We start from the raw sequence: 72,089 nt of genomic DNA on the forward strand, positions 1-72,089 counted from the left end.
ATTCCAATATTTTTCGCTAAATTTTGGCATGTCCCGACAGAGTGTGGCAGGTTGTTTGTCATCTCTCTTGTTGTTTTTGGTATTGGGAAATTATTCATATTAGATAGATTGTTCAAACTTAACATTACTTTAATCGAATCTTGAACTTCTATAATTAGCTTGAGTATGAGGACAAGAGTTTCATATGATTCTAGCATTCAATGTCGTAGAAGGTTGGGATACATATGCCAAGGGACAGTGGAAAGAATCTTGAATAGGCCTTTTAGGACCCCTATATTTCACTAATTTCTATAATTATGTTGACTGTATAAAGGTTAAGACAGTCAATACCTTCAAGAAAAGTGTTAATATATAAGCCAAAATCTACTAGATTTGATTCACACTAATATGTGTTGACTTCTAAAACCTTGTTTCACGTGCCAAAACAATTTTTTGTCTTCATAAATGATTACGATAGATACATGAATATACATACCTCATCCAAGAGAAATTTGAGTTATTCATGCGGCATAAGGATTTCAAATTGGATGTTGAAAACCAAATAGGTAAGTGCACCACATCAGTCTGAACTAAAAGAGGAGGAAAGTACTATGCTCAGTACATTGATAAAGGAGAAATGCTAGAACCTTTTGCTCTGTTTTAAAGGAACCTGGTATAGTTTTTCAATATTAAATTAATATTAAACCCAACATGAATAGGGTATCTGATTAGAAAAATAGAATACTTAAGAAAATAGCGAAAGCTATGACGAGTCATTAAATCACAATTGTCACATTATGGTTGAAGCATTGATAGAAGTCGTGCATACTCTAAATAAGCTTTCATGAACTTAACTTGGAGGCAACCAAGTCTCGATCAACTTTGTGAAATTATGAACTTACCAATAGGGACAAAGTTGATTTATTCTAGGTGGCTCTATAAGGCAGCTTAATTCTAATGATATAGTCAAACTTTATAAGGCCAGAATTATTACACATGGGATTTCATAGACATAAATCATTGCATATTATAAGACCTTATCTTGTGTATATTTGAATGACTCATTTCAAATAGTGATTATCTAGTAACCCAATGTAATCTAGAGCTAGATCACTTAGATGTGAAAATGGATTTCTTGGAGGATGGAATGTGCTTGAACCAACCTCAAGATTTTGAGTCTATCAAAAAAAGGTATTTTTTGGAAGTTGAACATATGGTTAAAGTAGTCTTACATACAAATGTACTTCAAATTTATGAAGTTATTACCATTGCTGATCAGTTTATATACTTCAGGGAAATTGATATTAGCTGGATTCTTCTAGTGTTTTATGTATATGGCATATTTCCTTCCACTTCAACTTTTGTTTTGTTGGAGGACACCACATATTTTGTTTTTACCATTTTGATATTGAGGACACGGGTGAATCTCACTTTGTTATTATTATTAAAATCTATCAAGATATGTTCATAGGCACTCTAGGACTATCACAATGGTCCTATAAATAAAATATTTGAGAAATGTTCTCAATGAATTTTTTTTGTAAAGCCCACATTATTAAAGGTGAAAAATAAGGAAAATCAAAAAGCCCTTATTTTGATGGGGAAGGACTTGCAATGAAGGAAAATACCATATGATGTAGTAGTTGGGTCCCTCAACTATGCCTGAATGTAACACAACCTGGCTTTGATTTTTTCACTAGACTTATCATGAACCTAGACTCATGCATTGTGAAGCTTCTAAGAAGGTTCTATGATATTTTCAAGGAACCACAGATCTGATACTTATACACAAGCAAATAGATCATCTTAAATATGACTATATGGTTCTCCGACATTGAAATATGATTCTCTGACTAAAAATTTACCACAAGTTTGGATACGAGTAGACCTACTGCTGATTGTATGCTGCATTTACTCGGGAAGCTGTCTCATGGTCTAGTACCAAGTAGAAGACAATGCAACATCTACTATAAAAAGCTGAGTATGCTGCTTGTTTTCTGTCACCCATTTTCACGAGCCATATGCTTGTACCACCACTTCACAACTTTATGTCACATCTCGGCATTGGTTGCTCTATAGAAAAAACACATGCTGATATACTGAAAAAATGGAGCTTTTGAAAGGTACTCCAGTAATTACAGGCACACTGACGTGAGGACCAGAGATTGGTTAGTGTCTATTTAACACACAGACTGGTCCAATGCTAACCGAACCTGCTTAGTAAGGAGTTCCCACCTGGTTCTTACTATGAGCATGTCTTAAGTATGAATTTGACTGGTTTCCCATGACTAATAAGACATGAGTTATCACTTAAGACATTGATGTATTCACATGATATAACTTTGGGTCTCATATTAATTCTACGTGAATCATGATTTGTTGGAATCATGACGTGATATTTCTTCTTAGTTAAGACATTGTACTCTATCAAATTGTTGGAGTGAAACTCAAATTACTGTCATGACATAGAGAGTTCATCCAATATCTTGCATTTTGATTTGCATCTCTTTGTTTCTCTCTCTCTCCCTCTCTCTTCCCTGTTCCTCATTCTGCATACATCTCCTCTATCTTTATCTATCCTTGTCTATCTATCTATTTCTTCTCTCTCCTCTCTCTCCCTCCATCCCTCTATCTTTCTTTGTCTTCCTGTCTTTTTTATTTTCCCTGTATCTCTATCACTTCATTTACTGTCTCTTGTGTTTGTGACTCTCTTTCTATCCATTTGTATATCTCTTTCCCTCTCTCTATCCATATATAAATATCTCATGCTTTGCCTCTATCTCTCTCTCACAGACTGCACATCTCATACCCTATGTCCTTAGTCTTTCAGTCTCACTCTCAGTTTCCCAGCAAATTAAAACCCCCAAAATTATGGGTGCTGACTTATGAATCATAGGATTTAACCACTCAACGATGCATTATCTCTCGAGTATCCGAGCATTCTGCTACCTGATCCCAGAAGATTGGGAGACAAGTAACTGAACAATATCAGGAAACAATAATCTAATTTGAGCCACTGATATACTCTTGAGATAAACACAGAGTTAGTCAAATTCAAATTAAACTTATGTCAACTTCAGCGGCGACCGAGGTAAAGAGTTGACTTTGATATCCCTTGTGTAAACGTTGGTGAGGGCAAACAGAAGCAATATAAACACAACCTGTGCACTCATTATTCCAAAGTGGCTTATGCTATTACCGATCTCCATCCAGCTTCCTGTGTTCTGAACCTGCACGTTTGAAATGAAGCTTGACATTATTCAATTTTAATTATTAACTGCATGATATCAAGTGAAATATTTAGCTATGAACAGATATTAAAATGAAATATTTTCTAATTTCTGATCGAAGAGTTATACTGAATTAATTGGTAGTTTATGTGACTATTAGGGTTTGACTTTGATTGGATAGACCAATCTATCCAACCCACTGGATGAATAGGCCTAGTCGATCAATTGTTATCAATTGAAGATCGATCCAATCCTTAATCAGCTGAGTCCAATGATTGAATCGATAGAAAACGATTGAAGGAAATCCCTTTCGTCCATTCTCATTTTCTAATTTCCAATTTATGCTAAAACAAATAAAATGTAACTATTAATTGCATTTATAAAACCGGCTTAATAGGCCCATCGATCTATCTTTGAACATCCTCTTTATCACAAAGGCCGATTTGATCTGATCTTGATCCGGTTGAGTTGATCGATTGAATCAGCCAATCGATCTGATCATCAATCAAGGTCATTCCACCGATCTGATGAGTTGATCCGATCGCCTACACCTAGTGACAGTTTATGCTTTGGAATTAAATAAAAATAGCTTCAAGGAAATCAGCAGAATATAATTTGAATAATAATCCCCAGCAAAGAAGGTCAAAAGTATTTGGGAAAAGCTAAATTCAGAAAACGGTAAACTTATCTAAATAACAGAACACAGTAGAGATGTAGATAAATCACCCAAATGCCCAATGATCTTTAAGGAGGCTACATGGAATTCAAAAACAAAAAAAAAGGCGCAGAGAGGAGAAGAGGTGAACGTACCAAGAAAAAGAAGTGAATAGTCATAAAATCTGATAGCAAGATGACAAGGAAGTAGAAACCCATTCTGGGAACTCGGATTAGCTTTGTTATGGAACTGAACATGCATCTGTACCAACAACAGAACAAATTATTCTTCTCAATAGAAGAACAGACAGAATATGAAAAATCTTAGGAGGTTAAATAAGTAATAAAGAAAAAGTTTAGAGCAACATTTTTATAAAACTTCATCAATTGCTCAGAATTCAGCGAAATGAAAATCCTCAAAAATTAATCTTGGGGAAATAAAAGCTTACATCACCAGCATGAATGGGATGAATAACTTGAAGATGAGCAAGGCTGCCATAAAAAATGGCTGAATCCAGAAAATTAATATTAGAGGTGGATAGAGCCATATTTGTTTTAACAAGAATAAAATAAGGGATCCATACTTACACTGAATACTGTGACAAATCTGTAAACAGATGAAATCTCAAAACTTGCAATGCTAGCAAAGTTTCCAGTTCCAAAAAATGCAACATTGAACAACACCATCTGCAATCATAATCAAAGCTTGATAACGAAGTGACAAGAACAATGGAAAACCCATAATAATAAAGAATATAGACCTTGACTCCATGGAATAAAATATTGAACAAATGAAATGTCATTTTCTGTGTCATTGTATATCTGGACCAACAAAATGGAATGCTAATGTCCAATGGGTCAAGAAAAAACAATTGAATCATTCTGTAAGATACAGCTATGGGCATAACAATGATTCAATGCACTTTGGTCATTCTGCATTCCTTCCCATAGACAAAAAAGAGGACTTGAGTCTTAAGTTTCCTCCATTAATTTAGTTGTTGTCGGTTTTATTCAGCTTCCTCCTCCCTGTGTTCTCTAGACACATGTTATGTTTAGGGTTTGACACAGCCCTAAAAGAAACACCAATAGTCATTTCTTGTGTTGCTTTCACTAGTTGTATACACTGGTTTACACAAAGTGGGCCTGGACCTGTCTAGTTCAAGCAGACGTAGGCCCATCTAAAGAGAAATATAGAAAATAAAAACAGCAGGACAATTATAAACCGTGGCCCACTTACATAGCTCGCTTACTATAGAAGTAATACAAACTAATAATTGTATTTCCTTTTTTTTTTAATGCTAATAATTGTATTTCCTACTCTCATCAATAATTGAGACACAAATCAAACCCCTGGAACATATCTACTTGACCAGATAAGAAGACCCACCTTTCCCTGGTCAGCCTAAATCAGGCCTACGTGGAAGAGGGACAGATGACGGGTAATGATACAACCATTGAACGTGAAGAAGGGTTTTTATGTAATTTTGCCTTCATGATAGTTTCTTTTCAATATATGTACCTGTTCCCAAGGAGAGTAAGGACGAAGATGAAACTAGGGTTTGGCAGATGTTGGAGAAATTGTCATTGTCATTGACTTTGACGAGTCCTCATAGTCATCCAAAAAGTTGAAACAAACATGTGTGACGATCACAATGACAAGATGGCCTTATCATTGTCATCATGACATGGATGAATGTCACACCATCCACGTGCAAAGACTTAGCTGCGGCAGCCAAGTCAGATATATCTTGGCAGAAATCATCGTAGGGCTGCAGAAAAAATTCCATATGAATACATTTGTATCTAAGGCTGTTTTAGTCACTTTTCCGTTGGGGGATTTCCGTCATTTTAGCCTATGAGGATATTTTGGTAAATTCCCTTCATATGTATTGCCCATTAAATAAGTCAGCCCTCTCTATAGGGGGGCAGTTAGGAAGTCATACCAAGTTACTGTTTCCCCAGTCTGTCTCCCCCGTAGAATGTCCATCCCGCTGGTATCCCATCCCTGAGCAACATTTATTTCACAAGGTTCTCTCCTTTTTTATCGGCCATGATTTTACTGTCATTATTCCCCTCTTTTCATGTCCTCTCAATGATGAGAAGCTGTTACTATTATTAGAAGTTGGGACAGCAAGGGATCGAAGCCAACACAAAAGACTAATGTTGGTGATGGCATGTGAGAGGCACAGAAACAGTGGCGGGGGAGGCACCACGGGCGGAGGAATCATCATTGTCATCCCTGGCTGTGGACAAGTGATAAAGATGATGACGACTCACCATTTTTGTCAATAAAAAGGAACATTTCTTGAAACACGTAACTGATGCAGCAGTGAAGGAGAAAATAACCAGGGTGATAAGAACCTCTGTCTAGGTTTGTATCGGAAGGAGGGTAGAGGGCGAGGCGAGGTAGACGTTCCCGGGGTAGGAGAGTCAAACGGGAATGATAGAAGGGGTCGAACAGATGGGGCAGGGATCGACCAGGGACGAGCCGCCTGATGACGTGGTGAAGGGTTGACGATCGCGGGAATGGGGATCATCGGAGACTAGAAGAGAACCGAACGGCAAGGGTGGGGATCGGATTGGAGGGGAGCCGGCTGACGATCTGGTGAGACAATCACGGGGATAGGGGATCGCTGGACGAACAAGGGGACGGGACCGAGACAGGGAGGATCGAGATAGTGAGCCAAGAGGCCGATCTTACCATAAGTCTTGACTGCCCTCCTCAAGGGAAGGCTACACATATTTATAAGAAAAGGAAGCAATCTACCCTAAACATGAAATGACTAAAATACCACTAGTGGACTAAAATGCCTAAGATACCCTTGGGGGTACAGGATGGTATCACAGGGCAGAGCCGATTTGACAGCATAGATCCTCCTGAAGAGGTAAAGATGCTACTCCCAACCGGTAGACGCCACTGCAATGCTGGTAACCAGGGATCCTGGGATATCTATCTTTATCTCTTGCATGTTCACCATCTGGACTGATTTTCTGTAGGATAATTTGGAGTTGTTGATTAGCCTTTTACCAAGTTCAGCTCATGCTTCCACATGTTTTGTTTGTAGATCAATTGCCAAAGGCAGTCTCCCACAAGATTCTCATCATGGTGATTCTCGCTACAATAAGGAATTTTTGTAGCTTGGTTGTCTTGATTTTTGGGAGCCTTCTTTTCGCTGTATCATGGTGCTACGCATTACAAATTATTAGGAGATTTATCAAACAAAGAAATAGGGAGAAGAGAAATAGGAGGCAAATGATGAAGACTTCAGGCCTGGGAGGGTGAAGCAGCTGATAGAGAAGGATAAGAGAAAATATTGCTCTTAAAAAATTCCAAAAAGCTGCCTTCTCCTCTGGGTTGGCCCCCAGCTCATATTAGGTTGTGGACTTTTGGACTGATTTTGTGGGATAAGTTATAAGTAGGGCTCTGGGCCAGCATCATAATGACATGAGAGTCTTGAACCCTTAAAAGGTTGCAATAGTATTCTGGTCAAGGAGCTCCGGCATGAGAACTACAGGCTGGAGAGAATGAATCATGCCTACTTGGTTCTGCAGCCAATGTGGCAAGGGCCCGTCCATGTGGGGGATTTCTAGCCTATTTTGCTATCTAATTTAATATACCTGATATTTGCAAAGGTTTTGACCCACAAGCTAAGGCAGGTGATATGGGAGCTTGTTGGACCATTTAAATCAGTCTTAATTCCAGGCAGACAGCTAGCAGATGGTGCAGTGGAAGTAGCAGAGATCCTTGATAGGATCCTCAACCTATTTAGTGGTAGTTTTGTCATGTTAGCCCATAGGGGCATTTCAGTCATTTGGAAATTATGTATTTCCTTTAAATAGGGATGCGCTCCCTTTAGGAGGACAGCCAAGAAGAAGAAGATGAAATAAGTGTTCTCGTCTCCCTCTCCTCGTCTAGGTCTGTCCTCCCTCTCTCTCCCTCTATGATCCCCCTCCTTGTGATCGTCTCTACCTCACCGCATCTCCAGGCGGCTCATCCCCTGCTGATCCCTACCCCCCTCTGCTCGGCCTCCTCTCCGATCCTTCCCATTTCTCCTCTCTACCCTGGGAACTTCTACCTCGCCTCGTCCTCTACCCCCCTTCTGATATGAGCCTAGATCCAGGTAAGGAAGGAAGACGGAGTGTTTCATGCGAAAGGTAGACTTTCAAATGCATATGACTCCCATGCCTGGGACTTCCTAAGCAGTGAAGAGCCTATTCAGCAGAATGGGTGTGGTGGATTAAATGATGTGGCTCGTCCCATTCCTCTGTGTTGGTGAAGAGGTGCCTTGGGGGATGGCTTCAACCGTGGGAGGGGGGGTGTAGAGCAAGGATGCCTCTTCACACCATTGCTGTTTGTCCTGGCAATAGATGCCCTTGCATATAAGCATGACTCAGGCTTGTTCTAACGGCCTACTACAGAGCTTTCAAACCCCAAGCTTCCCAGCAGGTATCCTTTTACTGCAGTATACTGCAGATACCCCATTCTTCATAGATGGATAAGTGGAGGAGGCCAAGAGCCTATCCAGCCTGTTAGACCTTTTTGTAGACTGTTCGGCCTTTCATAACAACCACATAATCAGTTTACCACGGATTTGAGTAATAGCTGAAGGACCATATCAACCACAGCAAATCAGTTTACCACAGATTTGAGTAATAGCTAAAGGAGGAATCCCGATGCTCCAAGGCCCTAGGGACACCAATTTGGACATTAACCATGAGGTACCTGGACCTACCTTTCTTCAGTGGTCATCTTAAGACCACAGACTGGCAGCAATCTTTGAGAAGATGGAGTGGCGGTTAGAGGGGTGGGAGGCCATAGTGCTGCCAAAGGGGGATTGCCTCGTGCTGTTTCAATCAACAATTTCTGTGTTTCGCATCTTCCATCTCTCAAACTCGAAGCTTCAAATGTGAAATGACAAGAACCTCTAAAGCTTTACAAGGAGATTTTTTGGAAAGGTTCAGGGTTGGAGGAGAGGAGGGATGACCCCAATATCTTGGGCCATGGTAGGCAAAGCAGTCAACCAGGGGGAACTAAGGGTCTTACAGCTTCACGATATGAATCCCACCGTTCTGACCAACTGGGTGGGAAGATGTGCCCATAAAGCTTTTGAAGTACAACTGAAGTCCATGGATGGAATTGGTGCTGTAAAGTTGGGGGCAGCTCCGCTTTCTGATATCTGCTGATTAACTGGTCAGCTCAGGACCCTCGATGAGAAGAGTTCCCTCTTCTCTTTGCCCCTCTTTGGATTCCTTAGCTCATGGTTCTGGATTGTTGGGATGGCACATGGAACCCACTCTCCAAAGGGTGGATGAATCAGCAGATGCAGCAATTCCTACAACGTTTGAGATCTTCAAACAGCTCATAAAGTGGGTGGATATGATCTGAGATAGCCTTCCCTAATCAGGAAGGCTATGAGCATATTAGATAAAGACACACAGATGAATCAATTACCATTACACATGCTGCGTCATAGGGGAGCAAATGATCCACACAAAAGAGGGATTGTTTAGGTGGCTGCTCCTTAGAGGAAGACTGGTGAGGCAGGCCCTCTTGAAGAGATGGTTCTTGGAAGCTCCGACAAAGTGCACCTTGTGCCGAGGGGCGAAGAAGGCTGTTCCCATCTTTCCTTCCAATGTCCTTTTGCCCAGGCATTATGGGCCAATCAACCAACCACGGGTGGATGTCACTGCAGAGAAGGCCTTTTGAGACACCTTATGGGGTGGGGTATTAAAAGGGGGGCGGGAGGTGGGGGGGATTGCTGTTCATGGTGCTCTATCCTAGATAGCCGCATTGCAACGAGGTTATATTCAAAGGATGGTGTTTCTGCATGACTTGGTGAGTCTTTTCCAGTTTAGTTCAGAGGGATGTGAGTGGAAGCTGTTGAGACCCCTTGGATCCCATGAGTAACTATAGTTCCACATTTTAATTATATCAGGAGGATCCCCAAGCTCGGTTGACCTTTCCCTCTTTCTTTAAAAAAAAGTAATCTGATCTAGGTACATATTATTTTTTTTGCACATATTTAGGAATAAATTATCCAACAATTTTCAGTATCGATCACATCTCCTTTCATTTTGCCTAGGTTTGCCCAGCCACTCACATGAGTTTCAATTAAAAGTAACTTCGAAGTTCACTTCATTAGGTTGAACACAGCACAAATGTCTGTTAATGAAGAGAATCTCATAGGGGCACTTTTACGATATTAAAAACGACAGGAAGGGTAAAAAATACAGGTACTGTAAATAAAACTGGGGTAAATGAGTATGCTGCCATTTGGTAATAAAGATACAAGCATACTACAGAAATATGGAGTGAAAAAAAAACACAGCCAGGGATATGATCTAAACATGGAAAGTATAATGATCTTCCTTAACCTTGAAACTAGATATCATGCAACTAAGGCACAGAAGAACAAGCTATCAAGCAAATTCTTGAATGACAGAGCCCAAATATCAAATTTTGAAATAACTTTCACGTCCTATATCAATAGCTCTGAAGTAACAATGTCAAAAGTACTATCCCTTTATTCTGTGTTGAGGCTGAGCCAGAATTTAAAATATCTTTTGGAGAGATAAAAGGAAAATGTGAACAGAAAAGTAAACAGGACTGGATAAAAATGACTCACAAACGTTAATGGAACTCTTAGGTCTGAAAGATGAAGACATCTTTCATGGTCTGTGTGGCTGAGACTTTGACCTTTGCTTTCAACTCGAGAGACAACCGTTGGATTCATGATCACACACTCAACTACTATCCAACCCATAAGAACAAGAGATAGTGCGCTGTAGAAGACTGCTTCATAACTGAAATATCACAAATAAGATAACCATAAAAACAAATTTACATTTAAGGACTCGAAGCATTTCAAGGAAGAGGAAAGAAGAAAGATTACCCGATGCACAGTAGAAGAAATGGGGGAGCAAAACCCATAAAAATGGAGATGAGGCGAGGAAGGATGTTGCTTGATGATAGTAATGGGAGTAAAAGAGAAACACCTATAAAAGATAAGATCATTTGAAACAAAGTTAGTCAGTCCAAAATCCATTAGAAATAAACCAAACTTCGCCAAAATCAAGCAATGTTTTGATACAACCATAGAATTCATAGTAGTGAGAGAAATTGATCAACTAGAGAAGTTAATATTTGAAGACTAAGGAAAAATAAAAAATAAAAGATAATAAATGCCACACATATGATTCTAATCTTAAGGCAGAAAATGTGATGAGTTAAAACATAAACCAGTTCTATGCTCATTCTCTTGTGGCAGCAGACAGGCTTCTGATGGCAATGGTTTGAGTCAGCAAAAAGATATTTTCTATTCCATCTTGCTGGCTTAAAATACCAGCCAATAACACAGTTCGGTGGGCCCAACTTATCACATGACTTGTTCCTCGAACAAGTCACGTTATACGGAATTACATGGGCCATTTATAACTGTGGCCCTCATACACTAATTAAAAAAGATCAAAACGACATGGGCCACTTATAACATGTGGCCCATTTACAGACAAATAGTAGAAAGACAAAGAAACATTCAACAAAGACACATAGAAGAAATGTCTCTAATCAACATGAAGATCCTATTTGATTAGCATAACTTGATCTGTAGAGTTATTTCAAAATGATGAAATTTATGACACAAAGCTAAAAAAGGTAAAAGTACCTGTAAGGAGCCAATTTGTTATCTGATGCCACAAAAGCAGTTCCCTCTTCTGAGATCTGTGAGAAGTTGAAACCCACACCATAACGGATGACAGCAACACCATTATCACCTATCTCACCAAAGGAATCGAACAACTTTACCACTAAACAATGTCAGGAAAAAGAGGAAAAAATCATCACAAAACCCCATCCAACATCACATATCCAATGGAACTATATCTCATAACTTACCAGTATTCCAAAGCAAAAAAAAAGAGGGAAAATCACACCAACCTTGATCTAAAGAACTATTTGGGAGGGGGAAATAAGGGGTCAACAGGAGGCCCCCGGGATTGACCGGGGACAAGCTGCCTGAAGACATAGTGAAGGATTGACCATCACGGTGACGGGAATCATTCAAGACTAGGAGAGAACCAATCAGGGAAAGCAGATATCATTATGGAGGGGAACTGCTTGAAGACCCTGTGGGCCAATTCTGGGGTAGCAGATTGCTGCACAGTTTAGGGACCGTACAGAGATGGAGAGGATAGAGATGGGGAGCCAAGTGGCTGTTCTTGTATTGATTCTTGGCTGCTTTCTTAAAGGGAGGGCTACATAAAATGAGCATAAAATGAGCATAATGCTCCTAATAGGCTCAAATGCTAACCAATTTTTTTTTGAAAGATAAAATGCTAATGATATCTGTCTGTATATAGAATCATATCATAAAACCATCCCAGAACATCCAATTTCACATATCTGACCAAATAAACCAAATGCGAGTGTGAAAGCCAAACTTATCTCTTTCTATTAGGCTCTTGGACCGAGGAAATTCTAAAAAAATCTAGAAGTTCAGGTTCCAAATGTGTCAAGCATTCCAGAAGGTTCAACCCTATCCTATAAATATATGTGTTTGATAGGATCCTTTCTTTTGAAAGATGTGTTTGATAGGATCCTATATGGGATGTATCGTCTCCGATGTAATTTGATGATAAAGAGGGTTCCTGGGATGAAGAGGACAGCAGGAATGGTCAGGGAGAGGCTGAGCAGAGGGGTAGGGATTCGTGAGGATGACCCGCTTGAAGCTGCGGTGCAGAGGAGAACGATCATGAGGGACGGGGATCGCAAGAGAAGGGATGAGGCCCAGACGCAGAGGAGAGAAAGGACAAGTACTTCCAATAGCAAATACTTCTCTGGATAAAGGGAGGGCACCCTATTTAAAGGGAAACATGCGTAAGGGAAAGGACATGACTACGCCTAAGGGGAAATTAGGGGATTAGGGATCATATCAGTGTGCCATTTTAATTAGAAATTATGAGGGAGTCCTGATTTGCAAGCCCAAACTTGAGTTCTAGGGCAGCTAGGGCCTTCCTGCACTACCCTTCATTTTCTCCTATCTCTCTCCATTTGGTCAAATGTTTAATAATCACCAATCCAAACATCAGGTAAAATTTGAAAGTTCATCCCGAAAGATCATCCAATATTGCAAATCCAACCAAATAAATCACATTGGTTCGAAAACTCAAGACGGAAATGTAAAACCAGAAGAACATCTCAGTATTCAAAATTACTATACTAAATGATAGTCGTGAAAATTTGTGCAAATAAAATATCTGAAAAATTAAGAAGAAATGAAAAAGTTTTCTTCATACCTGAAAGCTGAAGAGCCATAGTTCTTGTGGCCTTATCGGAGATGACCATATCTTGTCATTTTTTCCAAGGAACTGAAGCAACATACCAGCAAGCCCGACTAGAATAATAATAGCTCCACTTGCGATACTATAAAACAATTAAAAAACCAAAGATCAGGGATGGTCTGACAAATTAAATGTAGAAATTCTTAATCGAAGAGTAGAAATATTGGGACTTAAACGAAGATGGAACAAATAATAAAATAAAATAGAAATTGGATCCGTGCTTACAAAATTGAAAATAATAAATAGCAAAAAATTTAAGGAAGTATTTCTTAGCAGAGAAAAAATAAATGAAATGGAGATGAATCATAGGATCGGGAACAGATTGCTGGGACTTGGACCGAGTTATACAGATTGCTGCACATAACATTGCAGACCAATGTTGCAGTCAAGGATATGAAGAATATGGCATGCTGCACACTGCTACGATCCGCATCTTATCAAGGAGTAGTTTGGTTTTTTCATCCCTCTAAGAGCATTTTTAATAATTTCCTTTTAGGACAGTTTCCATTTAAATATATCTATACCTCCCATGGGAGGGCAATCAAAAAGTAACAATCAAGTAAAGTTGCAGTCCCTGGTTTCTCCACTCCTCTGTCTCAGTCCCTTTGATGCCCAATGGTGATGCCCCCCATAACCATCTCTACTTCATGATATCCTCAAGAAGTTTCCTTCATACTAATCCCTACCATCTCTGTCTGATCCCTCTACTTCCTTTCCTTGAAACAAACTGCTGAGTTCGTATCACACACCTCCTGTGCAGAGATAGCGACAAAGAAATCATCGGCATGCATAAACAGGTGAGACCGAAAGTCCCTATCGTTGTACCAAAAAGACATATTGTTGATACAATCTCAGGAGAGAGAGACAGAGAGACAGACAGAAAATTACACAAGTCCCGTGTTTTCTGGAATTTCTGCCGGCATCAAAGTGAATGCGGACAAAAACCAGCAAGAAGCACATAAAAAGATGGCAGCATAAGGCCTTCCACGGTAAAGAACATATGAAGAGGCAGAAGCTCCACCAATAATGAAAAACATAGTGTATATTTTCCTCTCAGAAAAACTATATACCTGAAAAATTAAAAGAAACGTTGAACCATAAACTCAAGGAACATAACTTCATAAAAATGAAAGTAGTTAAGTAATATTAGGCATACCAATAACTCGACGATGAACAATGCCACTAAGAAAGCACAACATAATTTGATAAGTGTAAACCATCTTTTCCCTGCTAAACTTCTCCATGCAGCCACTATAAATTGGACATTGCCAAAAATATGTGCCCACAAAACTATAGTCCCAGCAGAATAAGCATGATATAGAACTGGAGACTTTTCCAGGAGCAAAACAAGCGAGAAAAGTCCGGTCAACAGGAAGCCACCAAGAAAGGCCTGATACAATAAAAAGAAGTTTATTCGCAAGCAGAAGCTGCAAGCTTTTTGAGGCACGAAAAGACTTAACAGAAAATATTCTCAAAAATTGACAATTGTAAATGATGTCTGACAGGTTTTCAATGACATAGCATTCCTTGTAACTCTAATCCACTTTACTCTTGTTGAAAAGATTCATCGAAAAAATATATTCATAAGCTACAAATTTCTACCAGCAAGCGCGTTCATTGAACAAGAAAAGTACAGAAATGTTGAAACCAAGGAGAACCAAAATAAGCAATAATTTAGATTGAGAAAACATATAGCAGTTGAAACTGTTTTCTCAAGGTGTATCTCTGTCATATTTTTTGCAGCTTTTATGGAGGCTCTTGCATGAAAGGATTTCTCAAACAGGCGTCCAGTTGAGACTGAGTCCCCTGTAGCATCTCTGCTCGTACTTCTGATCTCTTCTGTCATTCCACATACAATTTATAAAGAGATCTGTCAAACTAGGGTTTGTAATTTGTTATCTCCAATTAATCACAATGGCAGGTCGGTTTCAGCACCAGCTACAGGGGAAGAAGTAAAAAGTCGAAATAATGAAGTGATATGGGCCCAGGAGAGGACAGCCTAATATCAGGTACGTGAGTGACACACTAAATGCCTACATCTGATGGGATCAAGTTCCACCACATGTGCATAGTCTCCAGAATCAGAGACTGACATTCACATGCAAATGTCAAATGGATGATTTTGGCAATTGAATTGAAAGCTAGATTACTGCATGATATTGGCAACTATGTACATCGTACATGGTTCGGCTTCCAAACCCTTTGTCACTTTGGTTTTAGAATTGTTTCTTCAGGGTTCAGGCCCTGACCCAGGCCTGCAACCATTGTTATTTCTATATTTCTCTCTCTATCCATCTCTTTCTACCTTTCTAATATCAATTCTAATGTAAACCTACAGGAGGTCTCTAGCACATCAAGATTGAGCACATGTGATGTTGATACAAAACTGAGGCTTTTGTATCATGAAAGAGATACAGAGGACAATGCACTGACAGAAGGGGCATCGGCAAGGAAGGGGTTACAGAAGAGCAAACATCAACAGTAGGCTGTCACATTGGGCTGCACATTGTCAAGAGAGGAAAAATGTCAAATTGGCTCTTTCTTGCCCTCCTAAAGGGAGAATAGCTTATTTAGAGGGAAACAGATATAATGGAAAATGACTAAAATGCCATCATGGGACTCAATGGGTAAATATGTAATACATAAATGCATTCATAACTGGCCAATAAGCAGAATGAGAGCATTATTATGGGACCGGAGGTGGATATGGTTTTGAAGATCCTGAAGGACAATTAAAGACCCTGGTTGGACTGGGGGAGGCACATGGCGCTGGTCAGAGGGCATCGACATTCTGGCAGGGTATGAGGCAGGTACTCCCTCAAGTCTGAGAATTTTTTGGTGCCAAACCAGGGGATGGTTCTACATTTCACTATTGGGTGGGGTGCTCGACACAAGCCCGTTCACACACAGAGTTACCATGCCTATTCGCCCTTTCATGGAATCCTAATGCCATAGTTTGGGATTGTTGGGATGCCACATGGAATCCACTGTTTGTTGGCAATCTGTCAAACCAGAGGGTAGAGGACTATAACAGAATGCAGCAGGCATTATTACATCCGAGTCCCTTGAGTAGGTTACAAGATGGTTAGTTGGGGCCAGGCATATCCTTCTCAGTCTAGGGAGTATAAGAGCGGATCAGGCACCGATAAAGTGAGGAGCCATTCGTCATAGGTGCATTGGAGTTACATGGAAACAAAAGATCTGCCTAAAAGTGAGACTGTTCAGTTGGTTGCCCCTTAGAAGAAGACTGGTGACAATGGTTGTCAGGAAGAGATGGCTCTCAGATTTCTCAGAAGAGTGCACTCTGTGCACAAGGGAAAAAGAAGACTTCCCTCGTCTCTTCCTTTAATAACCTTTTGTCAGGACAGTGTTGACCAGCCTCAACCACAGGGGTGGATGTCTCCTCAGAGGTGGTATTATGGAACTCCCTACCAGTCAGCATATCTAGGGGGAAGAGGAGCAGGGTCAGTTCTTTGTGTTGCTCTGGGCAATATGGCTGTACCATAACAAAGTTATTTTTAAAGAATGGAGGCATTTTTGGACAGTATCGTACAAGACGTGGCGTGTCTATTCTCATTTGGGTTAGTTAAGACTTGAAGTTATAGTGTGGCGATCCTTCAGTCCACGTGCATATTTAAAACTTTATGCATTAATCAAATGGAGAGGATATCAATCTCGGGTGTCCTTTTTTTCAAAAAAAAGAAATCAATCTAGGGTGTCCTCCCACTCATTTTTTGAAAAAAATAATGAACACATGAACGATATTTGACATTATGAAATTATGTCAATTGTTGACCTAGGCGTGACATATACAACATAAGGTAAATACATGTGATCGTGACACATAAGTTCTTTACCTCCTTCACAGATCAATAAATAAGCACTTAGAGCAAGAGATAAATAGGAACAAGATGAATCTAGCAAAAGCAGAGGTGATAAAAAATTTTAAAAATTAGGCTCAGAAATAAGACTACAAAAAATATTTTATTTCGCAGAAATTCTACTATTGAAGGTTTCACCTCTTTCTGTACAGTCCAAGTTCCGTAATCATATTTTTCTGAGAAAGTAAGATTCTGCAGTGATGTATATGACTGTAGAATATGAAGAAAAAGATTGACAATCCAGCCAATGTATCCAAGTGTAATGAAGGTCATCAGCAACAACCAATCATAAGTTTGGAAGTAGTGTAAACCAGCTAATGCCAAGTTTCTGAGATCCTGAGACATCATCAACGCTGCTTCATAGTTACTTTGAGAGATCAGATCTTCAATCTGCTTCAAAATGAATCCATAGTTTTCGAGCGGCTTAAATGGCTTGAAATGCAGGGAGCTCGACTGCTTGACGTCTAAAAAATAGGATCAAGGAGGCACAGTTATAGCTGCAATGTATAATAGGATTATAGTTATAGGGAAACAACTGGACTATTTCTGCAAATAATATGTTCCCAAGGGAGCCTAAAGCTTCTACAAAGACACTTTATTTAGGAGGCTACCAGACTTTCTGAGGAATTGATTGAGAATCTGCTTGGTGTTTGACAAAGTGACCTCTGCTTCATCTCGCTTTGCAAAATAAACACAAGATAAATAATCATTAGTTACGACAAAAGGAACATAATGTCTCATTTAAAGGTTATCCATGACATTGCCATATGGAAAAGTCAAGACCGACCTTATTGAGGTTTAAGAATGCTGTTGGCAAACTACCAACAGAATTGACGGGGCATGGACTGCCAATTAACGTAGACTGCAAAAACATAAGGGACAAGTCAACGAAACACCATTTTCAGGGAATGAAATGAGATCATTTGAAAACAGAAATCAATCTAACCATCAGAGGTGCTATGTCAGCCTGATTCACATCAATTCTTTCAACATCATCAAGATTCCAGTTAGCAGGTGTCAGACGATGGTCAGATTGATTTTTATGAGACAACAGGCTAGGATTCCGGATACCAGCACCCCAGACTACAAGAGGAGTCTCTGTGTTCGTTGGGTGGCCATCTCCATGACTTCCTGCACACGAATCCATTAGCTAGAGAAGATAATATAGATAGGTAATTTTGCCAGGGGATCTTTTTATTTTGCGAAATGTTTGCGTTAATTTAGCTCTTTAATCATTACAAAAATATATAAGTGATCGTTAGGCATCACTGCCCAGGGTTTCAGAAATGGTAACTGGAGTTTTACACTTTTACAGTATGAGACTGTATTCTTCAAAAAATTCGAGTAAGAAGTCCAAGAACACTGATCAAAAAAATCCAAAGGAATTGTTCAAATTTTCTTCCAAAAATCCTAGAAGTTCCTCTGGATTCAGCGCAGATAAATGTGAGATCAGACAAAAAATGTAGCGTGAACATAATTGAGAGGATCATTTATAAACCTTTATCACTTATTCCATGGTCTGCTGTAAAGATATAAGCTGTCCGATCATCACCATAGTAATCTTCAAAAAGACTCTGTACTCTTTGAGCAATGCTATCAACAACTCTGACGTTGTTTGAATAAATTTCAGAATGCGGACGGTGAGCATGACCATTAGTATCACAACCAAGCAAATGCAAGAAAATGACAACTCTTTCCTGCATAAGCTGATCCTTCAATGTGGAGTCCTTATGTGATCGACGCAGAAGGTCATGAAACTGATCAAAAGACCATTCATCCAAGAAAGAAGCATCTGCAAGAAATATCAATCAGTTGCATATACAAAACATTCTTACTCGAGTGTTTCATCATTTTATTTCACAATGATGTCAATTGAAAGTCTACCATTGGCATGGGGCATTAACTCACAAAACCATAAGAATAAAAGAGTGGGAAAAGGAATTAAAATTCAGCATGAGACACCATTCCATGGCATTGATAATCAGAGTGGAAAAAGTTGACAGACTAACTCACTCATGGTATTTTGTTTGAGGCAACTATGATGAAACAAAAGGATGAACAATATAATGGCACAGGATCAACGATAAAACCATAAGAATGACTTTAGTACCAAGAAAAAGTTGAGAACTGGTCTCATAGTATTAACAACATCAAGCTATCCGAAACCGCTTAAGTATCCTTCCACTAGAAATTCGTTTGTTCCATTAAGATAAATTAAAAATCCATGGACAAAGAAGATGAAATGCTGGTCTCAATGGACTTGATACGTTAAAAAGGAAAAATATGAAAAGAAAGACAGAAGACATGGTATCAACAAAAAAAATCATTGCTCGAAGCATTAAAGGGATGTCGCTTGAGAACTTCAAAAGGCGTGTCGATCCACTAAATAAAGGGGTGTAGAAAACCGATTTTTCATTGATTTATTGCAATGCATCCATCATCTCCGTTTTTGTGTGCCATAATGTAATACAGCATAAGTCTTTCAAACCCCAATTGTCACCTTCCCCTTCAAGAGCAAGCTAGTATTTTTTAAGGACCCTAACATGGGCAGACCAATAAAACTAATGTTGCCATGAGGCCTTTTTTGGATTTCTTCCTGCCCTAGCTCCAGAGTGGTGAGGCTTCTATCTTGACACAAGTGTGAACTCCCCTTGACCTAACCCTAGGTCGAGGAGAGAGAAGAGACAAGGGAGAAGGATGAAACAAAAACGAGATTCATTCACTAGGTTTTCCTGTGTTCCCTTATAAAGTGGGTCCACAGGAAGGTTACATACATTGGGCTTATGTTCCGATAACGGGCCTATTACATAAAGAGACAAAAATAAAGAGAGGTAAAAATAAATAGAACTCCAGAGTGGTGAGGCTTCTATCTTGACACAAGTCATGAAGCAGAATGGGAGACAGGGTGAGCGAGAAGAGGGATAAAGTGCCCGAGATCACAGAAGGAAGATGACGACTCACCATCGTTCTCTAGTCACTTTCTCTCTATTTTTAGTCTTTCCGCTGAAGAGAACAATGTTGACTCATCCTCATCCTCCTCCATCTGCGGCTGGGATGACCATGATGATGACCATTTCATCATCATCATTCTGACCATATAGGAGGACGAGGAGGATTTGACCTCATCCTCGTCCATTGCAGATGACAAACTTGTCATCACCCTCAAATCCTACAGGGGGTAGAGTGCCTCAACCATAAGAAAAATGCAATTCACAACCATTTAGCAGCAGCATAACCTCATATGAACAGTTCAAAACAAATCTCAAATGAAATGGACGATAACCTGAAGCAAAATCTTCAAATTCGGGGGGATAGGAAGCCCAGGTTGTATGATTGATATTCCCACAAAATATTGGAATGACACCTGGGCTACCGAAGGCAAAAACATGACTACTCCGGTTGAAAACTGAATCGAACTCCACTGGATTAGCTTTCCAACCTGAAAAGCATAATTTCTCTTAGTCTTCCAAGAACATATGAACAGGGAATCAAAATCAACAATGCACCCTTGGTAATAGCGCTGGGGTCTTCATAAAAGCCTGCGATGAGAGAGACATGTCCCGGCCTTGATTCTGTGGGAGGTCGAGCATGGGAAATCCCCCACCTTCCCTTTTCTCTTATGATGCTTCGAAGAAATTTTGCCCTGAACTGTCCATCAGAGTCTGGTCCGAAGAGTTTGTCGGCTCGAAGGCCATCACCTGCATCAACATCAAAATCAAAGAGAAGTTCAACTCCTCAACAATGAACTCCTCAAAGAGAAGTTCCCACAAAATAGTATGGTTCCGCCTGTGCAGATGATGATGGTGTGTGATGCCGATGTTGACGAGTGGTTCATGATTCTTTAACTAAAATATAGTGAAAATGACAGTTGAGGTTGACCGAGGGGATCAACCATCTGTGGTGCCCCATAAATATCAAACGTGATTGAGTCAAAGTCACTGTCAGCCGTCCACCAAACATTAGACAGCCTCATTATCAACCTCAAAAAGGGTCAATGACGTTGATACTAACTCATGTGCAAAAGTGTGTGCTATAAGAATAGTAGGCACCACTAGAAAGAGGGTTCAACACGTCCTGATGAAGATGATGTGCGATAAGGGGTTGGGGATCAATTGGAATTACTGATCGGATTGCTCCTTGTTTACAGTCCGATCGAAATCAAGCGAGAGTGATTTGATCAGATATGACGAGTGATCATCAAATTGAAACAATCCGATCTCCCTCATCATCGATCACAATATAGGGCATTGTGATCGATCCGTTTGAGCGCAATGATTGTACACGATCGAAAAAACACAACTGATTGCCCCCATGTCTGCCCTCACGCTGCAGCAAATACAGTGGATCCAACTGACTCGATCGATCGGCCTGACCAATTCGATCACAATCTGTCCTCGCCATTGGATCGGTCACATCAATCATGATCAAATGAATCAGATCGATCGGCACAACCAATCAGATCACAATTACAATCACAGTAACGCATAACGATCAGATAAATCGTAATTTCCAATCTGATCCGACCCCAGACCCCTATATATGATGTTGACGATGACACTGACAAATGTTTGACATCACGGTCAACCGTCCAGAATAAACCATGATTTCGTCAACGATTTTTCATTCACAATCTGGGTCCTCGTGATCTTTCATTCACAACGCTATCATCACGTATAAAGGGATGATGATGTTGACGTGACTGTCAGTTTTTAAACTAAAATTTAGCAAGAATGACGGTCACGCCATCGTCAACCGTCTACTTCGATCCCGTCAACTTCACCATTAACCATCTATCTCAAGCCAACATTATTGCCATCGTCAACGAAAATCAACCATGATTTCGTCAACAGGACCGTCAACCAGCATAAATTCAGCATCATCTACCACATAGAGAGACGATGCCGTCGACGCAAACGCAGAAATCGAACCCTAATTGGGGAAAAAAACAGAAATCGGAGAAGAAGAAGAACTTGCCGACGATGAGCACGAGGCGCCTGGCGGGGGCGGCGATGCGCTGCGGGACGGCGTCCATGCCGTGGACGACGGGGCTCTTGAAGTAGATGTCGAAGATGCTCAGCATGAACACCGCGTGAAGCGCGATTCCCGCCACGACCAGCCACATCTCCCGACGCCGGAGCCGCCATCGCCGTTCTTCGAAGCTGTACGCAGCGGAGGAAGCGCCGCCGACCGCCATTATCGCCGATCTCGTCGGCGGAGATGAAGAAATTGGATTGGAATTTGCCCCCAGGTTCGAAGCTTGAGCTCCGCCGATGGCCTGGAAGCGAGGAAGAGGACGATTGGTCAAATCAGTGTAAAGTTTGTGTTATTTTAATTTAATAAGCTAGACTGAAGAAGGAAATTATTCGTCGTCGTGGTCGTCATCGTCATTTAAAAAATTCGTCATCGTCTTCAGCTTGGTTGATGGTTAAGATTTCGTTGTATAGTGCAGGGACGCGGACGGGACGGTAATTTCATCCGTGAACGAAAAAGTGGTCCCGTTCAGGACTTCGAACGATTGACGGGACGAAGAATCATCTGCCCGTTCCCGGGGCGTACTGATTGCTTTGTCCATTGATGAAATAACCATCCCGTCCGGGACCTTGGACGGGAGACGGAACGGTTATTCCGTCCGATGGGAGTATAGTATGCGCCTGACAGGTCTACCTGCCTGACGCAGTGCTGCGCCACGTGTCACTTTCTGAGTGGTCTAATGCTCACACACACCCTGTTTTGTCCCTAGATAGATAGACAGATAGGAGACAGGCTGCTAATGTTGGAGTACATGACCAATGGGGCGAACAAAAAGCGGACGGGACAAACCCTGAATGGGACGATTTAAACAAAACTCTAAAAATTGGGACATAGGACAGGACGACTTCGTCGTGTCCCGTCCATCGTCCGCTTGATAGATAGATAGATAGATAGATAGATAGATAGATAGATAGATAGCTAGATAGATAGCTAGATAGATAGATAGATAGATAGATAGATAGATAGATAGACAGATAGATAGATAGATAGATAGATAGATAGATAGACAGATAGATAGACAGATAGATAGATAGAAAGACAGATAGATAGATAGACAGATAGATAGATAGAAAGACAGATAGATAGATAGACAGATAGACAGGGAAGGGCGAGGGTCGGGGGCGAGCAGGGGTCGAAGGAGGGGCGAGGGCGGGGGATGGAAGATTGAGGGCGAGGGAGAGGCGAGGTTGGATAGCGCGAAGGAGGAAGGAAGGGATAGGGAAGAGCGAGGGTCGAGGGCGAGCGGGGGTCGAAGGAGGGGCGAGGGCGGGGGATTGAAGATTGAGGGCGAGGGAGAGGCGAGGTTGGATAGCGCGAAGGAGGAAGGGATAGGGAAGGGCGAGGATTGAGGGAGGGGCGAGGTAGAATAGCGGGAGGGAGGAGGGAGAGGATAGGAAAGGAGAAGGGTGAGGGAACGTGAGGGAGGGTTGAGGACGAAAAAGGTGGCGAAGGAGGGAGGTTAACGGTGGAGCACAAAAACACAAAAGAAAAAACCCAAGCAGCCACTCAGATAAAAAATGTGAGAAGAAGATCCTTGTGAGATAGAGACAACGAAGAAGGCCCGGGACAAAAATTCATATGGTCAAGGCATTTAAAGTATCTACAAGTTTGTGGAATAAACTATCAGGTATTCTCACAGGTATGTTCAAACTCGTCACGATTAAATTTGCCTTGATGCTTTCTATATTGGCTGAATTTAAATGTTAGATAGAAATAACTAATGAATTGTTTTCTATACTTTATTCTAGTCTTTACTTGCTTTGTGGTTATATAGTTTGTTTTGATTAGATATATTTAAACCAGACCAAACGAAACAGCTCCTATTATTCACGGTAGACACAAAAACAGATCTCTAAAAAGAACATAGGAGTAGGCTTAGTTGTACTCAACTATATTTATCATCCAAGAGAGTGAGTGAACTTTTAGGCCGTCTGGATCAGTGAAAAAAAAAACAAACAAAAAAGAGAAAAACAAAAAAAGGAAAATTGACTGCAATGGAAATCAATTAACAGATCTCCCCCGTATCTACTACTCACAACAAATCAGTTTCCAGAAAACAGCTGGAGTTATATCATTCAAAATATGCTCATCTGGAGGGCAAGCTTGAAATCATAACATTTCCATTGGATAGAGGTATAGACTTAAGTCGTTTTGAAATATGGATGGAAAGGTGTGGATTACTCAAGATTTTGGAAGTGGAATCAGATACCCAGATACACAAAAACCTTATCCAACAACTCTTTGCATGCTATGAACCTCAACATAGATGAACCTGGGTCAATAATCTGCGTATTTCGATGAGCCGACCCGATTTAGCTAGAGCTGTGGGATTAGATTGGAAAGAGGAAAAATTTAACAACAGCAAATCTGAAAGGCGGGAGGAAATGACAGATACATGGATTGAACTGAGCAATTTACTAACAACCATGTTACAAGACTGGAAAATAATGGGTGGGATATACGGCATAACAAAATGGGCGGTGATAGATGTACCATTGAAGTTGATCACTGAGAGAAAATTGGTCAAGATTGAATGGACAGAAATACTATGGGCCATGATGGAACGAGAGATTCTAGAAGTACCCACTACAGGAAAATGTCTACTAGCCCCATTCTGGAAATAACTGATAACTTTCCAAAAACCAAGATTACTTCAGGGAACTAATCCTTGCGGGATTGAAGATCAAACCCTCACAAAAGGCTCGGCAAAAGAGAAAAAGGAAAATGCTGCAAGCTGCAATATGGTAGAACCATATCCACATGTACACATATTGGAAGATGAAAGAACTCATAGCTCGATTCATATTATAGAGGACAGAGCATTACATGGAACCAGCAAACAAGTGGGGGAAAATCAGGACTTACATGTCCACGAAATTCATGACCATCTAGAAGATTATCCTAAATTATGGAACTTCAAAAAAAACAAGCAGCTATTCAAACACCAAGGTCTGGAAGGAAAACATACACACATAAAATTTTACAAAGTTACCCTGAAGAATAAACGGTTGATTCATCTTAACGTTCAGAAGATAGCTAGAAAAGATCGTAATAAAAAAGATTTAAAACTGAAATCTAAGACAAAGAGGAAGGAACTCCTTTTGGAACAGGTACCTAAGACAGGTTTAGAATCCATGACGATAGCAGCAAAAAAATTGACAAGGGAGAAAGGAACATTCTTCACCCACAATGAAGATACACACATATAAAGAAATATTAATCAATAGTTACGGAAGCCAAACTGATCCACCAAACATGAAAGTACCTACAAGTCCTATGATCCCAAATTACACTAATAAGGTTCCATTTCGACCATATTCAATATATGAAGGTCAAAGGATTATAAGTTTCACAGATGAGGAAATAGGAGAGATGGCCAGACCGTTTGAAAAGACCCTTATTGGTAAGTTCACCTATGGAAGACCTGAAATAGATTTTATTGAACAGGCCTTCGCCAATCTCAAACTTTTTCATAATATAATACATATAACGGCTTTAGATGACCGGCATGTCATGATTAGATTTGAGAATGAAGGGGATTTTAAAAAAGCCTGGGCAAAAAATGTGTGGTCTTTAGGAAATCATACCATAAGATCTTTTAGATGGACCCCAAATTTTTCATCAGAGAAGGAAGCTACAAAAATTCCTGTGTGGATAGGTCTACCTGGTCTACGTCCACAATTTTTTAATCCTGGTCCTTTCAAATCCATTATGTCCATGCTTGGTACTTTTATAATGCAAGATGAGGGTGTAAGTCAATTCTCTAGACCAGGGTATGCAAGGGCATGTGTTGAAATCGATGTATCCCAATCTATTCCAAAACTTGTCTTAATTAGAAATGGCAGCACAGAAATCATTAAGCAAAGGGTGATAGTAGAACGATATCCCATGTATTGTCAAAACTATCAAATAGTAGGACATAATCTAGAAAATTGTAGAAAAGTAAGAAACTTTAGTACTCCCTCCCAAGAAAGAAGGTATCCAGTTGAGGAACATCAACATCATGAGACAAACAAACCCCAACGACCAGTAAAACTACAAATGGGTTCCCAAAAAGAAAAAGGAAAATTACCTTTGGATCCCAAAACCGATAGAAATCCCACCATCACAGCACACCTTAGATCCAATTCCCACAGGACTTAACTATCCACACCTTGTTATGCAGTAAATGATACAAATATGTTTAATATATTAAATAATATCCATGAAGATGAACAGGCAGGTTTTCAAACAATAGATACACTTAGTGTTGGAAGCTTAGATGATGGATTTAATTCTCAGACACATAGCAGAAAACCAAATTCTCTGAGAAAAACCAAATTCTCTGACACACTATACCTCAGAATTTTTTTTTTGATGAACATAGATGATTTCTTAGAACAAGTTACATCCGATGATGAACATCTGGTTCCATACGACCATAACATTGACGGCCCCTTAGAGAATCAATGGCTACTACACTTGAAGTTAAATGATTAACACCCTGTTTTGGAATTGTAGGGGCATAGCTAAGGCTGAAACATGCTTACGTATTAAAGATCTCATCAAAGAATTTAAAATACAAATGCTAGGAGTTTTTGAACCAATAGCTCATGTGAACAAGTTGGATAAATATAGAAATAAGTTAGGCATGGATGGCTGTTGTGCACAACAAAGAGGAAAAATGGTGTTAACCCAAAACTTATTGATTCATGTGAGCAAAGTATTACGGTCGAAGTCAATATGGGACTTACTACGGTGATGATGACTTTCATTTATGCATCTCATCATGCTGAAATGAGAAAAACACTGTGGGAAAATCTTGCTAAAAAATTTAGTTTTACATCAAATCCATGGATTATAGGAGGTGACTTTAACTCCATAAGAACGGTTGTGGAAAAGAAAGGAGGAAAGGATCCGCATCTAAGGGATGGAAGATTTTAATAATGGTATTATGCAGCTTGCACTATTTGAACCCCGACATGAAGGAAATTCATTTTCTTGGTGCAATGGACGTCAAGGTAGTCATAGAATTTATGAACGACTCGGCAGGATATTAATGAATGAACACACACTGACATTACCACCTTACGAGATCAGATATCTTTCCAAACGACTATCAGATCACTCTCCCATCCTACTCAGCTTCAAACCACTTACTTCCCCAATTAGGAAAACCCCTTTCCGTTTTCAAGCCATGTGGACCAAACACCCTAAATTCCTTGAACTCATCAGAAACAATTGGGGGAAGGTAGGCCACACAGATCCTATGATAAATCTAAGCATGAAATTAAAAGCATTAAAACAAATTCTGCGGTCTTGCAATAAAGAAAATTTTGGAAATATTTATACAGAAAAAGAAAAGTTAAAAACGCATATAGACAACTTGGAACTTGATTTACAAAATCAGTGGGATGAACAAAAATACAAAATATCGACAAAATTTAAAAAGGAACTTGAACTTAGGGAGCAACAATTTGAGATGTTTTTGAAACAAAATTCAAATCAACGTTGGTTGAAAGAAGGTGATCAGAATACAAAGTATTTTCATTCCATTATCAATGCACGCAAAAGAAGAGACCACTACTCAAATATTAGAGAGCAGTTTGAGCATGATCATAAGAAATTAGAAATGTGTGCTATAGACTTCTATAAAGCATTGCTCACTGCGGAGCCCTTACACAGTGACCAAGATCTATTAGAAGTAATTTCAAAGGAAATACTGCCAGAGGAAAATAACATGTTATCTAGACCTCCAAACATAAAGGAAATCTTCGAGATACTAACCTCTATGAATCCGGATAGTGCCCCTGGTCCAGATGGTTTTACTCCTCGATTTTTTATTGAATGTTGGGAAATTATTGCATCTGATGTTTATGAGGCAATTCTATCTTTTTTTATCACTAAATCACTTCCGCGAGCTTGGAAAGCCACCTTTATAGTTCTGATTCCAAAAATTGAGACACCAAACTCATTTTCACAACTCAGACCGATTAGCTTATGCAATGTAGCATACAGGATTATCAGTAAACTTTTAAATAAGCACTTAGGTATCTTACTTCCGAGGAACAGTTTGGTTTCATTAAATCTAAATCGATTCATGAGAATGTATGTCTTGTTCAGGAAATTGCACAATCAATAAATCAGAAAACTGTTGGACAAAATATTATCATGAAACTTGACATGGAGAAAGCATACGACCGAGTAAGATGGACATTTCTTTTCTCTGTTTTAGAACGGTTTGGATTTTCTACCTCATGGATAGATATGATTAAAGCCTGTGTAGAGAATAATCATTTCTATGTGATAGTAGATGGAAACTCTACACCTTTTTTCCAGGCATCAAGAGGCCTTAGACAGGGAGACCCCATCTCACCAAGTCTCTTTGTTTTGGCAGAAGAAATCTTGAGCTGAAATTTAAAGAGGAATATTCAAATAAAGCGGGTTGATCAGTATTTTACCAAAAAAGGTGCACCAGTCATATCCCATTGTTTATTTGCAGATGACACAATTATATTCCTCAATGGAAAAAAAACAATCAGTTAAAAATATGATGCATCTATTGGAACGATATGAAAATGCGTCCGGTCAAAGAATAAATAAGCATAAAAGTGCCTTTTATGTGTCTGGGAAAATTTCTACTCGGCGACTAATGGACATCGAAACCATAACATCTTTCAATCAAGGTAGTTTTCCATTTCAGTATTTGGGATGTCCTATTTTCACAGGACCAGCAAAATCGAAATATTTTGATGGCATTCTCACTAGTATCAGAAAGAAGCTTGATGGATGGAAAGGTAAATTGCTTTTGCCCGGAGGCAGAATTATTTTGATAAATCATGTCCTAAATAGTATTCCTATTCACGTGTTGTCTATTTATGATGTTCCGAAAAAATTGATTGACTCATTACATCAAATCATGGCATCCTTCTTATGGTTGAGTACTTTGGAACATAAGAAAAGACATTGGATGTCATGGTCAAATATATGCTACCCTAAAGAAGAAAATGGCCTTGGACTCAGAAATATTAAAGACATTGTGAAAATCCAACGCATGAAAAGAGCATGGAATTTCCACAGAGCAACATCACTCTGGACCAAACTACTTAGATCAAAATTTGGAGATTGGGATCAAATCAGATCGACTTGATTCATACCTCAAAGAATAAAAATTTTGAAGAATTCATGGCAGGAGATGCTTGAAGTCATACAGTGGAAAGTTGGAAAAGGCTTGATAAATGTCTGGTCCTCAAATTGGACGAGTTTGGGGCCCTTAAATACTCTACCAGGATATATCTCCCTGAACCCAGACCTTAAAGTTAAAGATCTGTTATCTCAAGATTGGGAATGCATTCTCAGAAATAGTGGAATCACAGAAAACATTATTTCACGGATCAGAGAGGAAAATTTACAATTATCACAAAATCAAGATATAGCCATTTGGACTCTAATACCAAATGGTGAATTTACTACAAAATCTGCATGGCAATACTTTCGTTCAAAAAAGTCAGCCAATCCCATGAGCACAGCCATTTGGAGAATACCTCTCCCAACAAAACTAAAGTTCTTTATATGGAAGTTGGTGAACAATATAATACCATTGGATAAAAATGTTCAACAGCTTGGTATTCATACTATTTCAAAATGCGTATGTTGCATAAAAAATCCTCAAATAGAGGATCGAGAACACTTATTTTTTGTTAGAGAGTGGGCAGAACAAACTTGGCACTGGCTACTGAACAAATGGGCTATTCAGATAGATCCAAATCTTTCTTTGATACCATTACTGAAGCACCTTTTATTAGTCCATATTACAGAGAGCAAAAGTGTTATCCTCACCAAACGTTCAATAGTGATACTATTGTGGGAGATTTGGAAGAAAAGGAATCAAAAGAAATGGGAAAATGACACAGTTGGTTACTGGACCATTATACAGAAACTAAAACGATGGATAAAAAATTTAGAACCTCTTATAAAACCTACAACGATTCCATCTAGAAAAGACATCTTAGGGTTGAACAATTGGAAAATACATCCTGGAAAGTTAGTGTATAATCATGTTATTATTTTTGCCACATGGGTACCAACGCCTATTAGAATGTACAAGTTGAATGTAAGTGGTGTGGCAAAAGGAAACCCAAGGAGAGCCATGGGAGGAGGAATGGTGCGAAATGCAGAAAAATCAATGATCTTTGCTTATTCTAATCCATACAGAGAAATCACCACTGTGGAAGTTGAATGTGAGGCTTTATTTGATGGTTTGATAATTTGTAGACAAAAAGGAATTGATAATATATATGTGGAATCAAATTCAATAGCATTGTGTCAAATAATTAATAGCCATGCTTGCAAATTATGGAAGCTACAACCTTGGTGGGACAAGATTCAGGTATTTCTTCCACTAATAAAACAGATCCTACATATCTCGAAAGGAGGAAACCAGGTAGCAAATGGACTCACTCATCATGCATACTGCCACCAAGAAAATTCTTTTGCAGGACTGAGGAGTTGCCAAATCATGTACGAGGCTACTACCACGTGGATAAATTGGGCTTGCCATCGATAAGAAAGGTAAAATACATGGCATAACAGGTTCAAACTTCACACATAAAAGGAATGCAAAACAAAGAGGTAATTTTTATTTATCCAACAGCATTTGATTCATATGGCTATCTGTTTTATGATTCATTTTATGATAATTTCATCAGCATCCTCTTAGACCATCACAAGTTTCATACATGAAGGTAAGGGGATAGTATATATGTTTCTTCTCTAGTTCATTGATTATTGAAATCCTAGACGAGCAAGAAGCTAGTGTTGTTGAAGTATTCTCAGGGCCTATGACGGAGTAGCAGAGGTTGGATACTCGACAAAGTAACACAACCTTTATTGCAGACTCAGCCATTATATACGTCTTAGCTGGGGAACTGCTAACCATTATCATTGGCAATGAACGGGGGAACCATGATGGAAAAGGGGAAAGAGGAGAAGAAAAGAGGAAAAAAAAAGAGAGAGAAAAAGGGGAGAGAATCAAGATGGGAAGAGAAGGAAAAAAAATGGAAAAAGAGTGGAGAAAGTTTCAATACATAGGAACATGATAAAGGCAATACAAATGTCACATATATCGATTGCCATCATACCCTCCAAATAAAAGTTGTCAAAAAATATACATGAAAACGAGATTTAGAAAAATCTCATATAGTCCATCCCAAAGTAAACGTGAAGAAACAGCTGAAATCAGTCTCCCCAAACTTTTCAAGGAAGAGAGAGAGAGAGAGAGAGAGAGAGAGAGAGAGAGAGAGAGACTCCTCTTTCCCCCTAGAAATCAATGCTAACCCTCTTTAACGTCAAGGTTGTGGCTATCCAGCTTTTCGGGCTGAGAAATATATTTTGTCTGAGATCTGCAATAGTGATTATGTTGCTGCGTCGATTCTGATTTTCTATTGCTCTTTGACAGACTTTGGAAATGCTTTCAAGTCATGCTTTGAAACTCAAACGGGTTTTAATGGTCAAGGTACAAGTAAATGTAGAGAGATTTCTCTCCTGATTCCCTAGATAATAGGATACATACAGTAAAATTAGCACAGGGCACACAGATCAAACATTTCTGCAAAATTCTCGCATAATGCATGTTTTTTGATTTTATCAATCGCAAATGGCATGGTAGCAAGAACAGGTAAGTTGTTTTCCTTTGATTTGATACAGGAATAACATGATAAAAGGTGGAGCTAGAGATTTCAGACATGAGAGAAATCCAACCAGAAAGAGTGAAGATGCAGTCATGAAGGAGCAGCTATCAGCCGTACAGGTCAAAGCCAACTACACAATAAGCCAAGAGAAGGAGACAAGCTTCTCCACTCATGTATATGCGACCAATCTCCAGAGCTGCAAAGATATGATGGGAAATGATAATGACATACCACAGGCATGGAAAATATCTAAAAGATCAAGATCCATTGAAAGAAAGGGCTGCACGCCGAAGATCCGCAAAAATGGGAGGTTGACCAACCTATCTAGACCCAAATCAGCCTTGGTCAAGAGCACAAAAGTCTCAAATCAACCTTGATCAAGGGCCTAAATGTCTCAAGACCAAAGTGAAAAAACAAGAATGCTACACTCTCATATCAATGTTGTTTTGCCCAAAGGGTTCATCAAACAATGTATTTTCACGTTCAAATCAATTAAATTTTCTTTAAAAAAAAGATATACAGATAGACAGATAGAGAGATAGACAGATAGACAGATAGACAGATAGATAGAGAGATAGAGAGATAGATAGATAGATATTTAGATAGATAGATAGATAGATAGATAGATAGATAGATAGATAGATAGATAGATAGATAGATAGATAGATAGAGAGATTGATAGATAGATAGATAGATAGATAGATAGATAGATTGATAGATAGATATCTAGATAGATAGACAGACGGAGAGACAGATAAACAGACAAACAGACAGACAGACAGACGGACGGAAAGATAGACAGATAGACAAACAAATAGATAGCCCATAGAGTGTGAGGGGGAGAGAGGGGTAAGAGAGAGGGTATAGAGAGACACCAGTCCATGTGTGTTGGCCAACATTTTGAGCTAAAGATGCAACACTTGTGGAGAGCAAAAGAAGGGCAGGGGACTCGAAATGACTCACATGGGGTATTGAATAAGGCTGCATATCTTCATTGATAATCTTATAAAACTTTTCATAAAAATTGGCATCTCTCACAACATTTAATAAAAGTTTCCAAAATTAAAGCAGATCTATCGACATTTGAAAATTCTGTGTGGGACTCTCTATACCCCGTATATTAGTCTACTTAATAACTTCAATAGCCTAATAGCCTTTATAGACTAACTTCATTAATGAAATATATGAGATATATTGGGTCGTGGTGTTATAGTTTTTTATGCATGAAAACTCATTTTGACTAGTGGAAGCCTTTGATCATTTCAGAAATGATCTATAAAACATGTAATAGAATGAATACCTTATGGGGAGCTTTTTCAACCCTTGACTTGCTTCTTGGGAGACTTCTTTCAAGACAATCAATTGCTCAGCCTCTAGTGGTATCCACGTGAGTAGAAGGTTGCTATATCTCCCCTTCAAGTTCACCACTCCTTGAAGATCTTGTGATTCTTCTCACCATCAAAAAGGCTTGAGGAATGAGGGGAGAAACTCTAGAATGGGATTTGGCTTGCCTGGGCACCTAAAATGGGTGCCCCCTTATTTATACTTATTTAAGATGTTTTATAAAAAGCCTTGAAAATAAAGTATATCTTCCAACATCTTAAATAAGGCCAAATAACATTTAATTGACCAACCTTAGTAATTAACTATAGCAACATACATATTAATCAATAGAGGATCGATTTAACCCAATCGATAGGTTAAGTTTCAACCCCAAAGGGTGCCAAGCTACACCTCGTGCTCTAGAAAGTATTGAGTATTCTTTTAACTCTCTTATGGAACCTTGTCTATCATCGATTACCGTACATGCATAATCCTTCATCCACACAAGACACCCATATTTAGCATATGTTTAATCATCAAACCCTAATTTGTCATTTGGTTAGTACTGGTGAGTAATGAGGATCATTCGAGAACATCTTCTCCAATATTCTCACTACCCTGACCAGGGAGTTGGCTGTATCATCTTCCTTGAGTCAATCTCCTTGTATACCGAGGATGAATGATCTGTATGAACTTATTTCTATATCTGAGCTAAAACTTGTTTGAATCCCATGATAAGAGACTCACGAGTCATCGTCAAAACATAGTCAGCCATCTACAAGATGTCCTTGTTGTCTCAAGTCAATGGATCACCTATACAACCATAACATACATTAACCTTATTGATGTTTAGGAATAATAACATTCAGGGATTCAGACGGATCAATGTAGTGAACTCTTTCTCTAAAGAGAACAATCCGTCAGTCCTTAGTGTCACCACACTAATAGCCACAATATCAGCTATAATTATCGTATAAGTATGATCAGTTAGTATTATCCTATCTGAATAATTCAATGTACATCTCGACTATCCATTGAATAGGAATATTTAAAATACATGTTTAAAGACTAGAAATCATTGTATTATGATCTCATCATGATTCACAATGTAATTTCAAATATTCATGGACTTCATTATAAACATATCACTAGAATAATAATGAACTACTATTTTATTCAATAAACTTAAATAAAAATATGGTGGTATGATCTGGCTTGATGACCACATAATATCCATCAAGATATACATTAATTAATTAAGGATCAATTCAACTCAATCATTAAGTAAAGTTGCCAGCTTATGGGGTGCCAAGATAGACATCATGCTCTATAAGCTATAACGGAGCATGTATAGCCTTCCACGAAACCTTTGTCCTTGTATATGTAATATTTTCATCCGTGTGACACTTTTGAATGACTTAGGGTATGGTTAATGTCCAACCATATTCTGTTATTTTAGTTAATATTAATGCGTGGAAAATTATTGGAGAGTACCTTAATTGATATTTCCACTACCCTGGCTAGAGATTTAATAATGTCTTCTTTCTTGAGACAATCCCAACTTGTACCAAGCATAAAAGATATCATATTCAGTACACACTAACCTTCATGTATGTGTTGATGCATCCAAGCTAATATAGTTTGAATATCATGAATAGAGACACATAGGTCATGATCAAAACTAAACCATCGACCCACAAGGTGATTGTGATATGAATCAAATTGGTTGAAGTTATATATAATATTATTGAGGGATTCAAAAGTGTACCCATTATGTGTCCTTAGTATCTCCACTCTAATGCATACGAGATATACCATATTCATCATATGAGCAAGACTAAACAATGTTGTTCGATATGGATCTCTCATCATAATTCATTTAATCATTGAATGTATTCATGGAATTTAAATATAAGTATTGATGGACATTATGTGGTCGTCAAGCCAATCATACAACCATGTTTATTAAGTTCATTGAATAAAATATTTGTGTTCATTATTATTGCGGTGTGATGTTTATAATGAAGTCCATGAATACGTGCAATGACATAGTGAATTCTGTTGAGATCACAATATAGTAATCACTAGTCTTTAAACATGTATTCTAAATCTTCATATTCAATGGATAGTCGAGATGGACATCAAATTATTTGGATAGAATAGCACTACCTGATCCTACTTACATGATAAGTATATCTGATCATGTGGCTATTAGTGTGATGACACTACAGACAAATAGTGGGCGCTCTCTGGAGAAAGAGTTCACTGAATTGATCCGTACGAATCCCTGAATGTTATTATACCTAAACGTCAATCAGGTTGATTCATGTCACGATTGTATAAGTGATCCACTCACTTGAGACACCAAGGATAACTCATGAATGGACGACTACATTTTGACTACGACTTACGAGCCTCTAATCATGGGATTCAAACAAGTCATAGCTCAGATGTAGTAAGAAGCTCACAGAGATGATTGAGTGGTCAAGACGGGACCGTCCGCCTCGGTATAGGAGGAGATTAACTCAAGAAAGATGATGCAGAAAATCCATGGCCAAGGTAGTAAGGATATTGGAGAAGGAGTTCTCCAATGATCCTCGTGACGCATCGGTACTAATCAAATGACGGATTAGGGTTTGACGATAAACTGTACCCTAAGTCGTTTGAGAGTCTCGAGCAGATGATGGATTATACATATGTAGTAATCGATGACGGTAAAGGTTCCATGAGAGAGTTCAACAATACTAGGTATCTTCTAGAGCACGAGGTGTGGCTTGGCACCCCACTAACTGGAAACTTCACCTATCGATTGGGTTAAATCGATCCTTATTTAATTAATCTATATTTTGATATAGTTAATTAATAAGGTTGGCCAATAACTGTTATTGGACCACTAAAGTTATTAACTAGAATGATACATGGGCCTAGAGGGTCACACGCACAAGGTCATAAGGGCATTGGTGGATATATTTTATTTTGTAGGTTTTTTAAGAAAAACTTAAGTAAAATATAAATAGGGAAGGGGCACTCATTTCAAGCACCCAGACCAGCTAGATTTGAGAGCCCCTTCCTTTCTCCACTCTCTTCTCCACTCATCCTAGGAGATTGTCTGCATTGTGAGAAGATCTTCTAGATTTTTAAGAAGAGTTGAAGAAGAAGATGCAGAGATCTAAGCACCGAGTGATTGTGTGGATACTTCTAGAGACCGAACGTGTGAACATCTTCACAATGATCTCAGAGTAGCAAAGTCAAGGGTGGAACGGGTTTCCCAAAAGGTACATTCAATGTTTGATTTTAAAGATTGTTTATTAATTGATCAACATCGTTCTGCATCCATGGAATCGTGTTTTCTATGGACGAACCACAGCACAAAGCCCAACAAGCATCACATGTGTAATTTAATGAGTATATTCCATAAATGAATATTGAAGAAAACGTGGAATCTGCAGGTTGGTTGCATGCCCGTTTTATTAAAGGAAGAGCCATATCTAGAGTATGAAGAGTAAGAAAAATAACCAAAATTTATTATCATGATTAAAGACATCACCAACCTTCATGTAATATAACTACTTAAGTAGTCATCTCTTGTGGTTCCTACTTGAAATTTTATTTTGTACACCTATGTTCATGTGGGGCATGCTTATTAACAGATCATCACCAATAATGGAAGTAATGTGGATGCCATATTTGAAGAGTTCAACACCAAGATGAATCTTTAGTTGTAAAAGCATACATCTTCTTATCAAGTGGCAGGGATAAATTCTCAATCCATCACTCTTAATGATTGATGCATTTGTAACTTACAGATGCTCTTATTGGGGTGACGCATGGCCATATGTTGTCTCCATGGAAGTTTGCAGCGTACTTCTCGGGAACTAATGGCTGTTAGATACCACCTCCACTCTCCAAAGAAAATTTTTCAAATGCACTTTTTATTGGGCACGGGAAATCATCGTGAAACCCTTCCAATGTGCTTGGAAGACCAAGTTGGCTCCATTAGCTATGAGGCTTCAAATGTAGATTCTCCTATTGCATGTGATTATGAAGGACCGCAACAATGAGTTGACCCCACTATTTTTGCTTTTACTAGCATTAGTGACTACCAAAAGCCCACTCCACCAGGCTTATCTCAACCTCCACTTCATGTATGCTGATTTTCTAGAAGTCTTTCCCAACAACCTTGCTGATGTGGTACACCTACCCCCTTGAGAAATTCAACATGTCATCAACCTGCACCCTTGTGCCTCACTCTTTGATCTTCTTGATTACTTGCTTAAACCTATAGAATACTCTGAAATTAAGGGACCAAGAATAGGAGATACTTGACCCATGTTTTATTTTAGAAAGTGATGGAGCGAGCAATCCCACTCCATTAGAGACGTCTTTGCAGCCATCACCCTCATCATCGACAGCCACGTTAGGCCATGTGCAGCATGACCGGCATGCCAAGGCGAAGGTGAAGACACTCGGGTTCAAATACTCCGGGTAACGCCAGCCACTATGCACGTCCAGGTATTTGGGTGTTTTGATTTTACCCTGCCACGTGCTTGTTATATTGGTGAGCTTTGTTCACGTTCCACCGTATTTCGATCGACCCGCATGTTTGTCGCGTTTTGGCCTTACCCGACTCAGGCACGACCCTTTCGTATTTTGCTTTGTTTTGACTTAAAAAGGGGGGCCCATGCTCAATGGACCCCCATATTGGACCCACTTTAAGGGGCCCATCATGACACCTATATAAGGGAGGATGTGTGCCCAACTCAAGTAGACTAGGTTTTTTTTCTTTGGAAGTTTGATCAGCCACTAGCCTCTTGAGAGAGGAAGAAGAAGAGAGAAGAAGAAGAGAGGCAAAGGGAGAAGAGAGGTCGTCGCCCGCCGCACTGCCTGCCGTGCCGCCCCCTATGCTACCCGTCGTGCCCACGCCGCCTGGCCGCCTACTTGCCCAACAATGCCACCCGCTCGACCACCTGCGCCGCCTGCCCGACCACCTGCGCCGCCCACTACGCCGCCCACTACACCGTCCACCTTGCTTGCCAGGCTGCTTGCACCACCTGCCCAGCCACCCACTCTGCCTGGCCAGTTGCCTAGACCGACCGCCCGACCGCCACCCGCGCTGCTCGCGCTGCCTTATCGCCCGTGTCGTCCACTTGCTCGACTGCCCCCGCCGCCTGCATCACCTGCCTAGTTGCCCACGCTGCCCACTTGTCCGCATGCTCCACCCACTCGGTCGCCTGCGTCGTCTGCCTAATCTCCCATGCAGCCTGCCTGGCCGCCCGCACCGCCCGTCTCGCCGTCCAGGTCACCCACACGGACACCTGTGCCACCTGCCAAACCGCCCGCGCCACCTGCTCGACTACTTGTGCTGCCCACTCGGCTACCTACACAAATTGGTGCGCCGCCCACCAGACCACCCGCGTTTCCCGCATAGTCTGTCGCGCCTGCGCCGCCCGCCGTGCCTTCATAACCCGCGCACCTGCACCATGCCATGCCGCCGAACTCCAACGTGCCGCCTGCACCATGGCACGCCGCCCGCCTTGTGCCATGCGTCCTGCGAGACCTCGCTCCCTTGCCTCCTCTCCCAACGTCAAGCCTCCTTACGTCGCATTTCTATTGCCAGTCGAGCAACATCGTGCTTGCCTCCGGCATGCCTTCTCTGAGTTTTCCCTCATCGGTTATTTCACCAACATGTACGACAACATTGGGATGACACAGCGTACGAGGTATCTCGCTCCCCTAGCTCATCAGTTAATTTTATCGCTTAGAGTATATCTCTCGGCTGCACTCCATTGCGCTCGAGTTAGCATAGGTGGGAGAAAAAACACTACGAGGGATACTTCTTGAGTGATTTCTTAGTTACAAGCCTAGCCCGTCTGTTACATGTGAGCACCAACAGATTTAATCCGCTCAGCACAATAGTCGCCATCGTCTCTCAGATGAGGGTTAGGAGGTCACCGCCATTGTCACCGGTAGCCCACCACGGAGCTTGGAGTTTGGCGAAACCCCACGAGTTGGGGCATGCACCTACTTACACCTAGGATCATTTCATCAAGTAGAATTCATCCTCATAGGGAATTACCCATTGAACGACAATCACCGATGATGTCTTGCATCAGAAAGCATTAACATGCAACATTATGGCTATTTTGATAATAAAAAAATATGGGTCATGGTGCATGTTCATCGACTAGTGGAAAACCAAAAAAAATCACAGTCAAGTACCATTCCCTATTCCCTATTTTGGCCGTTTTCCAGTTTTTATTTGTAGAAGAGTTATCACCATGTTTTCACAAGGGAAAGAGCTGAGTGGAGGATGGTATTCAAGGCCAATGATGGTCTTTTGGTATGGTTGGCCACGGCTTGAATATTTAGCACAATCCTAGTACCTTTATGAAAGAGATTACTCACACCGTTCAAGAATTCTGGTATATAGCCCAACCCAGAAGGGACATGTAGATATCTCAAGATAACTTGTGGTGTCCTTAAGACCCCATAAATGCTGTATTAACCTCCAGATGTGTGATTTCCAAGAAGACAGTAGTTTTCCTCTGTTTTATCATCTCATCTCATGATACCATAACTGATCCTAAAAAGGTTCATTCTATTGAGGATTTGCATGTCTTCAATATCATTGATGTACATATCTTCCATGAGTTCAATACCTTCATGTAGTTTCTTTGTTCAGAACTTCAGCACAAAAATGACACCCACCACCAACTGCCTCCATGAAAGGGATTTTAAAGACATTAAACACTTTTGCACTTGTTCTTCAATAGCTTATGAAGTTTAAGAATTAAATGGCTTTCGCGCATGTTCTTCATTTGAGAGACTTTTACCTTGTCTTTCAAGCTTTTTGAGATGCATCCATGAATAAGCTCTGGGAATCATGATGCTTTTCATTGTGAAAAATATCAATGAGGCGATACAGTGATACTTAAGCAATGAGAACAAGCTCTACATTCTAGTCTAGGTGTTTAAACACTAGTGACACTATCATATCTGTTGGTAATGTGTTCTCTATTTGTATCACTAGGTCCTTAACTGTCTGCATACCTAGAAGCACCTACATCTCCAACAAGCTAAGTGGGTCAACTATCTTTAGTTATTTTATTTCACGTAACACCACATACTATGAGTTGAGAAAACATAGTTAATACCCTTAGTTGTCACCAACACTAACTCTCAGTCCTGTTACCTACACATAGTGTGTTTCAAAGCCTTAAAAACTTTTATAAAAATGAACATGGATATTCCTCAACCTCGGACTTGGTCGTTGACCAATCCAGTCTTAGAAATTTTATTCTACACTTTCTAAGGATATTTTGCATAATTATGTTTCATATTGTCTTCAATGTAGAGAAAGTTATGTGTAATGTATTCATTGAATACTTATATTATTTGGAAATTCTTATTATGAATTTTTTATGTGTTATAGAATAAATATATGATGAACATAATATCATGGTTGACTTGTACTTTGAAATTATGATTTTAACAGGGGGAGTGTACATTGGGCCTAATTTTTCTCCAAAGTTCATCATGTTTTAGGGGTTAAATTGAAAAAATACAAACAAGAAGAAGCAAAATATAAAAAGGGAGGTGCATAGAGGCTAGAAGCTAGAGAGGGTAGCGGTACTCAAGAAAGAAGCCAGCAAGTGCAGCAGCACTCCGGCAAGACACAACCACATTCAAGCCGCCACAACCAGCCGGCAAGACACAACCACATTCAAGCAGCCACAACCAGGGAGTATTGGTGCTCAAGTAAGTGCATCGCCAAGTCAATTGCATAAGAATGGCTCAATAGAACCAGAAATGGTCATACTATCCTAGAGCCCCCACACGTGGGGAAGAGGTTTGATTTGAATTTTAACCCATTTTTCTTAAAATTTTATAAAGGTTTTGGATTTTGTTTTGATATGGGATTGAACTTTCAAAATTTTTAAGTGCAAAGCTTGCTGGACTGAGGAATATAAGAATACAAGATCACAGCCAGACGACCGATATCATAATAAAATCATAATGTCACAAATGACCGGGCTTCAACCAACCCATCCCAAAGCTCTTGTCATAATGAAACTTTCTTTAATATATAATATAATCTTAACCATCTAATGCTCTTAAAAAAGATTGGATAGCAAGATTACTCGTATATTCTCTTGAACCCATTCAAAGATTAGTCGGTCGTAGCTGACGAGGATGACAAGGTCCCATGTTTGGAATACTTTGATTAGGTGGAAATGCTTATGAGGATAAGGGATAACTAATCATACAAGGGTCCATGGCTGAAACTTAAACACATCTATCAACATTTCCTTCAGAAAGATCAAACGACCAAGCATGTAAAGTCATAAAACTACACCCGTTTGCATGATAATAGAATCCGATGACAAGAGCATTGTGATGAGATCTGACAGTCCTATAGAGACTATCAGGGGATACATTAAAAAATAAATATGGCATGGAGGACCTACGAACTTTAACTTTTTAACATTTTTTGTATCTTTCATTGCATAAAAGTAGAAAGTCAGGATGCTTTATAAGATGAAGAGAAGCATCCAGGAGTTGTGACAGCTCTGTAGTAGCATGGAAAGCTCATGGCAGTGCCAAAGGAGGTCCAAGAATAAGAGGATTCACACTCGCACCATGGATATAGATCAGAGAATCACTTCATTGTAAGGAGGCAGCAGTTGGCACCCATTTCTAAACAATCAATGAAATCAGGGCGATCATGCTACTAGAGTTGACTCTGGATGATCATTAGTGTTTCAGCTATAGTTCGGAAACATTTGTTAGTTAGGTTGAGTTAGGCTTGAATCTAGATCTTGAATTAAAATTTCAAGAGCAACCTGATTGATGCATTTCGTCAAACATCTTCTATTAATATGAAATTCTTAAATTTCCCCTTATTTAGTGACCAACTTTATTTTAATTAATACCAAAAAATATAATTCTATACATAGTTCTACATTCCCTATCACCTTTTTTAATCTATCCCCTTTATCTTCTATTAATACATGAAAGTTAAGTCTTAATTCCTAATCCTTTATAGCAATTTATCTTCAATCCCATTAAAAATTAAAAATGAATTTTTTACCATGTAACTAAATATCTCTCTTTCTAGTAATATTATAATTATCTGTTGTATCAAAACTTACCATCTTTAGTTATCTTAAATATCATAAAATAGTTTCTCTCTAAAGAATAACATTTTTATCATTAGTGTTATATAATTTATACACTTACTATATCATCTTAATACCTACCTATATCTAATGTCTATATAAAAATAGTTCTTCTCATAATATTATTGCATTTATTTTTAGTATCTTCCTTATTATATTTTAGCACCTAAGTAACACCTTTTATTATCTTTATTACCTGGGTATCATCTTATTCTATCTCTTTTTATCTTACTCACTAGATTTGTCTAAGTACAAGTCCATGTGGAGACCACCTCAATCGCTAGTAGACATGACTTAGTGAATTTAAAATTTCAAAACTGTTATTTGATTAAAGAAAATTAATGACAAATAAATATAGAGATTTTGAATCTTTAAATTTACTCATTGACCTAAATTAAAGACATCTCTATGTTTTTTGTCCAAGAATACATGCAATGACCTAGTGAATTATGATGAGATCATAATATTCAGATTTCTAGTATTTAAATATGTATTCTTAATATTCATATTCGATGGATAGTCGAGATGGACATCAATTAACAAAATAGAATATCACTATTTGATCCTACTTATACGATAAGTATGGTTTATCTTGTGGCCGTTAGTATGGAGACACTATGGACAAATGGTGGGTGCTCTTTAAAGATAGAGTTTACTGAATGGATCTGTATGAATCCCTAAATAGTATTATTTCAATCAGGTTGATTCATGTTGCTATTGTATAAGTGATTTGTTGACATGAGACACAAATATATCTCTCATGGAAATATATGCGACCTGCAAGCCAATCACACATTCCATATCTCTTTCCATCTTCATTAATAGAACATATTCATTGTGGTGCACATGTGACACTTATAATGAAGTCCATGAATACATGATCGGACTTAGTGAATTATGATGAGATCGTAATATAGATATCGCTAGTCTTTAAGCATGTGTTCTAAATATTCCTATTTGAAGGATATGCGAGAAGGACATCGAAGTATCTGGATGGAATAGCACTCTCAAGCCTGACTCATATGATGAGTATTGTGGTTCCCGTAGCCATAGTGTGAAGACACAAATGATAGCTAGTGGGTGTTCTTTAGTGGACGGAATTCATTGAATTGATCAGTACAAATCCCTAACAGGTATCATACCCAACTCTCAATCAGGATGATTCAAATATATTGTGTAAGTGAACCTTAGACCTGGGATACCAAAGGCGGCTTGTGGACAGAAAATTGTACTTTGACTATGACATACAAGTCTCTAATCATAGGATTCTAAATAGTCTTAGTTTAGGTTCATCAAGAAGTTTACGAAGACGATTGAGTGTTTAAGATGACATCGGTCACCCTCAGTATAAGAGGTGACAGCTCAAGGAAGGCGATGCAATGAAGTCCTTGGCCAAGGCAGTGAAATATCAAGGAAGAGTTCTCTGATGATTTCTGAATGCATCATTACTAACTCGGATGACTGATTAGGGTTTAATAGTTGACCATACCCTAAATCAACCTAGGAGAATTAAGTGGAGGAGGGATTAAACATACACGGTAACTGATGATGAATAGGTTCCATGAGTGAGTCGATACACACTGCTTTGTATCATCTAGAACATGAGGTGTAGCTTGGAACGCCACGTGTTGGACACTCAACCTATCGATTAGATTAAATCGATTCAAATTCAATTAATCTATATGATGATTTACTTTATTAATTTATAAGGCCAATAAAGGTTATTGTGTTGCTTGAGTCATTAACTGGACTGATATGTTGGCCTAGAGGGTCACATGCAGAAAGGCCTTTTGGACATCCGAAGATACTCTTAAGTTTCAGGGGTTTTATGAAAAATACCCACTAAGTAGAAATAGGGTAAGACCCTAAATGAAATTCACCTAGGCCAGAATTGTTCAGGGGCCTTCCCCTTCTTCTCCCCTCTCCTCATGACTCCTCTCCACTCCCGATGCAATCGTGATGGTGTAACGACGACGACAAAGATTGAATGGGGCTCAACAACAAGGAGGAGATTTGATGTGCTAAGGATTGTGTGAATACCTATAGAGGCTGCACACTTGATTAGCTCGACTCATCTCGCTTTGGGATCCAAGAAATCACAGATTCGATACATGAACAGGTTCTTTATTTCAATGATTTTGTCGATGCCATTTTGATTCGTTAAAGTCTTCCACTGCAGATCGATTCGATTTCTTCATCCATATTAAGTCCTGTTGAACCCGACAATCTCATGGATGGACGGCTATGTTTTGAATATGGATTATGATTGTCTAACCATGGGATTCAAATAAATTTTAGTTCGGGTATAGTAAGAAGCCTACAGAGATGATTGTGTGGTCAAGATGGGACCATTCACCCTTAGTATAAGAGGAGATTGACTCAAAGAAGACGATGTGGCTAAATCCCTGTCCAAAGTAGTGATGATATTGGAGAAGACGTTCTCTAGTGATTCCCATTATGAATCAGTACTAACCAAATGACATATTAGGGTTTGACGATTAACCATACCCTAAGTCATACAACAGTCTCACACGGACGAAGGACTATTCATGTATAATTACCGATGATGAACAAGGTTCCATAAGAGAGATCTATATCTTCTTCATCATGTGGTATAGCTTGGCACCCCATGGGTTGGAAACTCAACTTATCATTTAGGTTAAATCGGTATTTGATTAAATAATCTATATGTTGATATAGTTGGTCAATAAGGTTGATAAAAAAATGTTTTTGGACTGTAAAGTTACATTTTGGCCATACAATCTATATATGTAATCAATGCATTTCATGTTTTAGATAATATTTAAGAAATGATCTCATGTTTTCGATGCTGAAAATTAGTTTCATGCAACAAAAACCATAGCCCTACAATCCAACAGTCAACAAGTCTTCTTAATGATGAGTGTGCAAAAAAATGTAGTAACAAAGTGAGCTGATTATCAAAGGGTTGGGGCACTTTATCGAGCTTGAAGTCAAACCATTCTAATATGGGCTAAAATGATATTTTTGGATTTGGCCCTCAAAGGATTAACTAGAAGGGTATGGTCTATGACTTCGATCCATCAATTAATCTCTCTAAACTCCCCTCATGGGAAGAAAAAAGAAATTCAAGTTTGGGCCCTTGGCCAATCAAAAAAAGGGCATAGAAAGAAATTAAAAAAAAAGCAAGCATGCGTATTCATAAATGATCACTTCCTTTATTTATTCCGTTCATTTTCATATTTTCTCTGCAAGTGGTTAGCCATCGTGAAAATACCCTCTAGGATCATGGTTCCTCAATCCGGTTGATGTAATTGTTTGAATGAGTTAATCCTTTATTCATTGTCTCCTTGTACGAGAAAGCACATCATCTTGTAGGTATCAGGATCCAAATTGATAATGAGTTAGTATGGGCCAAAGACTTGATCCTCAATATTTTAGGAACTTAGACACTTGATTTCTCCGTCATCTCCATGAATCTCTCACCCTTTTCGCTTATTTGCTCTCTATTTTTGTCCCTTTCAACCATTTTCTCTCTCTAGAATCTACCATTTTATCTAGTTTATCTCTCTAAGACATCATAAAAATTTCCCTTGATTTCCCCTCTAAAAATCTTAGGTCCACGGCCATCATTAATCTATTGATGAGCACATGGACAATGTGTGCCTTCAAGTCACAACCACTACCACAGTCAGACAGCCGATGCAAACAACCACAACACCATTGCTTGTATGTGTTCGCCTTTCAGACTGGACCAAAATTTTGGAACATTTGACCAAGTTTAAAAGGTCAAGAAATATTTGTGACCCCCACAATCTCCTACACACGTTACCATCTATCATGTTCCCCTTATGTCACCACACTAGCCACCTTGGTGGATCACAATCGAGATTAATCCGATATATAAAAAATCCAGATATATTCTTCAAATCTGAAAATTATTATTTCTCAAATATAATGTGGACATCATATCTTATGAATTTTATAAAGAATAAAGATGAATCATGTGTGCATATAAGATTAGTAGGAGTGCAATCATTTGTGTGGTCCTCGATGTTGATATCCTACTCATTAAGAATGGTGTAGGGATGTTGTTGTTAGTATAGGCTTGAGTGTCAAAGAATTTCTCCATGGAGGATTTGGGAGAAGAAACCTACATATTAGGAATATTTATCTGTTGTGGTAGATTAATAAGGTTGCAAGGATTGTCCCAACCCATTCACATAGATTCCATCAACTAGCTGTGTATTAAACACAAAAAATATCTGTTCCACCAAGATATGATAGTGTTTTTGAGAAACTAGATCTCAGCCAAAGGCACATCAACAGAGGTAAATAAAACAAACCCAATTTAAAGTTGACTGAAAATGGTCTACACTCCAACAATTCGTATGGTTTTGGGCTTAACTAATTATTAAAAGAAAATTTTCCAGCATTACTATACTGAGTTGTAACCACTTAGTGCATTACTTAAAAATAACTCATTCACGTGGGCACCTGAAGATAATACGGCATTCTAAGCCTTGAATATGTAGTTTTGGCTTCTACACTAGTACTTTAACCTCCAGATTTTTCCAAACCCTTAATAGTTGAAACGTATCTATCCTCTCCAAGATTCACACCCAATCACTTATTTCAGTAAAGCTATTTCACCTTGAGCTTTGTCAACAATAACTCATGACAGAGAATTTATGACCACATGGTGGGCAGTTAACAGGTGGAAGAACTACTTACTCCAAAAAAATGTGAACTTCAAGAAAAAATATTTTCCTGACTGGTTAAGAAATCTTGTGATTCCTCAATGATCAAAATCACGTGGATTCCTAAGCGTTTGGGTTAGGAATTCAAAATCCAGTAGAAAACAGGTAAAAATCATATTGTTGAAGACATGGTATCTCACTCTATGAATAAGTTTTTGACGAAATTAAATCAGGGTGTTAGTTTAATGTCGTTGTAAAATTTAATCCACCTAGATCAAAAAAAATATTTAACTATATAAACTCACTCAAGTACGCCTAGTTGTAAGGCCTCAAGAATGCACCATTCGTGCACAGAGGCCTGTGTGCTAATTGTTGGGACATGTCCGTGTACTGGACTCATGATTTAGAGACTAAGTCCTTCAGTGCAATGACACAACACGCACTTTGGACGGTGACGTCCGACCCTGATCTTTTAGGCCATCACCATTATGGTGAGCGTGCCCGTCGGCGCTCAAGCATGGTAGATCAGGGAAGGCCAGCACGTGGGCATTAAACGTCGTGCGCGTGCGTGGAACGCACAAGCTGGGCAGAAATGCCATGGCGCTACGCGCGGAGTCCTGCGGGTGAGCCGCACGACCGCCTGCGCGCGTCGCGCGCATCACGTGTGTGGGTCGTAGGGTGGGAGACATCCCCCTAGGAGACTAAGGCGTTGGCGCATAGAGAGCACCGAGACGGTGCAGGCGTGTGGTGACCCTGCCAGTAGCGCTGGGCCCGAAGCCTCTAGTTTGAGGCACCAAATGCGGCGGTGTTGCGTGGTCTACACGAGACGGGTGTCAGAGCAGGTGCTGGCAGTGTGTGTGATCGTCAAGGCTGGGATGGCGTGTGTGATCGCCAGACCCATAGGTGCGCGGCACCCGGCCTGAGGGCACGCGTGTAGTGGCAGGACTGGTGAGCGCGCACACGCAGTGGTAGGCCTCAAGCCACACTAGCGACACCACCAAGGCGCACTGCGCCTTGTCTCGTTACTTCAGTATCATCCCTCGTCTTTCACCCCATGTAATGTTCACGACCACTATATAACCTTCTTATGATATTAATGCAATGATCCTATTCTCCGATGGGGCTGCATCCCCACCCTGTTCTCTAACCCCTTCTATGCATACTTAAGCTAGGGTAAAAACTTCCGCTGCAAGAGATCAAGGCTGCTTAGTGTCCTGCTCCAAGCACTGAGGCCGGCATGCATCAAAGTCGAACATTTATCCTAGCTCGGGATTTGACCGTGTGACACTAGTGGTGATTGAAGCTGTCTCCACAAGGACTGTCATTTAGAGATAAGTCTAATGCTAGGATTAGGATTAAGAAGAATAAAGTGATAAAAAGGCTAATAAGATGAATTAGTTATATAATAGAATAAGATAAGAGACAAAGTGATAAAAAGAGAAGATGGTGAAAGGTGAGAATTGAAAAGAGGTAGAAATGAGGATGATATATAAGAAGAACTAATAATCAGTAGAGCTAGAGAGAACTAGAGAAATGTACACATAAGATGTCTATACAATAATATATTCTTTATATTTTTATTAGGATCAATATTTGTATAGATATTAGAGGTACAGAATGAGTGGGATAATGAAATTTATTTATACTGTTGCAATAGAGGGAGAGAGTAAGATAGGTAGTAGAAGAATTATTTTTAGATTATTTTTTAAATGCAAGAGTAATAAGTTAAAAAGAGCTTAGTAAGGATAATATGCTTTGTAGGAGATACCCTAGTATGGTTGTATATTTTAACTGATGTTAAGGTTATATGTAATATAGGATATATAGATATATTTATATTTATATTAAATGGATATTTATATTCAAGGAGATCTTGAATAGGGGCATTTTATTTTTAATTACATATAACAGGAAGGATGGAGAGAGAGGGGAATAAAAATAAGATGTAGGAAGAAGAAATTGGTTATGTTTACAGTATATAAATGTAGAGAGGATATATATTGGGAATGATAGGAATATAACATTTTCAGGACAACTTCAGAAATTAAATAGAGAGGAGAAATTATAAGATATTAGACATTAATAAAATGGATTACGAGATTATTTATATGTATTAATATGATTGGGGAGGTAGATTATTTTAGTAAAATATGGTTTATATAGCTTTATATGTATGATAATATAGGAATGATAAAGAAGTAGGAATTTAATAGGGAAGTATAGAAAGATCATCTAAATTGCCCTGATTTAGGCGGGCTGAGAATGAGGTTTCCAATTATCACCCCCAAGCTACACTATGCATACATAACCACCTTCCTCCCTATAGGCACGAATAAGAGAGGTCCTAATTCTTCCTCGGTGTCATACTAAATTTTGATGATCCATTAAAAGATGGGTATCCAGTAGTGATAATGGACCCTTTCAAAGGTCAAGGAAAGCTTCTAATGGATGTAGATAACGTGGACATCCCCAAGGCCCATCAGATTGGTTGGCAGTCCTCCCCTGACTATAATCTGCCATTTGGACAACGAAAGTGATAGCCACAGATCAAGATGGACGTATCTGCCCCTAGTCATCTAATCTACTTAAGAGACAGGCCGACGGTTATGATTAAATCACTGCTATGTAACAAAAGTATATGTGGCTGGCCAGCCAATGACACACTCCATATCTCATTCCATGTGTCTCAATGCTATGTATTAATACTATGTTCATCATTATAGTGTAGATATGATGCTTATAAATAAGTCCATGAGAACATGATACAACTTTGTGAATTATGATGTGCTCATAATACGGCGATCATTTTTCTTTAAGCATGTCTTCTAAATATTCCTATTTGAAGAATACTCATATCAGCAAATCCAGATTGAATGACATTATCTAGTCTCACTCATTTGATGAGTATGGATGGTCCCCTTGTCATTGGTTTAGAGACGCTAAGGATATATAGTGGGTCTATTTAGTGAAAATAAATTATTTAATTGATCTGTACGAATCCCTGAATGGCATTATACCAAAAATATCATTAACATTGATTAATGTCAGTGTTGTTCCATTGATCCTTAAACATGAGATACCAAAGACATTTTTCCAACTAATATTTGTACGTTGATTATGGCCTACGAGTTCCTCATAATAGAATTCTAAACATTCTTAGTTTGGGTGTAGTAAGAAGTTCACCAAGACAATTGAGTGGTCAAGATGGATCGTCTTCCTCTGTTCAAAAGGAGATAGTTTAAGGAAGATGATATGATGAAATCCTTAGTGAAGGTTGTGGAATGTCAGAGAAAAGTTCTCTGATGATTTCTGTACATACCAGTTCTAAGTCAGATGACTAATTAGGGTTTGATGGTTATTCATTCCCTAAGTCATCCTGGGAATATCAAAGAGATGTGGACTATACATACATGGTAACTAATGGCAGATAGTTCCATGAGTGAGTTGATACACACTACTTCGTATTTTCTAACGCATGCGGAGTGGCTACGCCCCCCAAGGGCTAGAGACTCAACCTATCAATTTAGTTAAATCAAGTGATCACTAATTAATATATATGATGAAGTAGTTAATTTATTTGGAAGGCCAATAAATGTTATTGTATAATTGGAGTCATTTAAGTATACATACATAGGGCTAGAAGTTTGCACATAAATGGCAATATGGACATCAGAAAGTATACTTAAAGTTTAGGGGTTTTATGAAAATTTCAACTTAGTATAAATAAGGGAAGGCCATGAAAAAAAATTCACCCTGGCCAGAATTTTTTAGGGTACTTCCCCTTCTTTTCCTTCCCCCATAACTCCTCTCTATTCCCAACATGATTGGGATGACGTAAAGGCAATTGCAAAGCGTGAACACGGCTCCTCAAGGTGAAGGAGGAAATTCATCGTGCTAGGGATCACGTGGGAACATCAAGAGGTTGCACACTTGAGTATCTCAACGTCGCACTCCAGGATCCAAGAAATTTTGGTTGCAATCATTGCCCAAGTGATTTGATCAATGGTTTTGTTTGATGTCGTTTTGATTCCATTCCAAGTCTTCTACAAACAAGAATCCAATTTACTTCATCCAAATTACTAAATAATTTGTGAATTGATCATTAGTTAATTTCTTATAATAGTTTGATTCATTATTTCACAAAGGTTATTCATTGAGTTTTCTATGCCTGATTTGATATGTATAATACGTTCCTAATCCTGAGTGAGGTAAAAATGAGAAATTTTAATAAATCAATATTATTATAATTTTTTTAGTTCAATAACAATTTCATTTGGAGAAACTAATGGAAGAGAACAACTATAAAGACTACAAGAAACACTCATTCTCTCACATTTCCTTTCTCTCTATCATGTTCTTCAGCTCTCAATGATCCCAGAAAGCTCATGCATGAAGGCATTAATGGTAGTCATACAAGGAAACTTGGGCTCCACAAGGATTCATCTTTTACAAAACTTGAGTTCCTTTATGAAGGAATTTTCAGTTCTCAAGGTGAAGACTTCTTGATCGTCACTTTGATCGTATGTCTACACTCGTAGTATGTTGTTCTCTGCATTTTTTGTCAACACTAGTATGGGGTGTATATATCAGGAATCACTCATGAGCATTGAGGAATCTGTGGCACACATACTAAGGGACATTGAGGCCCCAAACCAGGATAAAAATTCTTTTCTACTATGAGGCTGAGCTGTGAGTGATAAGTCCATAAATCTGTAAAAATAGCTTACAAAAATAAGAAGAAGCGTGAAAATTACTCACCCCATCCATCTTAGTTACATCACCAAATACTTGGAACTTTCAATTTATGGGTTCTTTATGGTTATGTCTGATAGTCTAAACATACTGTAATATTTAAAACTAGTGTTCATCACTAATGGAGAATGAATATGTTGTGGATATGTATTTGATTAAGTGTCTTGAAAAACATGACATTGAAAGCAAGATTCCTTATAATTGGAGCTACACGAATTTGTATTTAATATTATATAAGGATATTGCCTTTACATCCCCATTAGAAAATGTTTTGATTAAATCTATTTACTCTATTCTTTTACGTTTAATGAATCTACTGATTTTCAATACAAAATTTACAATAATTAATACTCTCTTTCTCCTTTGACATAAGCTGATATAGTTTTCCTTATCTGTTAATTTTCTGCTGATTAGATAAAAAATATATCTTAGTTCATATGCTAGTTTTATGTAGGTGAGGAGATTGGGATAATATTATTTTTTCCTGTAAAATATATGCTAAGCCCCTCATCCATATTATCTTGTAGTGTTTATTTTACTGTCACTTAGTTTACCATGACCATAGGGTATCCAACAAAATCCTCAATCCTATGAATAATGCACAAATAGTACCCTCTGATTCATGTTGTGAGGTTTATCATCAATATCTTTTTAACATTGTCCTCTTCAGTTTTTCAACAATTAGTTAGCCAAGTTAATGTAAAGAATGAAATGAATTAATTTAAGGTATTAAAGGAACTTGGAGATACTATCTCCCTGTCTAATAAATTTAGAAAATGGTGATACCCATTCGCACATGCTCCTAAATTTGTGCTTTCGAAAAAGCAAGCCTTTTTAGTACTGGTAGAAATGGCCCCCACTATCCCATTTTGGACTCACACATTATTTACTTCATAACCTTTCATAGTCGATTCATCTTTGCACCCACTTTCCCTCTCCTAAACTCACACTGGCGAGCTAAGTTTCTACATAAATGGGTTAATAAGAGGGATCTCAATCTAAAAAATAGACCCCTGAGACCATTGAATTAGTGTCTAAAAAAAATGGGGATATATAATGTTTATTTTTCTTAATAATTCCATTTTTTCTAATTATTATTATTTACTAAAAATAAGCATGAATTCAAATCAGGTAAACACATAAAATGGAAACAAGTGCTAAACATTTATGGCCATTATCTCTTGAATGATTCAGCCATAGTATCCATCAAATCTTCAAACTATTTCCTCTGATTATTTTGCTGATTTATTTTAGGAATTAATATTCACTTAAAGTAGTCATAATATAATACCAAATTTGGTTAAAATTTATTTAAATTTTTACCCTATGGTTCGTGAAATTCTCACTCAAATGAAATGTTATTTATATATTGAAATCCATTTTAATTATTTACACAAATTATCATTCATACAATTATTCAAATAACCTTAAAACAAGTAAGTTTATCATAAATTATAACATAAATTCAAAATATAAAATGTTAGAAGTATAAAATTTCTCGCATTAAATCATTGCAAAGAAACCTAATGAGTTGCTTTTATATTATGGGTACAACTTGATAATGCTCCTTCTTATGGTCTTAAAACGTTTCTGCATTATCCCTATACTACAAAAAAATTATTTTCAATCTATCAATTTTCCTCTTATTTATTTTATATACTTTCATATAGTTTATTTTTTATGATTTTGTGAATTTTATGATATAATGAAACTTATTATTTTATGCTATCAGGAGAATTATTTTAAAAGCTTGAAATAATATGCAATAAAAATAGGAATATTATAATACAGAGTTATATTTGTAGATTGAAAAGTTTAAGTGAGTACTAAACGTTACGGAACAAAAGATGTGCACCAATTTCCAAGAAAACCCAATTTCAGTGATGCCATAAATACAACTGATTCAAAGATGAAAGGTACATTTGAAAGTACATGAACTTAAATAAAATGCAAACATGGTACTATAATGGGGTATAGGTTGAAACACCTTTGTTTTTTAATATCTTCTCTATTACTTCATTTATACATATATATCATTATAAGGTAATAATAAACATAAAAAATCTAGTTCATGAATAAACTTATTAGACTGACATTCATTACTATTATGAAGTTAAAAGGCATAACTTAATCATTGATATTATATTTTAATGTTAAATATAAAATCATTAACTATTCTATAATCATATTATAATTAATTTTATACATTTTTTAATATTTATATTTTTTTCGTATACTTTTATCTTGTTTTACATTTTATATAAATCATAATAGTGAAACTGAAATTTTATAAGGAGAATCATAATGGTGAAAGTGGTATTTTGCAATAAAATTTTATTATTTATCCTTATGTCTTATTGATAATATGATAATTTTATCTATATTACATCAATTTGTTAGTTTAAGTAGCTTAGGAATGACCTAAGGGGGGGGTTGAATTAGGTGTACTATCTATATATATATATTTTTTTTAATTACTAAATTTTTGTACCCTATTTTAGAGACTTTTCATGCCTGATTTAAATTTCAAATCAAATAAAAGAACATTTCAAAACCACATATCACTCAAATTTGATAAAACTGATGAGGTTCACTTTCTCTCTCTAGAATCTACGATTTTTCTACATAAGAAAAGAGTTAGAGGAAATGGTAGACATAATTTTTTTAGATAGCTTAGGCTAATCCTTAATGTTGTTTGGGAGTATCCATCCCGAGGTGATGATGTGCCCTAGCCATGTATGTGTGAATTCCACCCAAAGAAAATCACTTGGAAAGAGGGCTATCGTCCTCAACCCCAAAAATCTTCCACAGAATGACGTTGCTTGACCTACTTCAACTAGGACTCCAAAGCCCTTCTTCTTATGACCCTCAAAGCCTTAATCTGTCTGACCACAAAGATCTAGAAAGAACAATATAATTTGAACAACATCGTCTCCTCAACAACACTTAGTATCACAACTCCTTAAGTAGTATTCGAGACAAGGCGTAATTTCATGTATTTCAACAGGAATATTTGTAGATCAGAAATTTATTAAATCATAGATAAAATTTCATAAATGTAATAATGACTTCCCTGTAGTAATACCTCCCTATTTGTGGTCGCTCTTTCCTCAAGTCCTCTTCTCATCCATGTTTCACATTGGATGAGATTCATTGATTCATGTTTGACATTTGGTGCTTAAAATCCAAATATCTTTTTCATTCTTACACCAAATGAGACAATTCTACCTCAAATGGATTGTAACACAATTTTTCACAACTATTATCTCACACATAATTTTCAAAATCAAATCAGATAAATCTCCAAGGATTAGTATTTCCACATTCTTAGTTTTGCCCCAATTCCTCCGCGTCCAAATTCAAACCCCTGTAACTCTTTCAAACCTCAACCAAAAGAAGTGATTTTAAGTTATTTGTATTCTTATGGATGTTAAAAACTACTCATGAATTGAAAAAAATTAAAAAAATATATAAAAATTATGCTAAATATGTCAAACTTATCACAAGGTTGAGAATGTGCACATTTCAGAGACCAGCTTTCTTTCCTTTGAATCTTCAGACATCCTGCACCAAAAACCTTGATTCTAAGTTCTATAAACAATATCGTGTAAATTTCTCCATGGATTAAAAGATCTCTCTAGCTTTTGGACTGTAATTTTCAAAGGGCGAAAAGGGATTTGAAATTAGGACTCAAAACATTATATATGGACTTCGATATCTGAAAGGGCATAGTGGTAATTTTTAAACATTCCAACAGACATATGTATTTATTATCATTAGACAATATAAAAAATTAATTTTAATTTCAAATTTTTATATTTACTATTTTCCCATAAGTTCAAAATACCTTTCAATAGTTAAGAGCAAAAACTAGCCGTTATGCAAAGGATTTCAGCTTTAAAATAATCTAAAATTTTAGGTATGTTTACCAAATCATTTTAATCAAAATATCACCGTTGGATTCTAATATCTTCATGTAATTAATTTTAATTAAATCATCAGTAAATTCAGCATTAAATATTCAAAGGTAGAAATGAGGAATTTGAATAAGTTATTACACCAACCAAATGAAGTCAAATTCAGAAAAATATTTGAGCAGTGTTAGAAAACATTTTTATATTCATGTCATAGAAAATACAAGTCCTAAATACCTGATTTGGCTCGTTCACCATATGGTCAAACTAAGTAGCCTTTTGATATAACTAAGGGTGATATTTTATCTTTACTTATAATCAGTCAACTAGTTGACTGAGGACCTTTTGTGTTTTCTCACAACCCCTTTTGAGGCCTACATTACTTTGAAAATTCATCAAAACACATATTAAAACATTTTACTGGACTTCCCTTCAAGCTTAATCTTCAATCTCCCCCTTTTTGATGAATTTCAAAACATACCACAGTACTCATATTTTTCTCCCCTTTTTTGAAAATGATAAAAAAGATTAGGGTAGTACCCCCTATGTTCTAGCTCCCCCTAGCCAACAGCTTCAAGTACAATAGAGGTTCCCATCAGCATGGGCAAGTCAAATGACTAATTGGAGATCGACACACATGGATAGTCCCAATATGGTAATGGGAATATTTGGGACATGGATCTGGGATAATCCACAAAAAATAAAAAATAAAAATCATCGATTGGCAAAAAATAGAAAAACTTTATGTTAATGAGGAGCACAAAATTCAAATGGAGTTTCAGAAAATCAAATTTAACCAATGGGAAACGAGGAAGGATTGGCAAGAAGAGCAAATAAGGAAATAATAGAAGGGCATTTTAGATCATGCCTGTCTATAGATATTTTATTTTTCTCTCTCTATCTCTATCTCTCTTTACTTCATTCGGAACATGATCCGATAGTGGCTAGCCAGAAGGACAAGGGTATCCAATATCATAGTTGTTCAACAGTGTAGAAGTAAATGTTTTTCAGTGTTTGTTTATCCTTTGCTCATCCCTTTCATGTAGAGAAAATGTCTGATCCTGGTGAAATATAAAGATCCATGTTTACTAGGAGACATTGGGGGCTCAATACACAAGCATCAACACTTGAGGAACATAGATCTAAAGTGTCATCATCATCGACATCCATTTTCAAGGGTAAATAGATGATTTTTTCTTCATTTTATATAACTTTGTCCATCTGCCCATTTTCTAATATTTTGTCTCTTTAGAATTCCAAATTTTCTCTCTCCAAACCTCACATAATATCTCTAATTTCTTCATCTAAAAATTCAATAGAAATTCTTCCATTTACCCTTCCAAATCATGTTCAAACGTTTGGTCTATTATTTGGGCATCCCATCTTGATTCATCGTGCGGGCTTGGGAAAATTTTTCCTAACTTTGGGCTGCTTGTGGGAATTTCTTTGATCCAGGGATCCCCTTTCCTTGGCCCCACCTTATTTCTTTGCTTGTGGGAATCTCCTTGTGACAGCTTATTTCTTTCATTTGAAGCTAGCGGCCGCCTGTCCTGATACCAGTACTGGATGTCGGTATGGGGACGGATGCTGTGTCGGATGCCGGAAAGGCAATTTCTGGTATCTGTTCTTTTCGATATCTAGATATCGGATATCGGTATCGGATATCGGTTGCTACAGTGCCGATATCCGATACCGATATCGTCTAGATGTCGGCATCCGTCTCCGTCTCAGGGGGGAGGATGACGACATCGGATATCGGGCGTGGATATCAGTTTTTGATATCCACATCAAAAGGATACGTAAAAATATTATTCGCTTAAATATGTTTAGCGATTAACGTGGGCAAGAGAGTAATTAGTGAGGTTTTGTATTATTTACACATCTCGTTTAATACATACAGCCAAATATTTTCAATTTCTTCCATATGGGATAACAGGATTCGGGTTTGGTGTTCAACTCCGAATCCCTTTATCCCATATGGAAAAAAATATAACTTTTTACCTCTATTTAATGGACGATGCGGTATTATTTTAAATAATAAACAAATAGGAGGACCATTAAATATGGCGAGGGTGAGTATAGATTAAAATAACATTTTACCATTTAATGTATAGTCGGATTCATTTAATACAGAGAAAGGTTTCTAATTTCTTCCATGTGGGATAACGGGATTCTGAGTTTACATTACACTTCGAATCCTGTTATCCCATATGGAAGAAAATAAAAATTTGCACTCTATATATTAACTGAGATTGAAAATAGATTAAAAACATTCAATGCTAATGTACGTAAGTCGTAGATTGATATAAGGATTGTATTTTTTGCTGTCGATACAGGTTCCGATATCTGGATACCGAAAACCGATATCCCGCATCCGGTATCCGTCGCGTCCCTCTATCTACGATATCCGGTACCGATATCCGTCTACCCCTCAGAGACGGATATCGTCCAATATCCAATATCCAATATCCGGCACCGTCTTATTTTTTCCCGGATATCGGATATCAGTTGTCTGATACCGGATGATGGACGGATATCGGTTGGGCGAACCCTATTCGAAGCTTAGAAAAAACCTGAAATTCAATTACTGATTCCTTGTGGATTGACCTCTTACTTATCACATCTTATTTATAGAGTTTTAAGTAAAAAATCATTTTAAATATTTATCCTTAAAGTCTAAATCAAAAAAATTTCTTGAAACTCCTAAATTTTGACTTACGACTTATAATTTTATTTTCAAGTCTTGTTATCTTATATGTATACATATAGGCGGCAGTTCTTGTGGAAACATAATATTGTCACTGGCGATAAAAAGTTACAATGCGGATAAGTTCTATTGCGAATATCATAAAGTGATGGAGTTATTTATACTAAACACACCAGACGTATGTTTTGACGCACTTAGTTGATATATAGAGTTAAATATTATATAATTTTCAAAACATAAATTATACAAACTCTACTAGGGATAATTTTAAACTTCTAAAAATTTACCCAGAATTTAAGTCTTCTGATTTATACTCCATCAGGTTACTTGAGTTAGATGAAGAATACAACTAACACATTTCAAGAAACGGCATCAGCGTGGGTTTCGCATCTAAAGTTGAAGAGAAGGAATTTGGGAGGTTTCTGGCCATCTAACATTGATGAAACTGGCACGCTTCTACTAAATAAAATATTTTCACAAGTACAACATATTACATAACATGCTGTAAAGATGAACGCAACATCCTTTACTGTCATATTATTAATCGCAATCATCTATTGCAAGAAGTATCCGGATTATCAAAGTATCTATGTTCAATCCACTTTCATTTGTTGTATTTTGGATGGCCTCAACTCAGCCCGAGAGAGCAGATGTCGAACTGCTTTTCGTAGGTTTTTGGAGTACGAATATGGGTAAGCATGAAGAGAGTCAAGCTAGAAAGGATTTGTCCGAGTTGCTTCCCCTTTCATTGATGGCGGGCCATCTTTCCATTTGTAGCCTATCTCGTTGTAAAGATGTGCGAAGGTTCTCCTGACGTAGGAGATCATCCGAAAAGTCTCTCTCTCTCTCTCTCTCTCTCTCTCTCTCTCTCTCTCTCTCTCTCTCTCTCTCTCTCTCTCTCTCTCTCTCTCTCTCTCTCTCTCTCTCTCTCTCTCTCTCTCTCTCCCTCTCTCTCTCTCTCCCTCTCAATCTGTCTGTCTCTCTCTCTCTCTCTCTCTCTCTCTCTCTCTCTCTCTCTCTCTCTCTCTCTCTCTCTCTCTCTCTCTCTCTCTCTCTCTCTCTCTCTCTCTCCCTCTCAATCTGTCTGTCTCTCTCTCTCTCTATTTGTCTCTCTGCCTCTCTCTCTCTCTCTCTCTATTTGTCTCTCTGCCTCTGTCTCTCTCTCTCTCTCTCTATTTGTCTTTCTGCCTCTGTCTCTCTCTCTCTCTCTCTATTTGTCTCTCTGCCTCTGTCTCTCTCTCTCTCTCTCTATTTGTCTTTCTGCCTCTGTCTCTCTCTCTCTTTCTATTTGTCTCTCTGCCTCTCTCTCTCTCTCTCTCTCTTTCTATTTGTCTCTCTGCCTCTCTCTCTCTCTCTCTTTCTATTTGTCTCTCTGCCTCTGTCTCTCTCTCTCTCTCTTTCTATTTGTCTCTCTGCCTCTGTCTCTCTCTCTCTCTCTCTTTCTATTTGTCTCTCTGCCTCTGTCTCTCTCTCTCTCTCTCTTTCTATTTGTCTCTCTGCCTCTGTGTCTCTCTCTCTTTCTATTTGTCTCTCTGCCTCTGTCTCTCTCTCTCTCTTTCTATTTGCCGCTCTGCCTCTGTCTCTCTCTCTCTTTCTATTTGTCTCTCTGCCTCTGTGTCTCTCTCTCTTTCTATTTGTCTCCCTGCCTCTGTCTCTCTCTCTCTCTTTCTATTTGCCGCTCTGCCTCTGTCTCTCTCTCTCTCTTTCTATTTGCCGCTCTGCCTCTTTCTCTCTCACTCTCTCTTTCTATTTTGTCTCTCTGCCTCTGTCTCTCTCTCTCTCTCTCTCTTCCTCCCTTTCTGAAACAAAGGCAACTAATAACGCAATCGAGTGATTAGTGAACACAAATTACTAGAATGTCGTACCCTGCGCATAGTTCTTTCTTTATACTGTCAATGGAGATAATCCTTGGGTCAGCTCTTTGAAAAATCGAGAATAGCACGCTCAGGCAAACAGTTTGTTTCCTTGCCGAAGTAGTTAGTGCGTGGTTTGGACGCAACAAGAAGCAATGAATTTTCTAGATTTTGTAGTTCTTAAAACTATTAATGATAGAAATATAGAGAAATCTAATAACCCAAAAATTTTCTGAGACCTTAATTTGAGTTAGTGGTTGCGAGGCAAGCCCGCTGTCCCTTTAACTTCATGCATCTCTTCTGTTTCCGAAACACAATCCCAGGTGGTTCCGCTGATGGTTTTCCCATGAGTTTCCCACATTAAAATATAGGGTAATGTTGTACTTTGAGAAATTTATCAAGTGTTGTTCTTCACTTGATAAAGGGTTTGAGCAGAATGTAGATTCCGCCCAACAATGTCGGGAATAAGGTACAGCTTCACGGCCTTGGTGAGATTACAGTTAGATAAAGATAAAACTAGTGAGGGGGGGAGAGAGAGAGAGAGAAAATTATCAAGTCTCACCCTTCAATTGATAAAGGGTTGGAGAAGAATGTAGATTATGCCTAACAGTGTCAGAAACAAGGTACAGCTTCACGGCCATGGTGAGATTACAGTAAGATAAAAATGAAAATGGAGAGAGAGGGAGAGGGAGAGAAGGGAACACAGAAAATTATCAAGTCTCACTCTTCACTCGAAAAAGGGTTAGAGAAGAATGTAGATTCCACTTAACAATGTCAGGAACAAGGAACAGATTCGCGGCCTTGTTGAGATAACAGTTAAATAAAGATGAAAATGGATATAGAGAAAACTATCCAGTCTCGCTCTTCACTTGATAAAGGGTTTGAGAAGAGTGTAGTTTCAGCTTAACAATGTTAGGAACACGGAACAGCTTCGTGGCATTGGTGAGATAACAGCTAGATAAAGATGATACTAGAGAGATAGAGAGGGAGATAGAGATAGATGAAGAGATAGATAGATAGATAGAGAGAGAGAGAGAAAGAGAGAGCCAGAGATAGAAAAAGAGAGAGAGAAAGAGAGAGCCAGAGATAGAAAAAGAGAGAGAGACAGAGATAGAGTGACAGAGATAGAGAGAGAAATCCAGAGATAGAGATAGAGAAAGAGAGAGAGCCAGAAAGAGAGAGAGAAAGAGCTAGAGATAGAGAGAGAGAGCCAGAGATAGATAGAGAAGAGAGAGCCAGAGATAAAGAAAAAGAGAGATCCAGAAAGAGAGCGAGAAAGAGCCAGAGATAGAGAAAGAGAGAGAGAGAGATCCAGAAAGAGAGCGAGAAAGATCCAGAGATAGATAGAGAAAGAGAGAGAGCCAGAGAGAGAGAGAGAGAGAGCCAGAAAGAGAGAGAGAGAGAGAGCCAGAGATAGAGAAAGAGAGAGAGCCAGAAAGAGAGAGAGAGAGAGAGAGAGAGAGAGCCAGAGATAGAGAGAGAGAGACAGAGAGAGAGAGAGAGAGAGAGCCAGAAAGAGAGAGAGAGAGAGAGAAAGAGAGCCAGAGATAGATAGAGAGAGAGAGCCAAAAATAGAGAGAGAGAGAGAAAAAGAGCCAGAGATAGATAGAGAGTGAGAGCCAGAGATAAAGAAAGAGAGAGAGCCAGAAAGAGAGAGAGAGAGAGAAAGAGAGCCAGAGATAGATAGAGAGCGAGAGAGCCAGAGATAGAGAGAGAGAGAGAACATGAGATAGAGAGAGAGAGAGAGAACCAGAGATAGATACAGAGAGAGATAATCAGAAAGAAGCAATGATATAAAGTGCCGACAAGGATCGGCAATGGCCGAATCCCGTCGTTGGGTTGTCGTCTTTGCAGCAGAAACTGCAGCCCACAGTACAAATGCGTAGTAATACTCCATTTGCAGTTTGAACCTACGGATGTCTCATAATTTTCCAATTAGAAGAGAAGCAAAGGGTGGAGAAACATTAGCTTCGAACCCTGCCCTTCCCCATTACCAGCCCACTGCATGTTCCCAAGCACTCTCCACTTATTGCGCCTGTCGCGAAGAAGAAAACTCTAGCACTAGACAAACGCAATTTGCAAAATTGTAACGTTTTTCTTTTAATTTCAAGGCGCATTGACTTAAAACTTGTTTTTATTTTCTGAATTGATCTTACAGAACAGTGCGTGTAAGTTGATTTTCGCCTTCTGAATAAAAAAACCCTTCTCTCCAATCGATGTTCCTTCTTGATCAGCTATTGGTTCTGCAGTAGGTCTTCTTTTCTGAGGGTTAGAAAGTAGAGTGCAGATTATTTCATATCAAAATCCTCTTCCGCAATATTTTTTTAAGACATATCTGAATCCTCTTCTCCAATATTTGTAGAGATTTATTCTGTGGACGACATTTTATTCTTAGTAAATAAATAGTAAAAACTAGATTACTGCTTCTCTCTCTCCCTCTCTCTCTGTCTCCTTCTCTCCTTCTCTCTCTGTATATGTCTCTCTCTGTTTCTCTCTCTCTCTCTATCTATCTATCTCTTTATAACTCTATCTCTCTCTTTCCCTCTCTATATACATATATCTCTGTCTTTCTCCCTCTCTCTATATATATATCTGTCTCTCTCCTTCTCCCTCGCCCTCTCTATATATATATATATCTGTCTCTCTCTCTCTCTCTCTCTCTCTCTCTCTCTCTCCATCTCTGTCTGTCTTGCTCCCTCTCTGTCTCTCTCTCTCTGTCTCTCTCTCTTTATGTCTATCTTTCTCCCCTCTCTCTTTACCTATCTGTCTATCTATCTTGCTAACTATCTCTCTTTCTCTCTCTATATATCTGTCTCTCTCTCTCGCCCCCCTCTCCCTCTCCTCTCCTCTCTCCCTCTTATCTTGCTCTCTTTCAAAGGGTCTACAGGGACCCCACGTTGTGCTGCCCGAGATTGTCGAGAAGGGGAATCCTCTTTGATATGGGAGTCACTGCTTCACCGACGATAGTCAATGAAGACGGAGGATGTGGTCAAAGCTGGACAATCTAGAGAGAGACTGTCTTTCCCCGTCACGTACTTGTCAGAGAGAAAGATAAGAAAGCTGTCCGTGTCTGCAGTTCATCGTTTCTGTCGTGCAATCCTTGTAAACAGACCTTTCCTATGTTTTCAACATCTGCGAGGCATCTCCCTCGCACCGCGTGGCTTATCTGATCTGACATCTTCTTTTACTCTGCCCTGTTTCCGGCAGAGGCACACTTAGATACCAACAAAAAAAATAACAAATAAAGAGTTCGGTACCAAAAACCCAAAACAAAAAACAAGTATAATTTTTTTCAGATACCAAAGGAAACACAGCTGAATTTGTTGTCCATTATAACCAATTAAATGTTAGCGGAGTGGGGTAGAGACTCCGGCAGCTGAATCTTATAAACAACTAAATGAATCTTTAGTGTAAAGAACAAGTTAAAAACATTAGACTCGGGCAGATGAGAGAAAGATTGTGTTTGTGTTGTGGGGTTGACAGAGAGAGAGCGAAATTGAAATTGGTGATCAAGATTTCTGAGTAAACAGTGAATAGTCATGGGGATCTAGCGTCGTAGATGGTCTAGTGAATGAAGAAATAGCTCGTTCAGAAACAGTGTCAATCGTTTCCTTACTCTTAGATGGAATGACTGGGAATACCTTTATGTCAGAGCGGGACAACCGAGATGTGATAGAGAGAGAGAGAAAAGAGAGAGAGAGAGAGAAAAGAGAGAGAGAGAAAGGCCGATTTATTAAAGAATTCAATTCTTCAGAAAAAGGGATAATTCATATTATTTCCTTTCTCATAGATGGATTATAATTTGACTCATTTATTCGAAGATTCTGATTTTGGCCAATCTCACAGAATTAATTATCAGTCTTTTCTCTGCTAACCTCTATTTCACTTTTGATTTTAAACTCTCTGAATGTCAGCTTCAATTTTCAGATCTCTCACTCCATTTAAAACTCAATTTCACAATCTTCTTTTAAAATTATCTAACCTGAAATCCATTAAACTCCTCCACTCTCCAGAATATTTTTTTTTCATAACGGGACAACCAAGATTTGATCGAGGGAGAGACCCATTAACCCATTCAATTTTTCACGAAAAAAGAGGATGATTCAAATCAAAGGAATGCCAATTATTTTCTTTAATTACCCATTTAACTCATCTATTCAAAAAATATAACTTCTTTTCCGTGAATTAAATTTGATTTCGTACCCCACAGCTTTTCTGAGACAGTGAGTGGAACTGGGGAATTGGTTTCAATGCAAAATTAAAATTCAACAATGTGTATTGCATTCGAGAAAATCGTTAGAGAGAAGATGCCCCACGTCAGATACGAAGTATTTTCAGAGACAAGTTGAACTATAAACGAAAAGATAAAGATGGAGGGTGAAAACAATGAGGGTATGGAAAGATGTTTATGAGATACATTTAGAGAGAGAGAAAGGAGGGGAGGGATAGAAAAATAAACTGCAGACAGTTTCAGGCACTGGTAGTCAGTAATTATTCCCTGTGTTATGCAGATCCCACAAGGAAGATAGAGAGATATGAAGAGTGAGAGAAAGAGAGAGAAAGGGGCAGAGAGGTGTATATAAAGGGCAGAGAGGCAGTCTGAGCTATTGCTGGAGGTTTGTTCAGGCCTCCCAATCTAGGAGAGAGAAAGAGATTGAGAGAGAGAAAGAGAGAGAGATCTTGCTCAACATAATTCTCATGGAGGAGCACCTTAGTTCTTTAGCAGCTGCGCATCTGCTTCAGCAGGCGTTAAGAAGCCTCTGCATTCATGAAGAAGCCCAATGGGTCTACGCAATCTTCTGGAGGATACTTCCGAGGAATTATCCTCCACCAAAGTAAACAAGATAACCATGAAGACTGGTTTTGTTTCTCCTCCTCTTATTCTCCTCTCTAACTCTCTATCTCTCAATCTTGCAAGGTGGGACATCCAAGCTGGTATATTGGACAGGTCCAGGGCGAGCAGGAGGAATTGGTCATCCTCGTTTCTTTTCAGAACTCAAGATCATTAAATGATTTCGTGAACAATGGATCTAACGGTTGAACGGATTCCTGGGTCAGGATTTTGGCGTGGGAAGATGGATTTTGCAATTTTACCGCTTCTTCAGATGAACCCACCAACGCCCACGACATGAAGACCCTTAGACCAGAGCTTTTCTTTAAGATGTCTCATGAAATTTACAGCTATGGTGAAGGGTACCCCCTTTCCTCTCTCTCTCTCTATCCCTCTCCCTCTCTTCTCCATCTCCCTCTCTCTTTCTCTCTCTCTATCTCCCTCTCTCTCTCTCTGTCTCTCTCCCTCTCCCTCTTTCTATCTCTCGCTCTCCCCTCTCCCTCTCTCTCCTCTCTATCTATGTCAAACTATCACTCTCAACACAACATCAAAATTCTCTCTTTCTCTCTCACTATCTATCTTACTTTCTCTCTCCTCTCTGAATCAAGTAATCAATATATATATCACTCTCAACACAACATCAAAATTCTCTCTTTCTCTCTCACTATCTCTCTTACTTTCTCTCTCCTCTCTCTATCAAGTAATCAATATATGTATCACTCTCAACACAACATCAAAATTCTCTCTTTCTCTCTCATAATCTCTCTTACTTTCTCTCTCCTCTCTCTATCAAGTAATCAATATATGTATCACTCTCAACACAACATCAAAATTCTCTTCTTCTCTCCCACTCTCTTTCTTTCTCCCTCCTCTCTCTGTCAAATTATCCATATATGTATCACTTGCAATACATTATCAAATTTCTGTCCGGGCTGTAACTTGATGTTTATAATTATGATGAACGGCATAAGCAGCGTGGTGGGTAAAATCGCGGCCGATCTTAGTCACAAGTGGATCTTCAAAGAACCTAAAGATCATGACATTGGCTATTTGTCCGGATGGCCTCTTCCATGTGATTCGGTGAGTCTTGAGATTAAGCGCTCATTTCCTTTTAGCTTTTATCTACACAAGAATTCTCTTAGACTTCTATCTTTCAGTACCCAAGGACATGGGAAGCTCAGTTTCAGTGCGGCATAAAGGTCCAATTTTACCAGTTTATCTTGGTTAGTTTTATCTTGTGATGACCTTTTCTTTCGGTAAATGCAGACCATTGCCTTAATCGCAGTCGGCGAAGGCGTCCTTCAGCTTGGATCTCACCACAGGGTCTCTCTCTCTCTCTCTCTCCTCTCTCTCTTTCTCTCTCTCTCTTTTGCTCTCTCTTTATCTCTCTGTTTTTCGCTCTCTCTCTTTCTCTCTTTTTCGTTCTCTTTATCTTTCTCTCTTTTTTCTCTTTCTCGCTCTCGCTCTCTCTCTCTCTCTCTCGCTCCCTCTCTTTCTCGCTCTCTCTCTCTCTCTCCCTCTCTCGCTCTCTTTCTCTCTCTCTCTCTCTCTCCCTCTCTCGCTCTCTCTCTCTCTCTCTCCCTCTCTCTCTCTCCCCCTCTCTCTCTCTCTCTCTCTCTCTCTCTCTCTCTCTCTATATATATATATATATATATTTATACATATATATCCGTCTATCCATATCGATATATGTCCTTATCTATCTCTATTTTTCGGTGTGCATCTATCTCTCTCACCCTCTACTTGAAAGCGCGTTCGACAACCATACACACGCTCATGTTTCTATCTCTATCCGCGCTTCACAAACGAAATTTTCAGGTACCGGAAGACTTGACGTACATCGCTCTACTTCGCAAGAGGTTCAACTACCTCGAGAGCATCCCGGGCGTTCTTCTGCCTCATCCTTCGTCTTCCACCTTTCCTTTCCCCGTTAACGGGTGTTACGGCATGGACAACTCCACAGAGTTCAACTCCTCTTCAGGAACTCCGGCCCCAATGGAGGTCTACGGCCACGACAGCCATCCTATTAGGATCACCCCCTCCATGAGAAGCCTCCAAGCTCTGCTCTCCAAGCTTCCCCCAGTTTGTCCCACTCAGCCGTCTTCCGTCTCCTTGCCGAGTTGCGTGAGAGCGTGCAACAACGCTTCGACAGCTTTGAACACATCGGAGATTGAGGGAGTGGATAAGGGTTCCAAGCATGAGCTTGAAGAAGATGACGAAGTTTTTGATAGAAGAAGGAATTTCGCCGGCCAGAGCAGCGACTCCGCCGCTAGGTGGTTCATTGATGCAGCGAGATTCGCTGAAGGTCTCTAAGACATGGTTCTCTGTCTCTGTCTGTCTCTCTCCCTGTGTCACACTGTCTCTCTCTCTGTCTCTCTCTCTCTATCAATCTATCTATCTATCTCCCTCTCTCTCTATCTATATATATACATATATATGTCTCTATCTCTCTGTCTCCCTACCTTTATCTCTCTCTCTCTTCTCTATCTCTTCCTCTCTCTCGCTCTCAGTATCTATCTCTCTATCCCTTTCTATCTCTCTCTCCCTATGTATTCTCTCCCCGAATCTAGCTCTCTCCCTATCTGGCTCTCTCTTCCCATCTATCTATCTCTCTCCCTATGTATCTGTCTCTCCCTATCTAGCTCTCTCCCAATCTATCTCTCTCTCCCTATCTATCTATCTCTCTCCCTATGTATCTCTCTCTCTACTAGCTATCTCTCCCAATCTATCTCTCTCTCCCTATCAATGTATCTCTCTCCCTATCTACCTCTATTTCCCTATCTATCTATCTATCTCTCCCTATCTATCTATCTATCTCTCCTTTCTATCTATCTCTCTCTCCCCATCTATCTCTCCCTATATGTCTGTCTGTCTATCTATCTAAATCTCACTCGCCCCCCTCTGCCAGTCTGCCTCTCTATCTCTAAATTTATAAATATTCTAATAAGGCAGTAACTATATATCTAATATGTTGACTTGAATCATTTCACAACACTAGTTTAAGTGTTGAAAGTACTAATGGAAAATTCTATCTCCCAGGTGTTGTTCCTTATTTAAGCATATTACGGATTGATTCCCCAGCAAATCTATTTAATGGACAATCCGAACAATGATAATATGATGAAAGCAAATATAAAAAAATGTGATATTTAGGTCTTTAATAAAAAATTCCAGTTATAGAGGACTTTTAGAAATGATTGACATTTAATTTAAACACACCTTGAAGTACTTAATCTTAAATGTATTGATAGTCCACTTTAAAAATGATTCAGTCAATTGTAGGATCTTAAGTTGAAAATGATAAATATGGATGTCACATCGTTGCAATACATTGACATAGGCATGAGTGATGACTACAAATAATCTGAGAACGGATCACATCCACACAGTCGCACATGCATTCTTAGACATAGCTTCATACTCAGATGTATCTGGATTACTCATTTATCTTCTTAATCCAATCACATGAGGGGCATAAAAATTTGGACTTTCTTGTGAGATCTCTTGACATAGGAAAATAAATATACAGCTGCTTCCCAGTTTACATTTTGAGGTTCTTTCGTATGCTGGCTTAAGAACCTACATCGTAGACATGTCTGCTTGGGTGATTATCAAACAGTTTAGTTTCGTCAATATTCTTTTGATTGAGCATAAGAGGTATTCTAAAGTATGGGGGTGAGCTTCAATCATTATCATTTACTACTTACACCCAATGATCCTAGTCTCACCAGATCCTGAGGATAATTTGGCTGACATAAGACCATTTTCCCTGTACCCTAGGAAACTTGATCCTGAAGAAGTATCATTTGTACCCAGGTTAATATACTCCTTCATGGTTAAGATAGTCACCTTATTTTTTTATTCAGGAGAAGGGTGACATCAAAATATACAGCCAAAATCACACTAATGAACATGGTATATTTTTCTTGCTTTTGGGATCAATTATGCATCATTATGAGACACACTTTTAAGTGGGTTGAAATTGAAAAATCTATCTTGATGCATAAACACATTCTCCTTTAAATCTTTGTAGGAGAAAGCATTACATTGATTGAGGCGGTGAATGAAAAATACCGGTTGATAGAATTGGAGAAGAAAATGGCTGAATCTGCAGAAGAAAGTTGCCAAGAACTCGATATGACGAGTATAAGATAAGCCTTGTGGAATAAGTCAAGATTTATGGAAAAATGGTATAATGCGGGCTATAGTTAGAGTAAAGACCCATTTATAGGTTACAAGATTTGCATATCTAAGTTTAGGAATCAGTCCAGCTGTTTTTGTCTACCAATTTTTTGAACTACTAATCCATCAAAACCTTCCACTTGAACCCATGTTTTTTCCTAAAATAGGTCACCATGATAGAATCATAGTGAATAGAGAGATCAAAGTTACAAAGTTAAGATGGATATGGTCATGTGATACAAATTTAGAGATGGGATGTCATGACACGAACATCTACTTATGAGAAGGGTAATTGGAAAGATAATATCTCTAAATTGAGGTGATGACATATTTCAAGATACTAGTGTAAAATGTAGAGTAGGATATGTGGGTTATGGTGTCTTTTTAAGGTGAATAACAAGGAGGGTAGGATGAGAAGAATAAGATGTTTGGAATTGTGGCCTCGATTGACTCAATCTATACTTGATTAAGTAGTGTAATATCTAATGACAAACAAATATGAAAAGGAAAAATTAAGATAGATCCAAAACATCGCCTTTACATGGATTGATTATGTTATTTCTTAGTTCCCTGAATATGCATCGTCAAGTCATTAGATGTCCAGCATCTAGGCATATACATGTGTCTTCTGAGTAACGGATCTTCTCTTCTTTCCAACAAAATGTGCTGATAGAAATTGGATTTACTCTCCATCTTATCTCACCAGAAGCAGTTCTCAAGAAGCGGAAGAGAAGAAAGGGGAGGGCCCTCAAAAATAATTTGCATGGGCATCAAAAGCTAGTCCCCCCCATTAGTGACTTAGTACATGAATTATCTATATAGTTGGCCAATGAAAATCCCCCAATCATGACATCTCCTTTACACCAGATCTCCTTAATTAAGTAAATCACTTCACATAGTTCTTCAAATTATGATGAGACTTTTCTCTTTTACTTGTGCCATAGCAGAATTGTCGTCATAAAAAAATGGAATTGAGTTATGAGATCAAGGTCAATGCTAGGTTTGGTAATGAATTTATTTAACCATACTCCTCCTTACTGGCATTAGTTACAACATTACACTCAACTATTGTCTTTGAGTGTGGATTAGTACTCTACTTGTATTTCTTCTAAGACAATGTACCTTCGTTCAATGTTAATAGAAATCTAGATATTGAGTTTCTATCATTCAGGTTTAACTGAGAAAACTCAATTCAATTCAGTTTGACCTTTAAGCTTTAGCTGTGCTTCTCGATAAATTATACATAAATATTCCCTCCTTACCAAGTACTTAAGGATACATTTCAGAGCTATCCAATGTTCCTCTCTTGTGTCAACCTGAAATATTGTCATAACACTTTATTAAGTATTCAGTCACAGATTCCAAACTGCTTGTGGGACTATGCCGGTACAAGGAATGGGCGATGTAAAACTTGAACAATTCATTTGAAGGGAGTTTTACAAGTACCAGGACTTCAATTACACCTTATATCACTACTTAAGCTTTTATATGATACTTGGTGGCATTTCATCTTTGATCATGACGAATGTTTTTGTGTGATACGGTATTCAACATAGGGATTTCATCCTTTAGGTGAGAAGACGGACTGCTCCTGCTCGATGCCTTGCATTGATCCACTTGTCCTATTGGAGTACCATTCGTGTTGCTATGAGAGACTTGTCCACCTACGTTGAAGAATGGGACACCTCACTTTTTCACCGTTGAAGACTTTCTGTCCATTGTTGTGTCATGGAATTGACGTTGGAACTCATTTTTGTTTTGAAACTATTGATGATCATTGCTCAAGTTATTTTGAGGATAATGATTTATGGGGGCCATACCCCTTCCTAAGCTTCTCTGGGTTTAAGTGTGTTATAGTCCTTGTGGAAGATTATCCATGTGCGATGTGGTTGTATCTTCTAAATCAAAGGTAGAGGCACTCCAAGTTATTTTTTGCAATTTTGTGAGCTAATCCCTAATTGCCTTTGTGTAGTCATCATGCATTTAAGATCAGACAATGAAACAGAATTTTAATTTTGTCATCAACTCTTATTTCTCTTGCCATGGTATTATTCATGAATCATCCTGTATTAATGGTCCTCGACTACATTCTGTAAACTCCCATTAAAGATGTCCGAGAGCTACTGGGAAGAGTCTGATAGAAGCAACCTTCTTAGTCAACTTACCATGAAAATCATTGGGTATCAAAGCCACTTTAACATGCTCAATTTGAAGTTTCCCTCCCTAAAAGTTTTATCTAGGTTAGCGGCTCCAATCTTTGGATGTACTGCCTTTGGAAACCTCGGATCCCAGATTTCTTCAATGGATTTTTGTTAGGTATTCATGTACATAAAAACTCTACCAGAGTTTTAATCCTGCTTCAAAAAAATTTTATTTCAACGGATGTTATGTTTATGTAGACACAAATGTACTTCTATTCAAGTAAACCAACGAGCTTTTAGTTACTGACCAGGGTGATACATGGAATTCATAGATCTTTTAGGAAGTACTTCATTGGAAAGTTCTTAGGTGCAGCTAAAAGATAGCAGAATGAAGGTGAATGTTCAAAAACTGTAGAGGCAAGAGGGAACAAAGTATCTACATTGAAATGTGATAGTTAAGTAGGAAGAGGGCAGACTCCTTATCAACTTTTAAGGCAAATCATTTAGCACCAGTGATGTGGGATGACTAGGGCTGACGCAGGTAGGATAGGGTAAACTGAATTAAGGAAGGATAAAACAGACCACAAATCAACACAACCGATTTTGAATATTTAAATCCGGAGAAAATGATGATGGTGCAGCCCATTTCCTTTGTCGAGGGTGAGAGGACTGTCTTACATCCACCGCGGTGAAAACAAAGCTCCAAATCTAGTATCCTGAACGGACAACTATGATAAGATGCAAAC

At 38.6% G+C, this 72,089-nt stretch overlaps 2 protein-coding genes across 3 annotated transcripts; one reads left to right on the forward strand and one right to left on the reverse strand.

Moving 5' to 3' along the window:
• Positions 1-2,967: 2,967 nt before the first annotated feature.
• On the reverse strand, positions 2,968-22,383 carry LOC144709772 (sulfatase and phosphatidylinositolglycan class N domain-containing protein). Its single transcript, XM_078583412.1, has 18 exons — positions 22,058-22,383; positions 20,590-20,781; positions 20,367-20,522; positions 18,582-18,875; positions 18,030-18,214; positions 17,871-17,945; positions 17,695-17,761; positions 17,222-17,547; positions 14,359-14,592; positions 14,091-14,272; positions 13,158-13,284; positions 11,528-11,636; positions 10,757-10,859; positions 10,490-10,667; positions 4,452-4,550; positions 4,313-4,371; positions 4,020-4,125; positions 2,968-3,209 (listed from the first exon to the last, which is right to left on the reverse strand). The coding sequence occupies exons 1-18, from the start codon at positions 22,275-22,277 to the stop codon at positions 3,045-3,047; spliced, it is 2,877 nt and encodes a 958-aa protein (XP_078439538.1). The 5' UTR covers positions 22,278-22,383; the 3' UTR covers positions 2,968-3,044.
• Positions 22,384-64,695: 42,312 nt separating this feature from the next.
• Positions 64,696-68,107, forward strand: LOC144709711 (protein RICE SALT SENSITIVE 3-like). 2 transcript variants are annotated; one of them, XM_078583331.1, is made up of 7 exons: positions 64,696-65,024; positions 65,108-65,161; positions 65,248-65,382; positions 65,992-66,100; positions 66,178-66,219; positions 66,287-66,343; positions 66,839-68,107. In XM_078583331.1, exons 1-7 carry the CDS (start codon positions 64,888-64,890, stop codon positions 67,331-67,333), a joined length of 1,029 nt encoding a protein of 342 aa, XP_078439457.1. In that variant the 5' UTR covers positions 64,696-64,887; the 3' UTR covers positions 67,334-68,107. The 2 variants fall into 2 exon arrangements, with proteins under 2 accessions (XP_078439457.1, XP_078439459.1); XM_078583333.1 differs by having other exon boundaries at positions 64,705-65,024; positions 65,995-66,100.
• Positions 68,108-72,089: the final 3,982 nt, after the last annotated feature.

Source organism: Wolffia australiana, chromosome 11 (genome assembly GCF_029677425.1).
Source record: "Wolffia australiana isolate 7733 chromosome 11, ASM2967742v1".
In the NCBI taxonomy this organism is placed as follows: domain Eukaryota; kingdom Viridiplantae; phylum Streptophyta; class Magnoliopsida; order Alismatales; family Araceae; genus Wolffia; species Wolffia australiana.

Coding starts and splice junctions, on each gene's coding strand:
- LOC144709772 (XM_078583412.1), bottom strand. CDS start 22,277: ATGGCGGTCGGCGGCGCTTCCTCCGCTGCGTACAGCTTCGAAGAACGG. Junction 17,762..17,870: donor CATTCTTAAACCTCAATAAG/GTCGGTCTTGAC, acceptor TATTTTGCAAAG/CGAGATGAAGCAGAGGTCAC. Junction 10,668..10,756: donor TTTCTTCTACTGTGCATCGG/GTAATCTTTCTT, acceptor GTGATATTTCAG/TTATGAAGCAGTCTTCTACA.
- LOC144709711 (XM_078583331.1), top strand. CDS start 64,888: ATGGAGGAGCACCTTAGTTCTTTAGCAGCTGCGCATCTGCTTCAGCAG. Junction 65,383..65,991: donor ATTTACAGCTATGGTGAAGG/GTACCCCCTTTC, acceptor GAACGGCATAAG/CAGCGTGGTGGGTAAAATCG. Junction 66,220..66,286: donor AGTTTCAGTGCGGCATAAAG/GTCCAATTTTAC, acceptor CGGTAAATGCAG/ACCATTGCCTTAATCGCAGT.